Source organism: Aotus nancymaae, unplaced genomic scaffold (assembly GCF_030222135.1).
Source record: "Aotus nancymaae isolate 86718 unplaced genomic scaffold, 86718_ANA_hifiasm-v0.15.2.pri h1tg000039l, whole genome shotgun sequence".
Taxonomy (NCBI): domain Eukaryota; kingdom Metazoa; phylum Chordata; class Mammalia; order Primates; family Aotidae; genus Aotus; species Aotus nancymaae.
The window spans coordinates 14302526-14374614 of NW_026988453.1; the positions used below are offsets into that span (position 1 = coordinate 14302526).

The 72089-nt window shown below is 42.2% G+C and overlaps 2 pseudogenes; one reads left to right on the plus strand and one right to left on the minus strand.

Annotated features, from left to right (window-relative positions):
• Positions 1–3760: 3760 nt before the first annotated feature.
• On the plus strand, positions 3761–20875 carry LOC135268230 (acyl-coenzyme A synthetase ACSM1, mitochondrial-like; annotated as a pseudogene).
• A 56-nt stretch (positions 20876–20931) lies between these two features.
• LOC135268231 (tubulin beta chain-like) lies at positions 20932–21705 on the minus strand (annotated as a pseudogene).
• Positions 21706–72089: the final 50384 nt, after the last annotated feature.

The following is a 72089-nucleotide window of genomic DNA, read 5'->3' on the forward strand; positions in this document are numbered from 1 at the left end:
AATCTGTGTAAATTATAGATAACTTATGAAAAAACGTTTCTTAGGCCGGGCGCGGTGGCTCACGCCTGTAATCCCAGCACTTTGGGAGGCCGAGGCGGGTGGATAACGAGGTCAAGAGATCGAGATCATCCTGGTCAACATGGTGAAACCCCGTCTCTACTAAAAATACAAAAATTAGCTGGGCATGGTGGTGCGTGCCTGTAATCCCAGCTACTCAGGAGGCTGAGGCAGGAGAATTGCCTGAACCCAGGAGGCGGAAGTTGCGGTGAGCCGACATCGCGCCATTGCACTCCAGCCTGGGTAACGAGCGAAACTCCGTCTCAAAGAAAAAAGAAAAAACGTTTCTTAAATCTAGAAAACAAGGGCAGGCGCGGTGGCTCACGCCTGTGATCCCAGCACTATGGGAGTCCCCAGCGTGGGGAGGGAGGGAGGGAGGGGTGGGGATCACCTGAAATCAGGAGCTTGCGACCATCCTGGCCAACAAGGTGAAACCCCATCTCTACTAGAAATACAAAAATTAGCTGGCCGTGATGGGGAGGACCTGCAGTCCCAGCTACTTGGAACTACAAGTACACTCTCTTTCCTGAGGCAGGAGAATCGCTTTATCTCAGGAGGTGGAGGTTGCAATGAGCCGAGATCACACCACTGCACTCCAGCCTGGGCAACAGAGTGAGACTCCATCTCAAAAAAAAAAAAAAGGTAATCGACAATGTTTTAACTACATGTTATAAAGACATTATCTTGATTTTATGGATTTTTTTGTTTTGCTTCATCTCACTTAGCAGTTTTTTAAACACTTAAGTTTCCTTATTAGAGTTCTAGAAATTGTTTTTTAGTTTATTGATTTTTATTTTTGAGATAGTGTCTCACTTTGTCGCCCAGACTGGAGTGCAGTGGCACAATTTTGGCTCACTGCAACCCCTGGCTCCCAGGTTCAAGCAATTGTCATGCCTTGGCCTCCCTAGTAGCTGGGATTACAGGCATGCACCACCACGCCTGGCTAATTTTTTTTTTTTTTTTTTTTTTTTTGAGATGGAGTTTCACTCTTGTTACCCAGGCTGGAGTGCAATGGCGCGATCTCGGCTCACCGCAACCTCTGCCTCCTGGGTTCAGGCAATTCTGCCTCAGCCTCCTGAGTAGCTGGGATTACAGGCACGTACCACCATGCCCAGCTAATTTTCTGTATTTTTAGTATAGATGGGGTTTCACCATGTTGACCAGGATGGTCTCGATCTCTTGACCTCGTGATCCACCAGCCTTGGCCTCCCAAAGTGCTGGGATTACAGGCATGAGCCACCGTGCCCAATTTTTGTATTTTTAGTAGAGGCGGTTTTTCACCATGTTGGAAAGGTTTATCTCAAACTCCTGACTACAAGAGACCTGCCTGCTTTGGCCTCCCAAAGTGCTGGGATTACAGGCATGAGCCACTGGACCTGGGCCTTTGATTTTTTTTTAAAAAATTATTTTTAATGTATTGAGGAGGTATACTTGTGAGTTTCTGACATGCGTATATCCCATAGTGGTGAAGCCTGGGTATTTCATTGTTGTGAGTTATCAGAAACCTATGTTCAAGAGGACTTGGTAGTTTTTTCCATGAAAAGCAAATCTGGGGGCCAGACATGGTGGCTCATAGCTGTAATCCCAGTGCTTTGGGAGGCTGAGGTGGTTGGCGGATCACTAGGTAAGGAGTTGGAGACCAGCTTGGCCAACATGGTGGAACCCTGTCTCAACTGCCACCAATTAGCTGGGCATGGTGGTTGGTGCCTGTAGTCCCAGCTACTTGGGAGGCTCAGGCAGGAAAATCGCTTGAACCTAGGAGACAGAGGTTGCAGTAAAGTAAGCAGAGATGGCGCCACTGCACTCCAGCATAGGTGACAGAGTGAGATTCCATCTTTTTTTTTTTTTTTTTTTTTTTGACGGATTTTCGGTCCTTGTTACCCAGGCAGGAGTGCAATGTCACGATCTCGGCTCACCGCAACTTCTGCCTCCTGGGTTCAAGCAATTCTCCTGCCTCAGCTTCCTGAGTAGCTGGGATTACAGGCACGTTCCACCATGCCCAGCTATTTTTTTTTTATTTTTAGTAGAGAAGGGGTTTCACCACGTTGGCCAGGATGGTCTCAATCTCGACCTCATGATCCACCCACCTCGGCCTCCCAAAGTGCTGGGATTAGAGGCGTGAACCACCATGCCCAGCAAAACCTTAACCCTTTTAAAGCTCAGTTTTGCTAAGTAATCGAAAAGGGTACTTGAATTTCATCGGACAAAGGAGTGTATACAGCTTATGGGTGTGCACACATGATGACATTGGTCATATCTCCATTGCCACATGATTACACATTAGAATGGCATCTTTAGTGACCAGAAAGCCAGTGTTATAGAAGGTATAGGAGGCACTCTTGGACTTGAGACAAGAACATTGTTGTGTAGAAATATCATTGATTGTGTTAAAATTATTCTCCATGGGCCAGAGAATACATAGCATGGCCTTTAGAATGAGATGGGCTTTGATTGGACGCAAGAATCTCAACACTTGCTAGCTGAGTCACATTGGACAAAGTGCTTCATCATTCTGAGACTCAGTTTTTTTTGTTTTGTTTTGTTTTGTTTTGTTTTTGAGACAGAGTCTCACTCCATCACCAGGAGCCAGGCTGGAGTGCAGTGGCCTGACCTCAGCTCACTGCAACCTCCACCTCCCGGGTTCAAGCAATTCTTCTGCCTCAGCCTCCCTAGTAGCTGGGACTACAGGCAAGTGCCACCACACCTGGCTAATTTTTTTTATTTTTAGTAGAGACAGGGTTTCACCATGTTGGCCAGGATGGTCTCGATCTCTTGACTTTGTGATCTGCCTGCCTCGGCCTCCCAAAGGGCTGGGATTACAGGCGTGAGCCACCATGCCCGGCCATTTGTTTGTTTTTTGAAATGGAGTTTTGCTCTTGTTGCCCAGGCTGGAGTGCAATGGCGTGATCTCAGCTCACTGTAACCTCCGCCTCCCAGGTTTAAGTGATTCTCCTGCCTCAGCCTCTTGAGTAGCTGGAATTATAGTGATGCACCACCATGCCTGGCCAATTTTGTGTTTTTAGTAGAGACAGGGTTTCTCCTTGTTGGTCAGGCTGGTCTCTTAACTCCTGACCTCAGGTGATCCACCCACCTCAGCCTCCCAGAGTGCTGAGATTACAGGCATGAGCCACCATGCCTGGCCTAAATAACATATTCTTAAAAGTTGCATTGTCCTACAATATCCATTTCCCTTGCATATTTAGGAAATTGAGGATTTTTTAACTAAAATATGCTGACATATAGGAAATAGGATGCAATATGTGCAGAAATGTTTTAGACACAGTTGGAGGTTTCCAAAAGATTTTGTGCTGGGGAGGCTGCTTGCTACAAGCTCCCAAAGCTCTGGGAGGACATAGTATCCATCCTCCCTCAGCAGAGGCTGTGAGATGAGAAGCCCTGGGGAACACCCGAGCTTTGGGCTTTTAGCATAGAGTGTTCAGGTCTTTAAAGTTTGAACCTGTGGCACAGAGAGATCACAAGTCTTTGGCTTCCTGTGACCTTTGCCTTCCTTGCCAAAAGAAAATATGACTCTCCAAAGCAAGAAACTTGAGGGCATGGGTCACCCTAGCCCTGGCATCTACCCAGAACATGAGAAGGAAGGAACAGCGGTCCTCCTCCAGTGACATCACAGGACTGGCACAGGCGGTCACTGTGCTGTGTGGATCACCTTCTGTGTTGGGCAACCTGAACCCCATCTGCGGGAATGCGAGGAGGAAAATACAGAAGTCTTTACGTGAGCGCTGAGAAGGCAGATGCAGCAGAAACCTCCAGGAGGTAACTACCCAGTCTTGGACCTATGGTGGAGACAGAGCATATTGGTGATCATGTGTACTTACATGCTAGGGTCACCAGGTGGCACTATGACCTCGTCTGTGGCTCTGCAAAGGAAGATTTGGAAGGAGTTCATAACAGCTAATGTTTAACAAGCCCCTACTATTTGCCAAATCACTCACCCCTGGCAACACCCTAAGGAGCTGGGGATTCTTATTATATATCTTTTATAGAGAAGGACACGGAGACATAAAGACGTGAATTATCTTGCTCACATCACTCAGCTAATGAGTGGTGGAGGCCAAATAGAACCTAACAGTGTGGCTGCAGAGCCCACTTGCTTTGATCGAACAAGTGTTTATTAAGCACCTGCCATGCTCAAGGCCTTGTGGATTAAATACAGTTATGATTAATGATATAACAATGACAAATCACTGACACATTTTAGATGCAAGATTTTCTTTTTTGTAGGTTTGAGGCACAGAACTATGTATCCAATAATAGTGAAATTGATCCCACTAGTTATGACAGAAATGATGATACATTTAAATGAGTTGGGTGTTTAGAATCCTTGACAGAAACTGAATGAGGAATGAAATTGTTTCCATGTCACACAAGGTGAAACTGAGGTGAAGGGGGTAAATTAATTTTGCATGGCATGAAGTAGAAGTACAGGAATTTGAACTTGGTTCTGACATTTTCTGAGGCCCCCATGCTCTTGACTGCTATAGACTGAAGCATCACCTTGTTTTTCCACTCACCCAAGAAAATTTTTTTTTTTTTTTTTTTTTTTTTTTTGAGACGGAGTTTCACTCTTGTTACCCAGCTTGGAGTAACAAGTGCAATGGCGCGATCTCGGCTCACCGCAACCTCCGCCTCCTGGGTTCAGGCAATTCTCCTGCCTCAGCTTCCTGAGTAGCTGGGATTACAGGCATGGGCCACCGTGCCCAGCTAATTTTTTGTATTTTTAGTAGAGATGGGTTTTCACCATGTTGACCAGGATGGTCTCGATCTCTTGACCTTGTGATCCACCTGCCTCGTTCTCCCAAAGTGCTGGGATTACAGGTGTGAGCCACCGTGCCCGGTCATTCAAGAAACTTTTAAAAATTTTAATTATCCAATAGGTTGGCCTTCATTATGAACTTCTGTTCCCGTTCTGCAGGTGAAGCCCTTTATTGTCCTGACCCAACAGTTCCTGTCCCATGACCAGGGCCTGCTCACCAAGGAGTCCCAGCAGCACATAAAGTCAGTGTCATCCCTCATGCGAGTACCTGAGGAAGGTGAGTGAGCGCAGACAGACGGGGCCTGGTGCCCTTGAACAATTCCTGGTCTCTGCTGCCCCACGTCTCACAGGGGGCTGTGCTGGGGAAAGCATAGGCAGTCACAGTACTGGCTTTTTCTTCCTTTTTCCTTCCATGCAAGTGGCTTAGGGATGGAGTAGAGTAGTTGAATTATTTGATAAAAACTGCTGTCTTGGTCAGAAAGTCAAAAAGAATCATTGCTGGCATGTTAACCTAAAGAAAAACAACCAGACAAGTGCCCAGTGTTTCTTCAAAAGGCTATTTATTATCCTGCAAAATTTAGGCAGGGGGTTGTGACTCATGCCTGTAATCCCAGCACTTTGGGAGGCTGAGTCGAGAGGATCACCTGAGGTCAGGAGTTCAAGACCAGCCTGACCCACATGGAGAAACCTTGTCTCTACTAAAAACACAAAATTAGCCAGGCATGGCGGCACATGGCTGTAGTCTCAGCTACTCAGGATGCTGAGGCAGGAGAATTGCTTGGACATGGTTGTTGGAGGTTGAAGTGATCTGAGATTGCACCACAGCACTCCAGGCTGGGTGACAGAGGGAGAGTCTGTCTTTAAAAAAAAAAAAAAAAAAAAAAAAATTATTTTGCAAAATTTGAAACAGAAATCAAAATCAGCAGCTTCTAAATTATTTTTAACATGATTCATAATTAGAAATAGATTTTATATTACATATATAGTTCTACATTTTTGAATGAAATAATAAAATCATTTATTTTACAAGTAATACTTTTTTTATTCTCCTTCATTTGTTTTGAATGCTTTGTGCAATCTACAACCAATAGTAATAATTAAATCATTCATTATATTAAACATTATCTTTTCATTTAAAATGATTTCATAAATGATCTTTTGTTTTTGAGATTATATATGTGTATATATGTATATATACATATTTTTTATTGCATTTTTTTTTTCTTTTTGAAAGAATGTCTCACTCTGTTGCCCAGGCTGGAGTGCAGTGGCACAGTCTTGGCTCACTGCAGCCCCTGCCTCCCAGGCTCAAGTGATTCTTCTGCCTCAGCCTCCCAAGTAGCTGGGGCAACAGGTGTATGCCACCACACCTGGCTAATTTTTGTATTTTTAGTAGAGACGAGGGTTTCACCATATTGACCAGGCTGGTCTCGAACTCCTGATTTCATGATCCACCCACCTTGGCCTCCCAAAGTTCTGGGAGTACAGGCATGAGCCATTGTGATGGGCCTGAGATAAAAAATTTTTAGCAATGTGCTATTAAGAGAAAAACACTGGATATGAAAGAATATTCATAGTTTTATCCTATCTGTTTAAAAATAATGATTGAAAGAATACATATGCAAGTAAGTTGAAATTATTTTGGTAATACTTTGCTGCATTTTCTGAATATTGACAATCAATATGCATTATGAAGTTATATGGATAATATAAAGTACTCACTGTGTGCGCCAGACCCTGGGCTCAATGCTCTACATGCATTTTTATTTCGTTTCATTCTCTCCATAACATCAAGTAGTATAACCAACCCACTTTACAGAATTGAAACTGAGGCTCAGAGCCTGAAAGTTAAATGCCTGAGGTTGCAGTTAATAAGAGGTGGAGCTGGAACTGAAACCTACATGTATCTCACAACCAGTTTATGTTCTGATGGTAGGCCAGTCTGCTTCACAGAGAGTGGAATAGATGGTGTGTGCCTGCTAGGATGGACCAGGTATCATTGTAGGTAATAAGCAGCCCCCAAAAATGGAAATTTACAACACTGAAGGCTCTTTTCCCACTCGTGCTGCACATCCTCCATGGCTCTCCTGGGCCCTGTGCTCCACATCCCCTCATCTGCCAGCAAAATAAAGGAGCAGCCTCTATATGGGATCTATCAGTGGCTCTAAGAGATGAAGGAAAGGGTGGCCAGTCTGAATGACTTCCAACTCTTTTGCCCCAAGTTGACACACTTCACTTCCACTCACATCTCCTGAGTCAAAGCAAATCCCATAACTACGTCCACCTTTAAGAGGCCCAGAGTAGAACCTGAAATACTTAGTAGACTCCATTAGGGCCACCATACGGTGTCAGCCTGTGTGGGAGACTGTGGAGGGGCAGAGGAGGAGAGTGGGGAATTGATGGGAAATCACAGCAGGACTGAGTCACCTCAGATTTGCTTTATCCTCAACCAGGTGGAATTTGTCCCAGAGCTGCACAAAATCAGCAGCAGCAGCCACTGCCCTGCCAAAGTGTGAAGCAAGGGACAGGGCATCATCTGTGGGGGGCAGTGGTCAGCCAGGCCTGGTGACTCTACTTGGTGGACAGATGATCCTACACCTGCCACCTCTGATGGATCCACTGCCTCTGTGCCTGTTTGTCCTGCCGGTGCTCCAGTGGCTGCCCCAGCATCCCAGCCTAGGCCCAATGCTGCTGAAGACAGACCTGGCCCCTGAGGACCCAGGAGACCTACAGGACTCACTCAGCTGTCCCCAGGAGTCCCCAGACCCTCATTCTTATCAAGGACCTGGGAGCCCTAACCTGTGGCCCTCTGTCATCAACAATAAATGATGATTTGCTACTGTTATGATCATCACTGCCTTTAGTGGCCAAGGACCTTCCAAGGTGCCAGCTCTGGAAGGAAAGATGTCCTTGGGAGGTGATGACACTCGGTACATGGGTGTTCAACAGGTTGCTTCCTCCTATCCTCAGACAGCCTTTGACACAACCATTGACACTCCTGTTGTTTGGAAGAAAACCAGCCTAGGTCTCAAATCTAAGGTGCCTGGCTCTGCTTCCACAAGAGACCTGCCTGCAAGGGAGGTTGACCCTGGCTTTGGGGAGCCTTTCCTGGGCTACATGAATCACCTCCCCTGTTTGAGGCCCCAAACTCTGCTCATATATCCTGCCTTGCCCTGTCTCTGCTTGGGCTATAATCAAGGTGACCCAACAACCCTTCATGGACATCATGGTACTCTCTGCCATTCACTTTCGGGCTAATCTGACTTCCACACTCACTTACTTGTTCTCTCCTTTCACAACCAAGACAACCCAAATCTAGGGCTCTTTATGCAGGTGACAGCATATGAATAGAATTGAATGCCATAGTTGTGTTATCCCTGTTTCATTTTGCCTGTGTCTCAGGGTTGCTTTTCTATTTATGATAAAGGCATTTGTAGCATGAATAGAATATTTGCAGTTTACAATAACTTTACATCATAGTAAATGGTAAAGACACTGAAAGCAGTGATTTTCAGCTGCGAGAGGCCTGAGTGAGTTTGAGCACACTCTGTGTGATCAGGCAGAAGCAGGCCTTTGGGCAGTTTAGCTGAGGATGGGGCCAGGAAAGATGATGGACAGAGGGGGTCTGATCTGCTCACCAGACCCCTGGGTCCTGCCCACCTGCCTGGCACTCCCCACCCATCACTCATGGTCTGCCAAATCCTCTGGGTATTGTGACCAAATCCCCCAGGAGAGAAGCTGACCAACTTTGTCTCTTGAAATGCACAGATTCCTTGGCCACCCCTGGGAAGTCAACCATGAGAGTCAACATGGTTTTCTCCCCCTCATTAGAGTTCAGAATTAAAAGTCCACCTTCACAGGCAGTAAGATAATATAGATGAGTGACAGCATCACCCTATTTCAGATGTTAACATGGCTAGGTGGGTTAGGGGTGATTTGAGACCACACAACCTTGTGCCACAAAGTGGAATTCCTGGGCCAGAGGGAGACATTTGATTGTCATGTTATGATCTTATCACTGAGTATAAAAGCAGTCTTGTTTCATTTTGGATTCTTTCTTATGTTTATAGGAAAGAATGTTTATGTTTATCTGCTTTGAATTTCCAAGCATATGATATTTTTTGGATAGCTTTTAATCATTGACTTTTAGCACAATTCTATGATCAGAAACATGCTGAGTGATTGGACTTCTCTGAAATATGCTGAGATTTGCTTGATGAACAAGATAATTGAGTTTAATTTTTGTAAATGTACCATGCATAATTAAAATGAATGTTGTTCCACATCCCCTCATCTGCCATCATCAGAGATAAAGGATGATGGACGCTGGCTCCGTGGATGTGATGGAGATGCTTTAGTATTGGGACCTTCTGCATCCTTCTGATGTTTTGTTGCTTAGAATATGAATGGCTGAGAGGGGCTGTGGAGCCTCCCACTCTGCTTGTGTTTGAGGTTCTTCCTGCCATCCTGCCATCATTTGTTTCTTATGTTTTGCAGCCAAGACTGTGAGAAACCCTGGGAACTCAGGAAGGAAGGAGCCACTCAGAAGCAGGGACAGGGAGCTGGTGGGAAAGACCAGAAGTCAGGTCTGTGATGGTTCCAGAGAGGGCCTGTCCTTAGGAGTCAAGTAGGGGGCCTGAGATGGGGCAGGGGCATTGGAGGACACAGGTGCTCCATGGAATGTCCACTGTGAGGTACCATGTTCTGGGGCCAGGGATTGGTGGAGAGGGAGTATAAAGCCCCAGGGTTGCTTAGGCAGTGCCCAGACGGGAGAAGGTTTGGTGGAAACCAGAGCTCTGGTCTCCATCTAATTGCTCCTGAGCCTCCTTCTTTCTTGACCCACATATCCTGTTGCTTCCCTGATAGACTTTCTCCCTGACTTGTAGCTGAACCTCCCACTCTCGCTTGAAGACTTAGTTTAAACCGGATCCTTTCTCAGACCACTTTCTCCTCCCCCTCCACCGTGTGCCCAACAGTCCCCTTCCCCTCCCTCCCCTTCTCTCTCATGCCCCTCTCCAACTCAGATCCCACCCCATCCCCATCCCCTTCCTTCCCCCAGCCCTAAGCCACCGCCATGTGTCCTGGCCACCTCAGGGCACCCTGAGAAGACCAGGAGATGCGGGTGCAGTGGCTGCTCTTTTGGCTTCTCCTGTTGGAGTTTCCCACCCATCAATCCACCCTGGTGAGTAGATACTGGACACTTAGGGTTTCTTCCTTGTTATTGGGCTATGTCATATGGCACATTACACAGTGCAGGCCTGTAATTTCAGTGCTTTGGGGGGTTAAGGTGGGCAGATTACCTGAGTCCAGAAGTTAAAGACTAGCTTGGGCATCATAGCCAAACCCCATCTTGACAAAAGGTTCCAAAAAAGATGAGTAAGGCCTGGTGGCTTATGGCTGTAGTCTCAGCTACTGGAGAGGCTGAGGTGGGAGGATCGCTTGGGCCCAGGAGTTGGAGGTTGCAGTGAGCCAAGAACACCCACAGCACTTTTGTCTCAAACAAAATGAAACAAAACAAAGTGAAATGTCATTTGAGTTTTGTGTCATCTGGTTTGATGACTTTTTAGGAAATTCTGTGTCATCCCTGATTTTGCTGTTGGGTGCTGCCTCTAGGGAGTCTGTGTTGAGTCAGTGCAATGGGAGCTGAGAAGCCCATCAGATGGAGAGGAAAGGGCTGCACCTGCTGGGAGATTTGCAATGCGGGAGTCACTAGGAGTGACAGGACCAGGATGTGAATGACTGTATTGTCCTTTGTTTTGTAAAGTGTGTATGGTGTAAGTCATTGATTGACCCAAAGAAGAAAGGGTCTACAAGTCCTTATGCTATCCAAATATAAAGAAATAACAGGCATGGTGTAGTGGCTCACTCCTATAATTGGGAGGCTGAGGTCAGGAGTTCCAGACCAGCCTGACCAACATGGTGAAACCCTGTCTCTACTAAAAATATAGAAATTAGCTGGGCATAGTGGTAGGCACCTGTAATCCCAGCTACTCTAAAGGCTGAGGCAGGAGAATGGCTTGAATCCAAGTGTCAGAGGTTGCAGCAAGCCGAGATTGTGCCATTGCCCTCCAGCCCGGGCAACTGAGTGGGACACTGTCTCAAAAAAAAAAAAATTTTTTTTTGTTTTTTTGGTTGGTAATTTTTCTTTTTTTGAGACAAACTTTCCCTCTCGTCTCCTGGGCTGGAGTGCAATGGTGTGATCTCAGCTCACTGAGACCTCTGCCTCCCTAGCTCAAGTGATTCTGCTGCCTCAGCCTCCTGAGTAGCTGGGATTCCAGGCCCTCGCCACCACACCTGGCTAATTTTTGTATTTTTAGTCGAGACAAGGTTTCACCATGTTGGCCAGGCTGGTCTGGAACTCCTGAACTCAGGTGACCCACCGGTTTCAGCATTCTCACAGTGCTAGGGTAACAGGCATGGGCCACTGTGCCTGGCCTTTTTGTGATTTTTTTTTTTAGATCATCAGCTATTATTAGTGTTAATGTATTTTATGTGTGGCCTAAGACAACTTTTCTGCTTTTAATATTGCCCAAGGAAGCCATAAAATTGGATATCCCTGCTTTACATCAAGAAAAAAACACACTCTACATTTGGAATGCCTAAAAACACTACCAGCCATGCAAAAACCATGAGACTGGTAACTTCCAATCTGTTTTGAAACAGTGGAATCCCCTGGTGATATCTGAGGGGTGTGGTTTCCTCTTGGAGGAGGTTGATGGTTTCTAAAGATTATTATTATTTACTGAAATATTATAAATGTCATTGGCCTTTTCATTATTTGGACTATTATTATTCCAGGCGGTCAGGTTTCTACTTGATCATTTGTATCCTGGGCATGACTTTCCTCGTGTTCTGTGGAGGTTGATCACTACTGTGTTTCTGGGAGTTTCTGTAGTTGACCTTTTCCTCCGAAGAATTATCTTCCATGTGAGTACAGTAACTTCCTGTGGAGGTAGACTTGTAATCACAAAGAAGAAATTATTTAAAACAATTCATGGTTCTTGACTTTATTATGAATATTTGCTTTTACCAAAAACATCAGGGAAATGATTTATTAGCGTAAGAATTATAAAAATATCTGCCATTTACATTATGAAAATTAAATAGGTTGATGTTTGTTTAATAGAATGTCAGCAGAGCTTTGGGTCAAAAATAAGTTTTTTTTTTTTAAAAAACCTTTGTGCTCTTTATCAGAAGTGGAGTGTGAAGTTTTGGCACTTAAATAGGAAATTCTGTCTAAACCTTTCTGCTTTATAATTCTATTGTATGGCTGGAAGGAAAGCTTTCACTGTCCTCTCTAATGGTTCACTGCAGAAATGAACTAACAACAGACAGCTTAGCAGGAGAAGAAAAGCATAGAACAGGCACAAATATGGGAGCCAGGCAAAAAATGAGACTGCAAGAAGGGTCAGATGGTTAAAGAGCACCCTTTTTTCAGGGGCGAGGGAGATAGATGGAGATGGAGGCAATTTATTGGGACAGCAAATGAATTTTAAAGGAAATGAAAGAGTCCAAGGAACAAACAGTTGGCCTGAGACAAAGTTCCTCTGAGATCAAGGGACAAGGAGACAAACTGCAGGAAGGTGAAGGGCAGAGCTGCACTGCATCTCATGATGCAGAGAAAGCCCTAGAAAATCTGTTGGAACTGCCCTTCAGATAATCAGTGGAAAGTGTGTCTGGGCAGGGTAATTTTGAATGATATCATCCAAGTGCATGTTCCCAGTTGCAGGTAGAGAGGGATCAGTATGTCCACAGTCTGTACTTGATAGGAATTTGGCTGCTACGTTGTGCCATCATTTGCGCTTTTCTGTCCATTGGGTAAATTGAGCTCTACATTTTCTCTTGCCTTTCATAACAGTAAAAACGTCTTTGTCTGGGGGCTGACCCTCCTTCTGAACAGTGATCTAAGAAAAAAGCACTAATCCCACAATGCTGTTTTATATTCCAGGGAAGAGGAAGTATGTTTTATTTTTACAACCTAGATAATTACCCACCCTTCGGGACTGCCTTTCAAGTTACGTAGAAAACAGAAAATAGATGAATTATGAAGATATCTAGGCACATTTAACAGTCTCTCCTTTTTTTTTTGAAATGGGGTCTCACTCTCTGGCCACGGCTAGAGTGCAGTGGCATAATCTCAGCTCACTGCAACCTCTGTCTTCCAGGTTCCAGTGAGTTTCCTGCCCCAACCTCCCAAGTAGTTGGAATTACAGGCATGCACCACCATTTCTGGCTAATTTTTGTATTTTTGTTATAGATGGGATTTCACCATTTTTGCCAGGCAGGTCTTGAACTGTGAACTCAGGTGATCCACCTGCCTCAGTCTCCAAAAGTGCTGGGATTACACGTGTGAGCCACCATGCCCTGCCGCATTTATCAGTCTTTACCTCACTTAGTCCTGAACAGAGAATTGTCAATGTAAATTGGGGGAAGTTTTCTTTTTTTTGACAGAATCTGGCTCTGTCACCCAGACTGGAATATAATGGTGTGATCTTGGCTTACTGCAACCTCTACCTCCTGGCTTTAAGTGATTCTCCTGCCTCAGCACCCCTGAGCAGCTAGAACTACAGGCAGTTGCCACCACACCCAGCTAATTTTTGTATTTTTAGTAGAGATGGGGTTTCACCGTGTTTGCCAGGCTGGTCTCAAACTCCCAATCTCAAGTAATCCACCCACCTCGACCTCTCAAGGTGCTGGCATTACAAGCCTGAGCCACCATGCCTGGGGAGGGGATGTTTTTTAATGTGTCAGTTCTGATTTTAACTCCCAGGTAATACAAATTTCTGGAAGTTAAAATCAGAAAAAACAAATTCTACAAAGAACTTGAAAGATGTTCTTTCAGGCTGGGCATGGTGGCTTTTTCCGATCATCCCTCTGCAAGAAAGGGTAAGTTTGACAACTGAGTAAGTTTTGTTTGTTTGTTTTCCTTGCTTTTGGGCATAGTCTGCCCGGTCAGGACGTGGATGTATTTTTCTCTCCACAGCTCTGTGCTCAAGCCTTGGAGAGGGAGATGGCCGAGAGGAAGCCTGCCTACAAGCAGCACAGGTAGGTCATTGTGATGGATTTTTTTTTTTCTTTTTGAGTTGGAATCTCGCTCTTCTCTCAGACTGGAGTGCAGTGGTGCAATCTCAGCTCACTGCAACCTCCAATTCCCAGGTTCAAGCAATTCTCTGCCTCAGGTTCCCGAGTAGCTGGGATTACAAGCATACACCACTACACCTGACTAATTTTGTAATTTTAGTAGAGACAGAGTTTCTACATGTTGGTCAGACTGGTCTCGAACTCCCGACCTCAGGTGATCTGCCCACCTCAACCTCCCAAAGTGCTGGGATTGCAGGCATGAGCCACCATGCCCAGTTGTGATGGTCACTTTTAAGGATGTTTTTGGGTTAAGATGAAGCTTTGAGTGTCTAGTAAAGAACGTGGTGTTTTAATTCTTCTTCAAGTTAATTCTTTCTCTGTTTTCTATATGGGAAAGGAGGAGAAAGCAGAAAGTGCCAGAGAGACACATGAGTGAGGAGCCAGCCCAGAGATGCCTGTGCCTGGAGAACGCTCTCTGGAGAGGTAGGAGCTCCCATGAAGGCAGCCACTTAATTTCTGCTGCACAATCCACACCCTGCTTCTCCTTTTGGGGATGAGGGCTCAGGTGGGGTAATTGTCATATTTCCTGGAAAGAGTTCCAAGCACTTATGAAGAGAACAGTTGTCCCATTGGGTGCCCTAGCTGAATGGCTCTTGGCTGGTCCCCTGTGAATGGTGCAGTTCAGGTCCCTCCACTGACTGTGGACATTGCCCCACCCTGACATCTTGGTTACTTTTAACTGTGAGGATAAGCCTGCAAGGCAAATGGGCCAGCTCCCCTTCCCACCTTGAGTCAGTGTGAAGGCTTTATTTTTCTTTCATTTGAGAAAAGTCACAACAATAGCATTTTCTTTATTTTCTTTTTTTTTTTTTTTAAATGGAGTTTTGCTCTTGTTACCCAGGCTGGAGTGCAATGGCGTGATCTCGGCTCACCGCAACCTCCGCCTCCTGGGTTCAGGCAATTCTCCTGCCTCACACTCCTGAGTAGCTGGGATTACAGGCATGCACCACCATGCCCAGCTAATTTTTGTATTTTTAGTAGAGATGAGGTTTCACCTTGTTGACCAGGGTGGTAACGATCTCTTGACCTCGTGATCCACCTACCTCAGCCTCCCAAAGTGCTGGGATTATAGGTGTGAGCCACCACGCCCAGCAACAATAGCATTTTAAATGGGAGCTGTAAGTGCTGGTGAGAGCAGAGATTTTTGGGCAATGTCTTCGTGGATCAATAAGGCGGTATCATGAGGTCTGTTTTAAGAAAAGAATCATTTATTTGCACTTTTTGGAACTTCCTTCATTCTTTTTGCTTGTTTAAATTGTTTATTGTGAATTATATAACTCCTTTAGTAAGCTAAATATCTGTGTAATCTTACTACTCTAACATTTGAAGTGTGACCCTAAAGCTTTCCGGTGACCCTAAAACTTTCTGGTTAATTTCTTTCTCTCTTTCTTTTCTTTTCTTTTTGAAAACCTTGCTCTGTCTCCCAGGCTAGAGTACAGTGGTGCAATTTTTGCTCACTGCAACCACCGCCTCCTAGGTTTAAGCAATTCTCCTGCCTCAGCCTCCTAAGTAGCTGGGACTACCTGCGCCTGCCACCATGCCTGGCAAATTTTTTCATTTTGTATTTTTAGTAGAGACAGAGTTTCACCATGTTGACCAGGCTTGCCTCTAACTCTTGACCTCAAGTCATCTGCCCGCCTTGGCCTTCCAAAGTGCTGGGATTATGAGTGTGAGCCACCGCACCCAGCCTTCATTTATTTTCTGTAACTCTCACCTTTTCTCATGAATGTTAGTCTCTTTATGTTCATCTGTTCATAAATATTGACAATGCCTGGTGAGATATGGAGGATAGATTCACTACGAATCCACAGAATTTTAAATGCCCCTATAGCTTGAAGAAAAGTAGCAGTCCTGCTCCTGTCCTGGGCCTATAGATGTTCTTCCCATCTATGGCTGTTTCTATTTTAATTTGGAGTCTGTGATCACATGATGGGTGATTTCCTTTGATGTGTACTGGGAGGTGGTCTCACTGACTTGCAGAGTTCTGAGAATCAGAGACAGAACATAAAAGGCCTGGAGGACATTCTCCAAAAAGAAGCTGCAACACAAGTGTGGACAATGGGCTTTTCATGCCTCTCTTACTCGCTGTTTATTTGATACAAGGAGCATGCTCTGGTGATGGCAGTGAGGGAGGAATGAGGATAGACATAGACACTGCCGTGTTGGAAACATGCTTCTTCCTTACTGCGGTATGACTCTGTCTCCCCTGGGGCAGGCTCCCAGCCTGCCTACATTTGCAGACAGACACAGTGGCATGTGGAGAAAACAGTTTGTCCCAATGACTTTTCTTCACTCCCCAGCTGTCACTGGTACTTAGTGGAAGGGTGACTTCATGACACTGATGTGCTATTTTGAAACCTGGAGGATGGAAAGGTGCAGAATCTATCAGCAACAACATAAGGTTCAGCCTGTGCTGTTGATGGTGGGTCTGTCCATCAAATTAATACATTTCAAAACACTTCCTCCTCCTGCCCGCAGGTTAACATGGCTGCAGCACAGCATCCTCACTGCTCAGGATTGCCCTACTCACCCTACCTCATGGCTGACCCTTCAAGGCCACTGATGGCTTGCCAGTCACCTCCTCCATCTGGGTGTCACCTGGGAGCTCAACCATTTCCATCAGCCAAAGGTATTCTGGGACCTCTGATAACTCCTCAACTCCCGTATCCTCTAGGACCTCAGCCACCTTCTCTAGCTAATTTTTGGGGACTACAGACACCTACACATGAATGTCTTCTGGCACCCCTACCACCTTCTCCGTATCCTGACCGTTGGAGACCATGTACACCACCACTCGAGTGTCTTCCGGCATGTCTACCACCATGTCCAGATGATAACCATTGGAGACCATGTACACCACCACTCGAGTGTCTTCTGTCACCTCTACCACCTTGTCGAGATGATAACCATTGGAGACCACATACACCACCACTCGAGTGTCTTCCGGCACGTCTACCACATCTCTAGATCATAATCTTTGGAGACTACAGACACCACTACTCCAGTGTCTTCTGGTACATATACCATTGTCTCCAGCTGGTGATTTTCTGAGACCACATACACCATCCATCCAGTGTCCTCTGAGACCTCAACCACTTTCTCCAACTGATAATTTTTTGATATTACAGGCAGCTCCACCATTTGAGTGTCCCCTCGGACCTCAACTACCTATTTCAATAGAGTGTCTTCTGGTATCTCTTCACCTTCTTGATGATTTTCTGAGACCACAGATACCTCTACCTGAGTGTACTCTAGTACCTCTACCTCTGTCTTCATGACCAACCGACTACATCAGAGGAAACAAATGGTCACTGATGTCCTTCACCCCGGAAGGCAACAGTGCCCAAGACAGAAATTCGGGAAAAACTAGCCAAAATGCACAAGACCACACCGGATGTCATCTTTGTATTTGGATTCAGAACTCATTTTGGTGGTGGCAAGACAACTGGCTTTGGCATGATTTATGATTCCCTGGATTATGCAAAGAAAAATGAACCCAAACATAGACTTGCAAGACATGGCCTGTATGAGAAGAAGATGACCTCAAGAAAGCAACGAAAGGAACGCAAGAACAGAATGAAGAAAGTCAGGGTGACTGCAAAGGCCAGTGTTGGTGCTGGCAAAAAGTGAGCTGGAGATTGGATCACAGCTGAAGGAGTAAAGGTGCTGCAATGATGTTATCTATGGCCACTGTGGGCTTTTCACGAGAAGCTTAATAAACTAAAAACTTTCATGTGTTAAAAAAAAAAAGAAAAAACAAATCTCCTCATGACCTCTCAGTCCTCAGCCACCTCCTTCCCCTAGGTCTTCTCTAGTACTTCAGCCACCTCCTTCACTTGGCTGACCTGCTGTCTCAGCTGACACTCAGCCTTCACCTGACTTGGCCTCAGACTTCACCCCCTCCTCTAGTCATGTGGCCTCTGACACCTCGATCCACACGTCTAAATGCACCACTTGATGTATTGATTTGAATGGTATAAAGTAATTTGTGAAAAAAATTCATCTCTTCTTTTCTTGAGTGAATAGAAGAAATGTCACAGATGGTACTGCAGGGCTTTGCAGTACAAGGCTAACACTGGCTGAGATCTTGGTCAGTTTTGTCAAGTTTCTGAGAGTACTCAGTCAGTTGCATTATTTCCTCATCATGAGTTTGGCAGCAGATATCTCTTGTAGATAATGACAGATTTTTTATTTTTTGTGGGGACCGAGCCTCACTGCATCACCCAGGCTAGAGTGCAGTGGTGCAATCCTGGCTCAGTGCAACCTCCATCTCTAGGGTTCAGGTGATCCTCCCACCTTAGCCTCCAGAGGAGCGGCTGGGACTACAGTCATGTACCACCACATTTGGCTCTTTTTTATTTTTATCTTTATGATTTTTGAGACAAAGTTTCACTCTGGCTGTAATGCAGTGGTGTCATCTCGGCTAACTGCAACCTCTGACTCTTAGGTTGAAGCAATTCTCCTGCCTCAGCCTCCCAAGTCGCTGGGACTACTGGCCCATGTCACCATGCCCAACTAATTTTTTGTATTTTTAGTAGAGACACAGTTTCATCATGTTGTCCAGGACAGTCTTGATCTATTGATCTCATGATCTGCCCACCTTGGCCTCTGAAAGTGCTGGGATTACACACATGAGCCACACTGCCCAACCTTTCTTTCTTTCTTTTTCCTTTTGAGATGGAGTCTTGCTTTGTCACCCAGGCTGGAGTGCAGTGGTGCAATCTCAGATCTTAGCTCACTGCAACCTCTGCCTTCTGGGTTCAAGTGATTCTTCTGCCTCAGCTTCCTGAGTAGCTGAGACTACAGGTTTATACCACCACACCTGGCTAATTTTGGTATTTTTAGTAGAGACAGGGTTTCACCACATTGGCCAGGCTGGTCTCGAACTCCTGACCTCAGGTGATCCACCCACCCTGGCCTCCCAAAGTGCTGGGATTACAAATGTGAGCCACCGTGCCCATCTCTCTCTCTCTCTTTTTTTTTTCTTTAACTTTTTGTAAAGACCGTGTTTCACCATGTTGCCCAGGCTGGTCTCAAACTCCCAGACTCATGTCATCTGCCAACTTAGGCCTTCCAAAGTGCTGCGATTACAGGTGTGAGCCAGAAGCTCAGCCAGAGATTGTGTATAGAAGCCAGAAATAGCAGTTTTGCAGGTGTGTATAGAACCTGAGCTGTTTGGCCATCTCTGTGAAGGATGACACCCGTCCCTGACTTGCAGGGTGTCCTGTGTCCTCCAGCAGAGAGATCCACACCAAAGGGCACAGAACTTGTGACCACCCACAGTGGAAGCACAAGTGAAGACTCAGGGTGCAAAAGAAAGAGACCAAATCTCCTGGTAATAAACAGGAGGCTGTGGAAGAGAAGGTTGGAGCGGGTTGGTGTCACTCGGGGGTTTGTGTAACTTGGGTGGAGCTGCAAGGCTCCTGGCTGGGCAAGAAGTGTGAGCAGGAGCATGGAGGCTGCATGAGGGCCCCACAGAGCCACTGTGGAAGAGCTCAGATGGCTGGGTATGCACAGGGAATTATGGCCTTAGTCCGTTATCTGTAGGAATGATGATTCTTTCCCTGGATGTGTGAAGGCTCTGGATCAGGGTGAATGAATGCCTAGAACTTTGGGAAATTTAACTTTGTTCTGTCAGGAGACACTGTCTCCCCTATATTTTATGGCCCCAGGAGACTAACAATGAGGATGGATCTGGTTTATTGGAGCTGTGGCCTTGGTCTTCAGAATCAGGTCAACTCTGGTGGGGAACTCAAGGCCAATCCTGAGCTGTTCTGGCAGCATCCTATCCCCAGCAACCTCTATCTCCCCTGCAACTCCCAGCTTTGCAGCTCCCAACCTTGACCTGCAAAATCCTCCCCCTTCACTGTGTCCCTGCTGCCTGAGCCCAGACACCAATTCTCAGTGGGGCTCAGAGCCCCAGCTTTCTCAGAAATGAGCTGGGACTGGGACTGATGTGGTTATGAGGTCATGGTGAGGACAAGGAGACCAAGCCCGTAAGGAAAACATCTTGCAAAATAGCTGCTAAAAAGGAGACCTGATCCCTCCCGCCAGTTACATGAAAATATTTACACTCAGAAGATCAGCATAAGATGTTCACTGATGTTTACTAAGCTTAGGGTGTAACAGCTCAGAACCTGGGATTGCCAATCTCTGTTTCAAAAGATAAGGGTTAGCCTCAGATTCTTATGAGATGAAGAGATTATAGGAGTGCATACACAGTTAAACCCTAAGAGCTATATCTGTGATCTGTAGATAATTATTCTTCATGACATATGCAGCCACACACAGAAGTATTCAGTAGGTGTACAGGTATTTTATAGAAGATAAAATATAGGCCGGGTGTAGTGGCTCACGCCTGTAATCCCAGCACTTTGGGAGGCTGAGGTGAGTGGATCACGAGGTCAAGAGATCAAGACCATCCTGGTCAACATGGTGAAACCCCATCTCTACTAAAAATACAAAAAATCAGCTGGACATGGTGGTGCATGCCTGTAATCCCAGCTACTCAGGAGGCTGAGGCAGGAGAATTGCCTGAACCCAGGAGGCAGACGTTGCAGTGAGCTGAGATTGCGCCATTGCACTCCAGCCTGGGTAACAAGAGCGAAACTCCATCTCAAAAAAAAAACAAAAGACAAAATATATATTGGGCAAAAAAAGATCACATGGAAATAAACCAAAAGAAATTTGTTTTCACTATGAAAATGCTTTAATAATGTTGTCTGTACAGCATGGGATGTGGATAGGGAAAACAGCAAGTGCACACACAGAGGCACAGGCCAGAGGGCAGGCTGGGAGCGAATAAAGAGTTCACACCACTTCCCTGCTTTCTCCAGTGACTGGAGGCTCTAGGCCACCTCCTCCTTGAACTTGCCCTCCTCCTCCGCTGTGGTGTCCTGGTAGTATTGTTATTTGAACACCAGGTCATTCTTGTTGCTCTTGGCCTTGGTGAACTCCATCTAGTCCAGGCCCTCTCCCATGTAGCAGTGCAGGAAGGTCTTGTGTGGAAACATGGCTGTGAACTGCTCCAAGATGCACTAGGACAGCTCCTGGATGGCCCTGCTGTTGCCAATGAAGGTGGTGGACATTTTTAGCCCTAGGGGCAGGATGTCACAGACAGCCGTTTTCTCATTTTTGGGATCCACTCGACAAAGTAGCTGCTGTTCTTGTTTTGGACATTAAGCATTTGCGTCCACCTCCTTCATGGACATGTGGCCCCTGAACATGATGGCCACCATCAGGTAGCAGCCATGGAGGGGCTCACAGGCTCTCATCATGCTCTTGGCATCCAACATCTGCAGGGTGAGCTTGGACACTGTCAGGCCCCAGGACTGCTGGCTTACCTGGCTGGTCAGCAGGGCAAAGCTGGGCATGGGGATGGGGCCAGTGGGGGAATGGGACCATATTCACGGCCAGCTTCTGCAGGTCAGAATTGAGCTGGCCTGGGAAGCATAGGCAGGTAGTGACCCCACTAATGGTGGCAGACACCAGGTTGTTCAGGTCACCGTGGGTAGGCATAGCAGCTTTAGAGTTCTGAAGAAGATGTCATAGAGAGCTTCATTATTGATGTGGTAGGGCTCGTCTGTGTTTCCTATGAGCTGATAGATGGAGAGGGTGATATTGTAGGGCTCCACCACCGTGTCTGACACCTTGGGTGAGGGCACCACAGTGAATGTGTTCATGACCCTGTCTGGGTACTCCTCCTGGATCTTGTTGATGAGGAAGGTACCCATCGGGCCTGGCCACTTTGCTGCTTTATTTTGTGTTTTTAAATATACTTCGGGATTCAATATGCTGTTTCTTAATTTTATGTTCGGGTACCTTTGTGTTAGCTACTATATACCTAACAAATGTTTTCTTTTATTTATTTAAAATGTTTAGATTAATAGAGGGCTGGGCAAGGTGGCCATGCCTGTAATCCCAACACTTTGGGAGGCCAAGGTGGGTTGATCACGAGGTCAGGAGTTCGAGACCAACCTGACCAACATGGTGAAACCACATCTCTATCAAAAATACAAAAATTGGCTGGATGTGGTGGCATACACCTGTAATCCCAGCTACTCAGGGGGCTGAGACAGGAGAATTGCTTCAGTTGGGGAGGTGGAGGTTGCAGTGAGCCAAGATTGTGCCTTCAGAGGTGTTGGGGTCAAATATAAACACTCTCTGGCTCCTCCTACACTCTGTTGGGCCTCACAAGTGGGTTAGGAAAGACTGTTTCAAGAGTGCGTGTGTCAAGCATTGATGAAAGGGAAGGGAGGGTAAAGGAAAAGTTGAACAAATTAAATCCTAGGTTAGTTTGGAGTTAGTCTGAGTTCTGTGAAATCAGTTCAGGTTTCAGTAAGCAGTAACCCTCTTGACAAAAAACAAAAAAAGACAAAGGAAAGAAATCATTCTGATTTCTGATGTTTGATGATAAAGCACAACTATTTGCTTTTACCCTTTTCATGAAGAAATGGAACACTTTGGGAAGACATCCCAAGAGATTCAGGAAGAAAGCAAGGTAAGTGCTGTGGTTTGAATACCTCCTCCAAAATTCATGTTGAAATTTGCCATTGTGATGGCATTAAGAGGTAAGACTTGGCCAGGCACAGTGGCTCATGTCTGTAATTCCAGCACTTTGGAAGGTTGAGGTGGGTGGATCACCTGAGATCAGGAATTCGAGAACAACTGGCCAACATGGTGAGACCCTGTCTCTGCTGAAAACACAAAAAATAGCCAGGCATGGTCTCAGGCACCTGTAATCCCAGCTACTTGGGTGACTGAGGCAGCAAAATCACTTGAATCCTGGAGGTGGAGTTTGCAGTTAGCTGAGATTGCTCCCTTGCACTCCAGCCTGGGCAACAAGAGTAAAACTCTGTCTAAAAGAAAAGAAAAGAAGGGGTAGGACCTTTAAGAGCTGATTAGGTTATGAGGCCTCTGCCCTCATGAATGGATGAAGGTTGGGTTATCCAGGGAGTGGGCTTCTGATAAAAGGATAAGTTCAGTTTCCATCCCCTCTTGTGTCCTGTGCGTGCTTGCCCCTTTGCCATAGCATGGCACTGCAAGAAGGCTCTCACAAGTTGTGGCCCCTTGATCTTAGACTCCTCAGCCTCCAGAACTGTGAGCCAAATGAAGTTATATTCTTTTTTCTCTTTTCCTTTTTTTTTTTTTGGATGAAGTCTTGCTCTGTCACTCAGGCTGGAGGGCAGTGGTGGGATCTTGGCTCACCGCAACCTCCGCCTCCTGGCTTCAAGCAGTTCTCCTGCCTCAGACTCCTGAGTAGCTGGGCTTACAGGTGTGCTCCAGCACAGCCAGCTAATTATTGTATTTTTAATAGAGACGGGGTTTCACCGTGTTGGTCAGGCTTTCTCAAACTTCTGACCTCGTGGTCTGCCCACCTCGGCCTCCCAAAGTGCTGGTATTACAGGCATGAGCCACTGCTCTTGGCCTTAAACTTTTATTCTTTATAAATCACCCAGTGTGTGGGATCTGTTATAGCAGCAGAAAACAAAAAGGAGTTTAGATGTTTTACTCTTATTTAATAAAGATGACCTGAGTCACATGTAGAAGACATTCTTCCTTCTCAGGATCCTACAACTGCCCTCTAACCAGTAGAAAAAAGGAGACACGCAAGATTTTTGTTCCCACCTTTATTCAGGCTCCACCGAAGGACCTTCAGAGGGGTTGGGGTCAGATATAAACACTCTCTGGCTCCTCCTATGTTCTGTTGGGCCTCACAAGTGGGTTAGGAAAGACTGTTCCAAGAGTGAGTGTGTCAAGCCACAGAAGCATGTCCTGGCCAGACACGGTGGCTGAAGCCTATAATCCCTGCACTCTGGGAGGCTGAGGTGGGCAGATCAGCTGAGTTCAGGAGTTCCAGACCAGCCTGGTCGACATGGTGAAACCCCATCTTTACTAAAATACAAATGTTAGCCAGGCATGGTAGCATGCACCTGTAATCCCAGCTACTCGGGAAGCTGACACAGGGACTCATTTGAACCCAGGAGATGGAAGTTGCAGTGAGATGAGATCATATTGCTATACACCACTCCAGCCTGGGCAACAGAGTGAGACTCCATCTCAAAAAAAAAAAAAAAAAGGAGGCCAGTCATGGTGGCTTGGCCAGGTGTGGTGGCTCACTCCTGTAATCCCAGCACTTTGGGAGGCAGAGGTGGGTGGATTGCTTGAACTAAGGATTTCAATTAGTAGAGATAGGGTTTCACCATGTTGGTAAGGCTGGTCTCGAATTCCTGACCTCAAGCAATCCAAATGTCTGCCTCCCAAAAATCTCATGCTGAGATTACAGACATGAGCCACTGCACCTGGCTCATACTGCTTTTTTAGTGAATAGTGTTCCTCTTTTTTTTTTTTTTTAAATCAACTTAATCATCTTTTTCAGATTTTCTTTATGAAATGACTTGTATAAAGAAAAATGCAGGTCAGGCATGGTGGCTCACGCTTGTAATTCTAGTACTTTGGGAGATGGATCATTGGAGGTCAGGAGTTTGAGACTAGGCTGGCTAACATGGTGAAACCCTGTCTCTATTAAAAATACAAAAAAGCCAGGAGTGGTGGTGCATGCCGGTCATCCCAGCTACTCCAGAGGCTGAGGCAGAATTGTTTGTACCTGGGAGGCAGAGGTTGCAGTGAGCCCAGATGGTGCCACTGCACTCCAGGCTGAATGACAGCAAGACTTCATTTCAGGTTTCAGAGGTAAAAAGGGGAGACAGACTCTCCCTTTGTCACCAGGCTGGAGTGCAGTGACCAGATCTTGGTTCACTGCAACCTCTGCTTCCTGGGTTCAAGCAATTCTCCTGCCTCAGCCTCCTGAGTAGCTGGGATTACAGGCGCATGTTACCCAATGGGCTAATTTTTTGTGTTTTTAGTAGAGATGGGGTTTCACCATCTTAGCCAGGATGGTCTCTATCTCCTGATCCCAAAGTGCTGGGATTACAGGTACGAGCCATCACACCCGGCCCCTTATGTTTTTTAAAACAACTTTATTGAGATAGAGTTTACATGGCATACAACTTCCCCATTTAAGGCATCCAATTCAATGGCTTTCAGTATATTCACAAATCCTTTCTTTTGTGTGTATGTACCACATTTTCTTGTCCATGCATCTGTTGATGGATACTTAGGTTGAGTTCGTATTTCAGCTGTTGTGAATAGCGCTGCAATAACCATGGGAGTGCAGAGATGTGTTTGATATACTGAGTTTCTTTCTCATGGGCGTGTACCCAGCAGAGTGATTGCTGAATCATATGGTAGTTCTATTTTCAGTTTCTTGAGGAGCCTCCATGTAGTTTTCCATAGTGGATAGACTGTTTTACGTTCTCATCAAGAGTGTTTGAGTGCTCCTGTTTCTCTGTGTCCCTGTCAGCATTCGCTGTTTTCTGACATTTTGATAATCGGCATGTTAATTGAGGTTAGGTGACATTTTATTGTGGTTTTGATGTGAATTTCTGTGATGATTAGCGATGTTAAACGTGTTTGCTTTTACCTGTTGTATATTATGTCTTGGAAAATATCTATTGAGATCTATTGTCCTTTTTTTTTCTTTACTTCCTCTAATGTGGATTATAGGAAAAAATTTTTTTCCCAATGCTGTCCTTTATTGCCCAGAACGGAGGTGTGGGGTTAGTGGGTGTCACAGTGGGGGCACTGCTGCCTCGGCTGGACATTCATCACTGTGGCAGGACCCCAGCCTTGCCCCTGCACCCTGCGCAGCCAGGACGGCCTGCCCCTGGGTGCCAGTGCTGGAGGGAGCCTGGGTGCTGCTCCCGGTGGTCACCACGGGACGCGTGGACTGGGGCTGAGCCAGTTATTGCCTGAGTGCGATGGGGGCAGCGGGAGGCCAGTGGGACAAGTATTGCACTTAGAAAACCATCCTCAACGGATCGCGGGCCACCTGGAGGGTGGACGGGGGTTGGGCGACTCCTCCGGGCTACTGGGCCGGCCGGTCCTGTTTTACAGTTGGGGGAATTGAGGAATCGAGGTGAAGGGAGCCCCCTCCCATGCGAGACCGCCGCCGTGGTCAGGGGTGACGGGTGGGCTCAGGGCTCGGACAGGGATGGCCGGGGGCTCAGAGGGGCTGCCCTGCTGGCCAGGCTGGTCAGCCTGACTAAGGTTACCTACCTCCCTCTACGGCTTCTGGGCGGGCTGGTGGCCGCGGCAGCACAGTGGCATGGCTTTGGTCTAGATGATGACCCAGTCCCCAGCCCATCTGGGCCCGAGCAGTGGTTGGCGAGGGTCACAAGTTGGACTACAGCCGCAAGTGCGCAGAGCCCTGGGGTCCAGGCGGCTGGTGGGGCTGGGTGAGGCCCAGTCCTTGTGGTCCAGGCTGGGTGCAGTATGGCGCTGCTGGCTGGTGTGCGGAGGCCGTGGGTCCAGGCGGCCATGGCTTTTGCTTATTTTTTAATGGGAGTATTTGGGATTTTTGTTTTTATATTCTATGTATTCTGGTTATTAATGCCTTGTTGGATGAATAGTTCGAAAAAATCTCTCATTCTGTGGGTTGTCTCTTCATTTTGTTTGTCTATTTGCTTGTTTGTTTATTTACTTGTATATTCATTTTAGATGGAGTCTCATTCTGCCACCCAGGCTGGAGTGCAGTGGCATGATCTTGGCTCACTGCAACCTTCGCCTCCCAGGTTCAAGCGATTCTCCTGCCTCAGCCTCCCTAGTAGCTGGGGATTACAGGCATGTGCCACCATCCCTGGCTTAGTATTTGTATTTTAGTAGAGTCAGGGTTTCACTATGTTGACCAGGCTTGTCTAGAACTCTTGACCTCAAGTGATCTGCCCACCTTGGCCTCCCAAAGTGCTGGGATTATAGGCATGAGCTACCACACCTGGTCCACCTTGTTTATTTTTAATTTTAATTAAAAAGCATTTTTTTTTCCTGTGCAGAAGTTCTTTAGCTTGATGTAACTCTATTTATCAATTTTTGCTTTGGTTGCCTTTTTTTTTTTTTAGGTCTTACTAAACAAATCTTTGCCCAGACCAGTGTTCTAAAGCATTTCCCCAATGTTTTCTTCCAGGAGTTTAGTAATTTCCCTTTTTTTTTTTTTTTTTTTTTTTAATGAGATGAAGTCTCACTTTATCTCCTAGGCTGGAGTGCAGTGGCCAGATCTCAGCTCACTGCCACTTACACCCTTGGGTTCAAGCAATTCTCCTGCCTCACTCCCACCTGGGCTGGGATTACAGGTTTGAGCCACCATGCCTAGCCTGTAGTTTTTTACATGTAAGTTTTTAATACATTTTTATTTGATTTCTTTTTAAGACAAAGTCTTGCTCTGTTGCCCAGGTTAAAGTGCAGTGGTGTGGTCTTGGCTCACTGCAACCTCTGCCTCTCAGGTTCAAGAAATTCTCTTTCCTCAGACTCCCAAGTACCTGGGATTACAAGTGCCTGCCAACACACCAGGCTAATTTTTTGTATTTTTAGTTGAAATGGGGTTTCACCATGTTGGCCAGACTGGTCTCGAATTCCTGACCTTGTGATCCACCCATCTTGGCCTCCCAAAGTGCTGGGATTACAGGGGTGAGTCACCATGCTCGGGCTCCTTCATTTTTATATATGTTGAAGGATAGGGATCTAGTTTTATTCATCACATGTAGAAATCTCTCATTTTCCCAGCACCACTTATTCAAGGCACCGTCTGTTCCCCAAGGCATGTTCTTGGTGCCTTGGCTGAAGAGCGAGTTGGCTATAAGTGCATGGATTCATTTCTGGGTTCTTTATTGTGTTCCTCTGGCCCATGGAATCTTTCCTTTTCAATATTATAGTCAATACTTTCTTGTATCCATCCTGTCAACCTTGCTGTGTTTGGGCCAAGCAGGGCTGGTAGGACCCAGAACTTGATATGGACTGGTGAGGCCAGGACTCTGTAGGCTGCTTAAGAAATCTGCACGCAGGTCTTTGGTCTTTGCTCTGCAGGGAGGACCAAATCCCCATCGATGACCCCACAAAAACACTTTTAGGGAAACCACTGTGTGAAACAGCTTTAGAAATAGAATCTGTGTCAGATCCAACATTTCCTCACATTAATGATTGTACCACTGGGACACCTGAGCAGGAGGAACCACAAGAGCACCCTCTTCACCTGCGTGTTCAGGTCTCCTTTGGGTCACCAAGGACATGAGCCTGGAAACAGGGGCATCTGGGATGGGGCAGGCTATGGTCAGGGGCAGTGGGTCTGATCAGTGCTGGGCAGTGTGGGGGGGCGGTGGTGTTAGTGAAAGGTCTGGGGCAGGGCAGAGATCAGGAGGAACAGCATCCCAGCAGGGTTCAGAGACAGCTCAGTAGGTCAGCAGACACAGGAGCAGGTGGCCTGGGACTCAGAGGAGCAGTTGGAGTTGGAAGAGAAGGCCCCCGCTAGCTGCTGCTTTGCTGCCACAGTGGAGAGCAAGGGGAAGAGAAGAGGCTCCCCCGCCTCCTGCCTTCTCCTAAGGGGCCTGCCCTGACTTTCACGCCCAGAGCTTTGCAGTGTTCCTGATTCACACCGAGAGGAAGGGAGTCCAGTCGTCTGGAGTGCTGTTTGGGTACTGGCTTCTCTGCTTTGTCTTGCCAGCTACCAGCACCACCCAGCAGGCCTCTGGAGGGGTAAGTGGGGGCATGGGCACCCCAGAAACCAAAATGCTGGCTCTGGCCTTGGGTCCCATCCTTCCTCCTCCCGTTTCCACATGTGACTTATTCTCAACTCAGCGACACACACAAGCCAGTCACTTACACTCTAGAGACACAAAATCCACTCGTGCACCTGTAAGTACCCGACATCCCATACTTTACTTATCAACACAATTTCCTGTTGCTTTCACACCCACATCACACACTCCACTTGCACACGGGGCACACATTTAATGCACCAATTCATACATCATACAAGCACATGCATGAGCATAACACAACCTGGGCACAGATACTCCTGTGTGCACGCATTCCCCTACATGCACACCTCCCTCATCTCATGCATGCACCCTCCCCATGTTCCTACACATCTATATGTACACGCTTATTCTGCACACCAACATTTCTGTTGTCCAGTCTGGGAAGCAGCATTTTTTTTTTTTTTTTTTTTTTGAGACAGTCTCGCTTGAGTGCAGTGGCGTGATCTCGGCTCATTGCAACCTCTACCTCCTGGGTTCAAGCAATTCTCCTACCTCAGCCTCCTGCGTAGCTGGGGTTACAGGTGCTTGCCACCACACCTGGCTAATTTTTGTATTTTTAGTAGAGACAGGGTTTCACCATCTTGGCCAGGATGGTCTTGATCTCTTGACCTCGTGATCCACCCGCCTCGGCCTCCCAAAGTCCTGGGATTAAAGGCGTGTGCTACCACGCCTGGCCAACATTTTTCTTTCTTTTTTTTTTGAGAGGCTCCCTCTTTCACTCAGCCTGGAGTGTCATGATGTCATCTCACTGCAACCTCTGCCTCCCTGATTCAAGCAATTCTCCTGCCTCAGCCTCCCATGTAGATGGAATTACAGGCACGCACCACTACACGAGGCTGATTTTTGTATTTTTAGTAAGACAGGGTTTCACTATGTTGGCCAGGCTGGTCTCAAACTCCTGACCTCTGTTGATCTGCCCACCTTGGCCTCTCAAGGTGGTGGGATTACAGGCATGAGCCACCATACCCAGCCCAATGACACAATTTTAGAAATGGAGAACAGATTAACAGCTGCCAGAATCAGGGAGGGGAAGGGTCTAGGAGAGAGACAGGTCTGTGTGTAAAGGGGCAACACAGTCAGGCATGGTGGCTCTTGCCTGTAATCACAGCACTTTGAGAGGCTGAGACAGGGGGATGACTTGAGTCCAGGAGTTTGAGACCAGCATGGGCAACACAGCAAGACCCACCTCTCTAAGAAAAATTTAAAAATTAGCTGGGCATGGGTGGCACAGTCCAGTGGTCCCAGCTACTTGGGAGGTTGAGGTGGGATGATGAGGCCAGCCTGGGCAGCTCAGTGAGACCCCATCTCTGAATAAATAAGTAAATAAAGAGCCCTGTTAGTGCCTCAACTGCGGTGATGAATCCACAAGCCTACATGGTGATAAACTCACAGAGAGCCTCGCACACTAACACACCAGTGAGTACAATACTGAATACCGCAGAACCCACGTGAGACTGGGGGAGGTGTGACTGGCTGCGATCCTGCCCACAGGATCCTGCTTTACCAAATATTACTACCAGGGACAGCTGGGGAATGACACAGAATTCCTCTACATTTTTTGTTAGCCCTGGATGTGACTCCACTGCAAACTCAACAGAAGTATCAATTAAAAAAAAAATCCCTTTGACACTGCCCAGCCTCCTTGGTTTCCAGCAGATGTCCCGCCCCCACTTTTTGGGGCAGAGAAGGCCCAATCTGTCTGCTCTGGGGACAGACCCACGTGTGGCTGCTCAGGGCTCTGATTCCAGAAAGCTTCACAGCAGCCACAAGAGCTTAAAAGTACCTCAATCGCTCAGTGCTAAAGACACACACACACAGAGAACCAAAGGGCGGCCTCCCCTCCTGTTTTCCTTGGAAGGCCAGGGCATCCTATTTAGCATCCACAGTCAGGAGTGTCCGCCCAGACCCTAGGCCCCCACTGCCCTGGGCAGCCACCACCCCTGCTGCAATTTCCACGTGAGCATCAAGGCCTGAGTCTTGCTGGCTTTTCTGTTTTGGAGAAAATTCCCTGAGAGAGCCTCCCTTTGGGCTGGGGAATAACTCAGCCCTGCCAGAAAGGCCTGGGAGGGCTGTGCTCTGTGTGTGTGTGTGAACATGTTTGTCTATGTTTATGTATTTTCATGTATGTTAATGTGGATGTGACCGTACATGTATGTATGGCTGTGTGTGAGTACATGTGTGCATTGCAGTGTGCACATGTGCATTGACATGTGTGTACACATGTGTATGTATGTGTACCTTGCAGGTTCATGTGTGTGCATATGTGCACAGGCCCTTCAGGGAGGCAAGGCTCGAGGTATGACTCAAGGCGAGGCTCTCCAAAAATAAAACTTAAGAGGAATGCTGCCCAGCCCTGGGCTGGCCTCCTAGCAGAAGGCTTATAGCTACACCCACATCTACACCTTCCTTGTGCAGAAAATCCACTCTCTACCAGGCACGGTGGCTCACGCCTGTAGTCTCAGCATTTTGGGAGGCTGAGGCAGGCATATCATGAGGTCAGGAGATCAAGACCAGCCTGATCAACATGGAGAAACCCTGTCTTTACTTAAAAAAAAACAAAATTAGCCGGGCATGGTGGTGCATGCCTGTAATCCCAGCTACTCGGGAGGCTGAGGTAGGAGAATCGCTTGAACCTGGGAGGCAGAGGTTGTGTTGAGCCGAGATAGTGCCACTGTACTCCAGCCTGGGCAACAAGAACAAAACTTTGTCTCAAAAAATAAAAGAAAAACAGCTGGTGAGAAGATGGCTTTGGAGAAGGCATACTGATTTCAGCTGTCGTGGCAGGCATGCAGATGTCTGATGAGGGTCTCAGTGTGAGCAGATGGAGTTACCTGAAAACCAGAATGGGGAACCCAGCAGGCTCCCTGGCAGCCTCAGTGCAGACCCCAGGGGAGTGTTTTCTCTGTGTTTGCCCCACTTGGGGAAGGAAGGCGGCCTTTGAGGCTTTGCCATCCAAACCCTTTGCTGTAGAGGGGGACTGCCCAGGAGGCACCTGGCACCTTGCCCTGGGGTGTCCAGTGTCCACCAGGACAACTCCTCCAGGTTCCTGGTCTCGTGACTCTGCAGATGACTCAAGCAGCACAGGGGTGCCTGCATCTGGGGACATGTGAGCCTGCACCCTGCCCCATCTCTGGATTACTGACCTGCATCATTTGGGGGTGCTGGGGAGCTGCACCGAGGCCATTCGTGTGCCTGTGGGGTCGCCCACCTGTAGAGATGACCTCTGTCATTCCATGGATATGAAAAGCCCTTCCCTCCAGCCTGCAGGCCTTGCAGTGCCCAGGCTCTGGGGATTTCATTTTTCTCAGGGGCAGATCCCATGTGGGTGGAAACTGCAGCATCAGATCTTGCTCTTGTGTTTTGGCTTTTCTGCTCCTCAGACCTCCCCACTCCTCTCCTCCACCCACTCTTCACCACCTGCGAGTGGCTCTGACTTTTAGGTGTTGAAACCGACATGGCATGTTTCTGTGTCATGGGTGACAGGGCTAACCTTTATGGTTTTTTTCCCCCTCCACCTTCCTTCTCATTTTGCTTAACCTTTTTATTTTCTCAAATACCATCTGATCTGATCTCCCTCCAAGAGCTGCGTCTCAGGTCCCAGGTGAACTTTCTGAATGGCATGGTCTGCATGCATGTGTGTGTGCATCTGGCTGCCTACCAGGAGGGAACCAGTTTTGCTGCCCCATGTCACTGTCACCTGAATGTATTGTGGTCCTGGGGGAACTGCTCCCTAGAAAGCCTCTGTGTGCCATGTGGGGAGTGAGCACTGCTGGTCCAAGCTGACACCACAGACCACTTCAGATCAGAGATGCCGCTGGCAGGTGATGGGGGGTGGGAGGGTGTCCCAGTGTGGGGCTGAGCCTCACATGGGAGGAACTCACAGACGGGCCCCAAGTGGGCTTTCTATGTTGTTAAAATACATAACTGTGTAGTTTAGCTTGCCCCACCCTAACATGTATTTCTTTCTTTCTTTCTTTCATTTTTTTTTTTTCTGAGATGAATTCTCATTCTGTTGCCCAGGCTGGAGTGCAGTGGCACAATCTCAGCTCACTGCAACCTCCACCTCCTGGGTTCAAGCAATTCTCCTGCCTCAGCCTCCCAAGTAGCTGGGATTACAGGTGCCCACCCCCACACCTGGCTCATTTTTTGAATTTTTAGTAGAGACTAAAAATTTTAGGATTTCATCATGTTGGCCAGGTGAACTCCTAACCTCAGGTGATCTGCCCGCCTCAGCCTCCCAAAGTGCTGGGATTACAAGGGCGAGCCATCGTGCCCGGACTTCTTTCTTTCATTCTTTCTTTTCTTTTTGGCACAGGGTCTTGCTCTATCACCCAGGCTGGAGTGCAGTGGTGCAATCACACCTCACCACAGCCTTGACCTCCTGGGCTCAAGTGATCCTCCCATCTAAGCTTCTTGAGTAGCTGGGACCACAGACACACACCACCATGCCCAGCTAATTTCTAGTTTTTTCATAGAGACAGGGTCTCACTATGTTTCCCAGGCTGGTCTCAAACTCCTGGGCTCAAGTGATCCTCCCACTTCAGCCTCCCAAGGTGCTGGGATTACAGGTTTGAGCCACAGTGCCTGGCCCTTGTTTACTATTCAGATGTTGGCAACTCTATGGTGTTAATTACATGTATGTCATGTGCAAACACCAGCACTATCCATCTTGTTCCAGAAATTTTTCATCATTGGGAATGGGAACCTTCCCAGTTTAGTTTTGAAATGTCTTCCAAAGAGACTGCCCCACCCAAGGGTGTGGTTGGTCTTACTTGCCTTGGCTGCCTTCCTTCATCCTGACTTTTTATTTTTGATACAGGGTCTAGCTCTGTCACGCAGGCTGGAGTGCAGTGGTGCCATCTCAGCTCACTGTAGCCTCCAACTCCTGTGCTCAGGCAATCCTCCCACCTTAGCCCCCCAAGGAGCTGGGACCACAGGCATGTGCCACCACATCCAGCTAATTTTTGTATTTTTTGTAGAGAAAGGGTCTCCCTATATTGCTCAGGCTGGTCTCAAACTCCTGGGCTCAAGCAATCCTCCCACCTCGGCCCCGCCAAGGAGCTGGGACTGCAGGCGCACCTCACTATGCTGCCCAGGCTGGTTGGGAACTCCTGGGCTCAAGCCATCCTCCCACCTTGGCCTCCCAAAGTGTTGGGATTACAGGTGTGAGCCCCCCAGCCTCTTCCTGACTCTTAAAAGCAGCTCGCTACTGGGCGCAGTGGCTTACACCTGTAATCCTAGCACTTTGGGAGGCTGAGGTGCATGGATTACAAGGTCAGGAGCTCAAGACCATCCTGGCTAACACCATGAAACCCCATCTCTAACAAAAATACAAAAAGAAATTAACTGGGCATGGTGGTGCACACCTTGGGAGGCTGAGGCAGGAGAATCGCTTGAACCTTGGAAGCGGAGGTTGCAGTGATCTGAGATCACACCACTGCACGCCAGCCTGGCAACAGAGCAAGACTCCATCTCCAAAAAATAATAACAATAAAAAGCGGCTTGCTGGCATGGAAGCTTCCTGGCCATTGTGCATGGAGGCATTTCCTGTGAGCATCTACCTTTGCCCTGAAAAGAGATTTTGTGTGTAGTCTGAGTAATGCCCCAAGGATATATCGGCTCCTAAATTTGTGGAACCTGTGAATTTTCCCTTATATGGGAAAGAAGTTGCAGAAGTGATTACAGGAAGCATCTTGAGATGGGAGGTCATCCTGGGTCTCCAGGTGGACCCTAAACATAATCACAAATGTCTTTATAAGAGAGAGTTTGCCAGCCCAGTTGCTCATGCCTGTAATCCCAGCACTTTGGAAGGCAGAGGCAGGAGGATGGCTTGAGGCCACGAGTTTGAGACCATTCTGGCCAACATGGTGAAACCCCATCTCTACTAATAATAGAAAAATTAGCAGGGGTGTGGTGGTGGGTGCCTGTAATCCCAGCTACTCAGGAGGCTGAAGCAGGAGAATTGCTTGAACCCAGGAGGCGGAAATTGCAGAGTTGAGATGGCACCACTGCACTCCAGCCTGGGCAACAGAGAGAGACTCTGTCTCAAAAAAAAGAAAAGAAAAACAAAAAAGGCTGGATGTGGTGGTTCACACATGTAATCCCAACACTTTTGAAGGCTATGACAGGCAGATCACGGGGTCAGGAGTTTGATACCAGCCTGGCCAACAGGGTGAAGCTCCATGTCTACTAAAAATACAAAATTTAGTCAGGTGTGGTGGCACATGGCTGTATTCCCAGCTACTTGGGAGGCTGAGGCAGGAGAGTTGCTTGAACCAAGCAGGTGGAGGCTGTGATGAGCCGAGATCATGTCATTGCACTTCAGCCTGGCAATGAGAGTGAAACTACACATAAAAAAAAAAAAAAAAAGGCAAGATTTGACAAATGGGGAAAGGCATGGGGAGATGGAGGCAGAGACTGGAGCCACATGGGCTCAAGCCAGGGGATTCCTGGAGCCCCAGAAGCTGGAGGAGGCAGGAGGAATCCTCCCCTGGAGCCTCTGGAGGGAGCACAGCCCCACCCACACCTTGCTTTTTAACCTCAAGGACCACAAAGACTCATTGCCACTGTTTAAAGCCACCAAATCTGTGTGACTTGTTACAGCAACCACAAGCCACTTATACTGATGGCCAAAAGGACTTGGACTCTAATGACGGAATCCATTCACCCCAGCATTTCAGTTGGTTTCTTGGGCCTAACACTTCTAAGACAGAAGAAAACACACCTGGATTTTGTCCTTCTCACCATTGCCCTGAGTCTCTGTCTGGGAAAAGCATTCACACAAACCACACTTCACTCTTGAACTTGGGGTAATCACACTGTAGGGCAGAAAGCTTTCTCTTTTCCCTCCTTCCTTTCCTCCCCTCTCCCTTCTCTCTCTCCCTCTCTCTCTGTCCTCCCCTCCCTCCCTCCCTTCCTTTCATTCATTCATTTTTTTTTTTTGACAGAATTTCGCTGTTGCTCAGGCTGGAGTTCGGTGGTGTGATCTTGGCTCACTGCAACCTCAAGTGATTCTCCCGCCTTAGCCTCCTGAGTAGCTGGGACTATAGGCGTGAGCCACCATGCCTGGTTAATTTTTATATATTTAGTGAGATGGGGTTTTACCATGTTGACCAGGCTGGTCTTGAATGCCTGACCTCATGATCTGCCCACTTCAGCCTCCCAAAGTACTGAGATTATAGGCATTAGCCATGGTGCCCGACCTCTTTTTTTTTTGAAGCAGGGTCTTGCTCTGTTGCCCAGGCTGGAGTGCAGTGGTGCAATCATAGTCTGCAGCCTTGACCTCCTGGCTCAAGCAGTCCTCCTGCTTCAGCCTCTAGAATAGCTGAGATGACAGGCATATGCCACCACATTGAGCTAATTTATTTTTATTTTTTGTTGTGATGGGGTCTTGCTATGTTGCCCAGGCTGGTCTCAAACTCCTGCCCTCAAGCAATCCTCCTGTCTTGGCCTCCCAAAGTGCTGGAATACAGGCAAATTACACTGAACCTGGCTAAGAAAACTTTCAGTGTATCAAAACAGGCGCTCCTCCCTTAAAGCCTTAGTTCCTCCATCTGTAAAATAAATCTAGGTGACACAAACTCTGAAATTCTTTCCAGCTTGAACATGCTACAAAAACCTGGGAAATCTATGAACAGTGAATAAAAATGAGGCAAGATGATCCTCGTGGCTGCAGGGGATGCCCCAATCCCCACATTCTCCAGGTGGTTGGTCTCCTGAATTTAGCCTGCACCCTGCAAGGGAGAGCCCTGCAGATTTTTGGTCAGTCTCCAGTCCAGGCTGTGAATACACAGCCCTGATTTGCATTTCTGAGCCTTCGAGGATGGCTGGATTCCTTGGGCTGTTCTGCTTGGAATTTTCAGCCCTAGAAGTCATAATGGTCCCACCCAATGCAGTCCCACCAATGCCATAAGCTCCAGGGTTTCCCCTTCATTCTGGCATCAGCTCCCTCTCTTCAGCCAGTGGAACAGAAAGAACAGGCTTTAGAGCTAGGAGACTTGCTGCTGGACCCTGGTTCTGCCATGTGCCACAGGACACCTGGCAAAGCATTTAACCCCCCTCTTTCAAAATAAGAAAAGGGTCAGGCATGGTGGCTCACACCTGTAATCTCAGCACTTTGGGAGGCTCAGGCAGGTGGATCACCTGAGGTAGGCAGTTCAAGACCAGCCTGACCAACATGAAGAAACCCTGTCTCTACTAAAAATACAAAACCAGCTGAATAAAATAAAATAATAAAAGGGCAGGCAGTCAGGCACCATAGCTCAGGGCTGTGATCCCAGCATTTTGGGAGGCTGAGGCGGGAGGATCACTTGAGCCCAGGAGTTCAAGACTAGCCTGGGCAATAAGGTAAGACTTTGTCTCTACAGATTAAAAAAAAATTGGCCAGACATGGTAACTCATGCCTGTAATCCCAGCACTTTGGAGGTCTAGGCAAGCGGATCATGAGGTCAGGAGTTTGAGACCAGCCTGGCCGACATGGTGAAACCTCATCTCTACTAAAGATACAAAAGATTAGCCAGGCATGGTGGTGGATGCCTGTAATTGCAGCTACTCGAGAGGCTGAGGCAGGAGACTCAGTTGAACCTGGGAGGCGGAGGTTGCAGTGAGCCAAGATTGTGCCATTGCACTCCAGTCTGGGCAACAGGGCAAGATTCTGTCTCAGAAAAAAAAAAAAAAAATTAGCCAGGCATGGTGGCATGTACCTATGTTCCCAGATACTCAGGAGGCTGAGGCAGGAGGATTGCTTGAGCCCGGGAATTGGAGGCTGCAGTGATCTGTGATTGTGCCACTGCACTCCAGCCTGGGTGACAGAGCCAGATCCTATCCCAAAATAATAATAATAAATTAAGACAAAGAAAAATGTGGGCAGCCTGGCACAATGGCTCATGCTTGCAATCCCAAAACTTTGGGAGGCTGAGGTGGGAGGATTGCTTGAGTTCAAAGGTCGAGACCAACTGGGCAACACAGTAAGCCCCCCAACCCTTCATCTTTGCAAAAATAAAAAAATATGGCTGGGTTTAGTGGCGGGTATCTGTCATCTCAGCTACTTGGGAGGCTGAAGTGGGAGGATTGCATGAACCCAGGCGATCAAGACTGCAGTGAGCTATGATGGCACCACTGCACTCCAGTCTGGGTGACAGAGCAAGACCCTATCTCTTAAAAGAAAGAAAGAGGCCAGGCACTGTGGTTCACACCTGTTATTCCAGCACTTTGGGAAGCTGAAGCAGCAGATGACCTGAGGTTGGAAGTTCAAGACTAGCCTGGCCAACATGGTTAAACCCCGTTTCTACTGAAAATACAAACATTAGCTGGGCGTGGTGGTGCATGCACCTGTAATCCCAGCTACTCGGGAGGCTGAGGCAGGAGAATCGCTTGAATCAGGGAGGTGGAAGTTTCAGTGAGTTGAGATTGCACCATTGTGCTCCAGTTGGGCAGAGAGAGTGAAAGTCTGCCTAAAAAAAAGAGAGAGAAGAGAGAGAGAGGAAGGAAAGAAGGAAAGAGGGAGGGAGGGAAAGAAAGAAGAAAAGAAAGAAAGGAAGAGAGAGAGGCAGAAAGAGAGAGAGAAAGAGAGAAAGAAAGAGAGAGAAAAGGGTGGGGAAAGAAAGAGAAAGAGAGAGGAAGAAAGAGAAAGGAGGAAAGAAAGAAAAAAGAAAAGGGTGAGCAGAGAATGAAAGAAAGAGAAAAGTGAGCAGAGAAAGAAGGAAGGAAAGAAAGAAAGAATGGAAAGAGAAAAAACGTGGGCAGTGCAAGAATGAGAAAGAAGGAAAGAAAGGAAGAAAGAAAGAAAAAGATGGAGAAAGAAAGGAAGGGAGGAAGGAAAGAAGGGAGGGAGGGAGGAAGGAAGGAAGGAAGGAAGGAGAGAGAGCAGGGTGGGCAGCGCATCCTCCTTGTGAAGCGGAGTGAGCTGCACACATTTCTTACAGCAGTGCTTTCCCCGATACCTGACCCGGGCCCCGCTTCCATCCTTGCAAAGCCCCTGGCCCTGGCCGTGGCCCCGTCTCTCCACTTTCCTGAACTGCGCACCTGCCCCAGAGCCCCGGGTTTTGAACTCAGCCCTCAACTTGTCTCTGCCCCTGCACCCAGTGTTTCTGGTGCTTCCCCCTCTCATCCTTTGACCTCCCCACAGCTGTTAAACATCAACCTGCCTATAAATGGCAATTCTGATGGAAGTCAAGGCGGGGTGGTGGTGTGCAGGACCGCATGGCCCTCTGCCCAGCCCAAGACTGGCGTCTGCTTCTGGCTTGCTGTCCAGCATATGGGATTGACTTAGATTCATGTACTGGGACGACTGCACAGTGGCTCATGCTCCGGGGCCCGGCCCGGGATCCCTGCTGCCTATCTGTCCGTCTGTCTGTCAATCTGTGTGAGGCCACCGATCAGCGAGCATTTCCCCGCAGGCTCGGGAGGGGCCACAGCACCTGCTGCTCCTGCACAGCCCATTCCTGTCTGCTGGCAGCTTCTCCCTGCCACCCTGAATGAAGGGCTGTATTTGTCTGAAAGCATGCAGGGGTGGGTAGAGCGGAGCTGGGCCTGCAGAGGATGCAGCCCGCAGTCCAGTCCACAGGGCTTCTTTCTCTGCTGTTGTTGTTTTGAGACAGAGTCTCACTCTGTTGCCCAGGCTGGAGTGCAGTGGCACTATCTCAGCTCACTACAACCTCCACCTCTTGAGTTCAAGCCATTCTCAATCCTCAGCTTCCTGAGTAGCTGTGATTACAGGTGCCCACCACCAGGCCCAGCTAATTTTTGTATTTTTAGTAGAGATGGGGGTTTCGCAATGTGGCCCAAGCTGGTCTCGAACTGCTGACCTCAGGTAATCTGCCCACCTTGGCCTCCCAAAGTGCTGGGATTACAGGTGTGAGCCACGGCCCCCAGCTCCTCATGCTTCTTTTCCAGAACCAGCAGACTTTCTTCCCCGGGGTGTCTCCAAAGTGCTGCTTGCAGATTCTGAAAGGAGCGCTAAGGATCATCTGGGATTCCACTGCCTTCTTTTCTCCTCTCCTGCCCTCCCCTCCCCTTCCCTCCTCTCCCCTCCTCTCTCCTCCCTTCCCTTCTCCACTTCTTTTTCTTTCTGAGATAGGACCTTGCTCTGTGGCCCAGGCTGGAGTGCAGTGATGCAATCATAATGCACTGCAACCTCAGCCTCTTCTTTTTTTCTTTTTTCTTTTGCAACCTCAGCCTCTTTAATTGAGCCTCCTGCCTCAGCCGCATGAGTTCCTGGGACTACAGGCTCACACCACCACACCTGGCTATTTTTTTCTTATTTTTTTATTTTTTGTAGAGACAGTATCTCGCTATGTTCCTGAGGCTGGTCTCGAACTCCTGGCTTAAGTGATCCTCCTGCCCTGGCCTCCCAGGGTGGTTGGGATTACAGGTGTGAGCCACCATGCCTGGCCTTCACTGCCTTTCTTTTCCTCAATAAAAATCTCACATCGGGGGACTGCACTGTTCTGTTACCATTTCTGCAGGTGCCTCTTTTTGCCTGCTGCCAAGCAGTGGGGACAGGGAGCCACAAAAAGTGTCCAGTCCTTGTCCCTGGGGAGCTCATCATAAAGGAGTGGAGATGGACATGTATATTGCAGGCATGCATGTATATCTGCAGTCGGCTGGAGCCCTGCCATGGCAGGACCGAGTCCACATGGTGAGGGAAACATACTCCCTGGTAACTTGAGGGTGGTCAGATAGCAGTTGAGCTGAATTGAGGAGTTACCTACTCAGGGGTTTACCTACTTGTTCCCCATGGATTTTAGGGACAACAGGAGGAGCTTTGTGTATTTTGTCCAATTCTTTGTTCAAAACTCCAAGAACCTGGACATCCTCCACTGTTAACAATCCCAGCTACTCAGGAGGCCAAGGTAGGAGGACTGCTTGAGCCCCAGAGGTCAAGGCTACAGTGAGACATGATTGTGCCATTACTCTCTAGCCTGGGTGACAGGAATAAATTCTGTCTGGAAATAAAAAAGCCAGACACGGTGGCTCATGCCTGTAATCCCAGCACTTTGGGAGGCCAAGGTGGGTCGATCACCTGAGGTTGGGAATTCAAGACCAGCCTGGCCAACATGGTGAAACCCTGTCTCTACTAAAATACAAAAATTAGCCATGGTGGCACATGCCTGTAATCCCAGCTACTCGGGAGGCTGAGGCAGGAGAATCACTTGAACTCGGGTGGCAGAGATTGCGGTGAGCTGTGATTGCACCATTGCACTCCAGCCTGGGCAACAGAGTGAGACTGCATCTCAAAAAACAAGGCAAAAACCATACAGTAATGTCTATATATTCCTTTTTTTTGTGTGACAGAGTCTCATGTTGTTACCCAGGTTGGAGTGCAATGGTACAATCTCAGCTCACTGCAACCTCCACATCCCAGGTTCAAGTGATTCTCCTACTTCGGCTCCTGAGTAGCTGGGATAACAAGTACCTGCCATCATGCTGGCTAACTTTTGTATTTTTGTAGGGATGGGGTTTCACCGTATTGCCCAGGCTGGTCTTGAACTCTTGACCTCAGGCGATCTGCCTGCCTCAGCCTCTCAAAGTGCTGGGGTTACAGGCATGAGTCACTATGCCTGGCTTATATATTCCTTATAGGTTATATCCTGAGAACAAAAAGAACAGCAAAGGAATCTGAAATGGTTTTAAATAATCCTAGTGTTGATAACATTGTGTTGCTATTTTATTTATTTTTGCTTTGTTTTGTTTTTCTTTTTTGAGACAGGGTCTTGCTCTGTCGCCCAGGTTGGAGTGCAATGGTGTGATCTCCACTCACTGCAACCTCCACCTCCCAGGTTCAAGCAATTCTCCCACCTTAGCCTCCCAGGTAGCTAGGACTGCAGGCACACGCCACCACATCTGGCTAGTTTTTAGTAGAGACAGCATTTCACCATGTTGGCCAGGCTATTCTCGAACTCCTGACCTCAAGTGATCTGTCCATGAGATTACATGCTTTGAGCCACTGTGCTCAGCCTGATATTGCTAGACACACACACACCCCCTCCCAGTGAGTCCCGAAACCACGAACAGTACCAAGTCTGAATGCTGTCAGTTGAAACTGTTTCTGTTCATCTCTCCCACCCACAAATTTTCCATCTGAACTAAGCACTTATCACATACTGTGGTGTAATTTTTGCACTTTAGAGTGTGACAGCAAAACTGGCACAAATTTCTTTTTCCTTTTTTTTTTTAAGACAGGGTTTCACCATGTTGGTCAGGCTGGTCTTGAACTCCCGAACTCAGGTGATCTGACGGCCTCAGCCTCCCAGAGTGCTGGGATTAGAGGTGTGAGCCACTGCGCCCGGTCTTCTTCATCCTTCTTTACAATTTCATGGATAGATTTGTTTCCGTCATAGATCTTAGCAACCTCAGCATACAATTTTTTTTCTTATTAAATCAAGAACATTCACCTTTACACTTAAAGAAAGCAATTAGTGGCATCTCTTTGGCTGCCAGCATCACTACTCTTGTGCTTTGGGACCAATGTTAAGGAAAATAACGAAGGCCCTGCAGTGCCGAAAGAGTTGACCTGCTAATAGCTGCGAAGCGACTAATGGGTGGGTGGTGTATACATCGCGGAGACGGTGGACAAAGGGGTGATTCACATCCCAGGCAGGATGGAATGAGAGGATGCAAGAGTTCATCGTGCCCCTCAACTCAAAACTTGTGAATTATTTCTGGAATTTTTCCGTTTAATGTTTTCAGACTGTGGTTGACCACAAGTAACTGAAACGATGGAAAGTGAAACCAAGGATTATAGGAGACTACTGTGTATGTATGGAGACAGCAAAAGAGAATAATTATGTTATGCATTAGAACCAAGATTTTAGGCGGGCGCAGTGGCTCAGCCTGTAATCCCAGCACTTTGGGAGGCCGAGGCGGGTGGATCACGAGGTCAAGAGATCGAGACCATCCTGGTCAACATGGCGAAACCCTGTCTCTACTAAAAATACAAAAAATAAATTAGCTGGGCATAGTGGCGCGTGCCTGTAATCCCCACTACTCAGGAGGCTGAGGCAGGAGAATTGCCTGAACCCAGGAGGCGGAGGTTGTGGTGAGCTGAGTTTGTGCCATTGCACTCCAGCCTGGGTAACAAGAGTTAAACTCCGTCTCAAAAAAAAAAAAAAAAAAAAAAAAACCAAGATTTTAGTGAAAGAGAAAATGTATACATCTAAAATCAAAGAGAGTAAATACAAATATTACTTTAAATTTAAATTAGAAATATCGGTAAGAGAACAATGCGTTTTCTCTTTCAAACAGAAAATGTATTTCCTAATTTTGTTGACTAAAGAGGTTTATAAGAAATAATTAGGCTGGGTGTGGTGGCTCACGCCTGCAATTCCAGCACTTTGGGAGGCCAAGAAGGGTGGATCACCTGAGGTCAGGAGTTTGAGACAAGTCTAGCCAACATAGAGAAACCCTGTCTCTACTTTAAAAATGTAAAAATTAGGTGGGCATAGTGTTGTGCGCCTATAATCCCAGCTACTCCGGAGCCTGAGGTGGGAGAATTGCTTGAACCTGGGAAGTGGAGGCTGCTGTGAGCCAAGAACATGCCACTGCACTCCAGTCTGGAAGACGCCATCTAAAAATATACATATATATATATAAACATATATATATATGTATGTACGTGTGTGTATGTGTGTGTGTGTATATATATATATGCCTGAGGTGCCCACCTAGTGTTTTCTAAATATCATCTCCCAGTGAAAAGTTACAAAACTCCCTTTATTTTTATTTTTTTATTATTATTATTTTTATTTTATTATTATTTTTTTGAGATGGAGTTTCACTCTTGTTACCCAGGCTGGAGTGCAATGGCGCGATCTCGGCTCACTGCAACCTCTGCCTCCTGGGTTCAGGCAATTCTCCTGCCTCAGCCTCCTGAGTAACTGGGATTACAGGCACGAACCACCATGCCCAGCTAATTTTTGTATTTTTAGTAGAGACGGGGTTTCACCTTGTTGACCAGGATGGTCTTGATCTCTTGACCTCGTGATCCAACCCGCCTCGGCCTCCCAAAGTGCTGGGATTTCAGGCTTAAGCCACCGCGCCTGGCCTTATTTTATTATTTTTAAGACGCAGTCTTGCTCTGTCTCCCAAGCTGGAGTACAGTGGTACAATCTCTGCTCAATGCAATCTGCATCTCTCGGGTTCAAGTGATTCTCCTACCTCAGCCTCCCGAGTAACTGTGACTACAGGTGTGCACCACCACTCCCAGCTAATTTTTGTATTTTTAGTAGAGATGAGGTTTCACTATGTTGGCCAGGCTGGTTTCAAACTCCTGACCTCGTGATCCACCTGCTTTGGCCTCCCAAAGTGCTGGGATTACAGGCGTGAGCCACTGCACCCAGGCACAAAATCCTATGAAGAAATGATTGGTTCCAATCTGGGACAGGACATGTAGAGGATGAACCAGGAACACCTTGCTATACCAGAAAGTAGTCAAATTGTTACCTGATACATCAGAACGTCAGAATGTTAATGACATTGGAACAAGTTTGAAGAGGCTTCCACCGGCCAAAGACTGAAAAATTTAAGCATCAGTAAGTATAACGTCAGCTGGGTATGGTGGCATGGGCCTAGCTACTCAGGAAGCTGAGGCAGGAGTATCACTTGAGCCCAGGAGGTCAAGGCTGCAGTGAGCTAGGATTGCACCACTGGACTCCAGCCTGGGCAACAGAGTGGGACTTTGTCTCTAAAATAATAATGATAATGCTAATGACGATCACTTCTCTACTGGATTGCCTTTGTAACTTTGTTGCAGTGGTCTGTGTCTAAGACTTCTAGACTCTATTCTCTTCCATTTATCTATTTGTCTTGATGCCAATACCATTATGTCTTTATTACTGTAGCTATATAAAATATTTTGAAATCAGATCATGTTAATTCTCCAGCTTTGCTCTTTTCTTTTTATTTATTTATTTTTTAAAGATGGGGTTTCACCATGGTGGTCAGACTGGTCTTGAACTTCTGACCTCAGGTGATCCACCCACCTCGGCTTCCCAAAGTGCAAGGATTACAGGCATGAGCAACCGCGCCCGGCAACTTTGTTCTTTTCTAAGGTTGTTTTGGCTGTTTTAGGTCCTTTACACGCCAAACAAATTTTAGAATTAGTTTGTCAATTTCTTTCCTTCTTTTTTTTTTTGTCCCCCTGCCCCATCAATTTTTTTCTTTTATTTTTTTAAAGACTTTTGGGAGTTTTACAGCATATTTTTTTTAACCCAGGCTCTTTCCAAGATTTACATCTTAATATTGATTCTTCTAATCCATGAATAAGAAATCTCTGCTTATTTAGATCTCATTTAACTTCTGTCAGCAACATTTTGTAGTTCTTTATTTTTTTTGAGATGCAGTCTTACACTGTTGCCTCGGCTGGAGTGCAGTAGGATGTTGAAAGAGAGTATAATTTTTATAAAAGAGTACTCTGAGTGTGATTATATTGAAAATAAAAGATTACTTTGAGAGGGAGTATATTTTTTATAAAACAGTACTATGAGTGTAACTATATTTAGAATCAAAGAGTACTTTGAGAAGGAGTATATTTTTTGTAAAAGAGGACGTTGTAAAGGAGCATATTTTTTTATAAAAGAGTACTTTGAGTGTGATTATTTTCAAAATAAATGAGTACTTGGAGACTGAGTATATTCTAAATAAAATAGTACTTTCATAGTGAGTATTTTCTAAATAAAAGAGTATATTGAGAGGGATTATATTTTTTTGGAAGAGATCTATATGAGTGAGTATATTCTAAATAAAACAGTATATTGAGAGGGAATTTATATTTTATAAAAGAGTACCTTGAATGTGAGTATTTGCTAAACAAAAGAGTATTTTGAGTGGTAGTGTATTCTAGATAAAAGAGTACCTTGAGACGGTGTATATCTTTTATAAAATAGTACTTTGAGAATGAGCATATTCTAAATAAAAGAGTACTTTGAGAGTGAATATATTCTAAATAGAAGAGTACTTTCAGAGTGAGTTTATTCTAAATAAAAGAGTACCTGTTAGTGAGTATATTCCAAATAAAAGAGTAATTTGAGTATCAGTATATTCTAAATAAAAGAGTATTTTGAGAGGGAGTATATTTTTTATAAAAGAATACTTTGAGTGTGAGTATATTCTAAATAAAAGAGTACTTTGAGAGGGAGTATGTTCTAAATAAAAGAGTGTATTGAGACGGAACATATTTCTTATAAAAGAGTATTTTAAGAGTGAGTATATTCCACATAATAGAGTAACGTGAGTATGAATATATACTAAATAAAAAAGTATTTTGAGAGGGAGTATATTTTTTATAAAAGAATATTTTGAGTGTGAGTATATTCTAAATAAAAGAGTACATTTAGAGGGAGAATATTCTAAATAAAAGAGTATTTTGAGACGGAGTATATTTTTTATAAAAGAGTATTTTGAGACTGAGTATATTCTAAATAAAAGAGTACATTGAGAGTGTGTGTATTTTTTTAAAGAGTACATTGAGAGTGAGTATATTCTAAATTAAAAAGTACTTTGAGAGTGAATATATTCTAAATAAAAGAATACTTTGAGAGTGTGTATATTCTAAGTAAAACAATACTTTGAGAATGTGTATGGTTTTCAAAAGAGTATCTTCAGAGTGAGTATATTCTAAATAAAAGAATACTTGGAGAGTGAGTAAATTCCAAATAAAAGAGTACATTGAGTATGAGTATTTTCTAAATAAAAGAGTATTTGAAGAGGGAGTATATTTCTTATAAAAGTATTTAGAGAGTGAGTGTATTCTAAATAAAAGAGTACTTTCAGCAGGAGGATATACTAAATAAAACAGTACTTAAAGATGGAGTATATTTTTTATAAAAGAGTACATTGAGAGTGAGTATATTTTTTAAAAAGAGTACATTGAGAGGGAGTATATTCTAAATAAAAGAGTACATTTAGAGTGAGTATATTCCAAATAAAAGAGTACATGGAGTATGAGTATATTCTATATAAAAGAGTATTTTGAGAGGGATTGTATTTTTTATACAAGAGTGTTTTGAGTGTCAGTATATTCTAAATAAAAGTGTATTTTGAGAGGGAGAATATACCAAATAAAAAGTAATTTGAGATGGAGTATATTTTTTATAAAAGAGTATTTTGAGAGTGAGTATATTCTAAATAAAAGAATACTTTGTGAGTGAGTATATTCTAAATAAAAGAGTACTTTGAGGGTGAGTATATTCCAAATAAAAGAGTATTTTGAGTATCAGTATATTCTAAATAAAAGAGTGTTTTGAGTGGGATTATATTTTTTATAATAGAGTATTTGGAGAGTAAGTATATTCTAAATAAAAGAGTACTTAGAGATGGATTATATTTTTTATAAAAGAGTTCTTTAAGAGTGAGTATATTCTAAATAAAAGAGTGCTTTGAGAGGAGGAATATACTAAAGAAAAAGTAATTTGAGACGGAGTATATTTTTTATAAAAGAGTACTTTGAGAGTGAGTTTATTCTAAATAAAAGAGTACACTGAGAGTGTGTATATTTTTTTAAAAGAGTACTTTGAAAGTGAGTATATTCTATATTATATACTATTTTGATAGTGAGTATATTCTAAATAAAAGAGTACATTGAGAGTGAGTATATTCTAAATAAAATAATACATTGTGAGTGAGTATATTCCAAATAAAAGAGTACTTTGATTATTAGTATATTCTAAATAAAAGAGTAATTTTTAGGAGTTCCTTTTTTATAAAAGAGGACATTGAGTGTGAGTATATTCTAAATAAAAGAGTACATTGAGAGTGAATGTATTCCAAATAAAAGAGTACATTGAGAGTGAGTAAATTTTAAATAAAAGAGTACTTTGAGAGGGAGTATATTTTCTATAAAAGAGTACTTTGACAGGGAGTATATTTTTTCTAAAAGAGTATTTTCATTGTGAGAATATTCCAAATAAAATAGTACTTTGAGAGGGAGCATATTTTCTAAAATTGAGTACTATGAGAGTGAGTATACTCTAAATTAAAGAGTACTATGAGAGGGTGTATATTTTTTATAAAAGAGCAATTTGATTGGAAGTATATTTTTTCTAAAAGAGTACTTTTTGTGAGAGTATATTTTTTATAAAAGAGAACTTTGATTGTGAGTATATTCTAAATAAAACAGTAAATTGAGAGAGAGTATATTTTCTATAATAGAGTACTTTGAGTATGACTATATTATAAATAATATAGTACTTTGAGTGGGAGTATATTTTTTATAAAACAGTAATTTGAGAGGGGGTGTATTTTTTCTAAAAGAGTACTTTTAGTAGGAGGTTTTTTTTTTATAAAAGAGTACTTTGAGTGGGAGTATATTCTAAATAAAAGAGTACTTTGAGAGGGAGTTTATTTTCTATAATAGAGTACTTTGAGTTGGAGTATATTCTAAATAAAAGAGTAATTTGAGATGTAGTCTATTTTTTATAAAAGGGTAATTTGAGAGGAAGTATATTTTTTCTAAAGGAGTAGTATTAGTGGGAGTATATTTTTTGTAAAAGAGGGATTTGAGTGTGAGTATATTCTGAATAAAAGAGTGCTTTGAGAAGGAGAATATTTTCTATAATAGAGTACTTTAAGTGTGAGTATATTCTAAATAAAATAGTACTTTGAGGTTAAGTATATTTTTATTAACAAGTACTTTGTGTGTGAGTATATTTTTTATAAAAGAGTACTTTGAGAGCATCTATATTTCAAATAAAGAGTAGTTTGAAAGAGAATACATATCTAATAAAAGAATACGTTGAGACTGAGTGTATTTTTTATAAAAGAGTACTTTGAATGTGAGAATGTTCTAAGTAAAAGGGTACATTGAGTGTGATTATTTTCTTAACAAATGAGTACTTTGAGAGGGAGTATATTTTGTATAAATGAGTATATTGAGGTGGTGTATATTCTAAATAAAATAATACTTTGAGAGGGAGTATATTTTTTATAGATGAGTAATTTGGGTGTGAGTATATTTTTTATAAGATAGTGCTTTGAGACTGTATTCTAAATAAAAGAGTACTTTGTGTGGGAGTCCTTTTTTTTATAAAAGAGCACTTTGAGTGTGTGTATATTCTAAATAAAAGAGTAATTTGAGAGTGAGTATGTATTTTATAAAAGAGTACTTTGACAGGGTGTATATTTTTTATAAAAGAGTACTTTGAGAGTGAGTATATTCTCAATAAAATAGTAATTTGAGAGTGAATATATTCTAAATAAAAGAGTACTTTGTGAGTCAGTATATTCCAAATAGTACACTGAGAGGGTGTGTATTTTTTATAAAAGAGTAGTTTGTGAGTATATTCTAAATAAAAGAGTATTTTGAGAAGGAGTATATTTTTTATAAAAGAGTACATTTAGAGTGAGTATTTTCTAAATAAAAGAATATTTTGTGGGTCAGTATATTTTTTATAAAAGAGGTATTTGAGAGTGAGTATGTTCTTAATAAAAGAGTACTTTTAGAGTGAGTACATTTTAAAGAAAGGAATACTTTGAGTGTGAGTATATTCTAATTAAAAGACTACATTGAGAGTGAGTATATTATAAATAAAAGTGTATTTTGGAAGGGAGTATATTTTTTTGTAAAACTAGTTTTTGTGTGAGTGTATTCTAAATAAAAGAGTACTTTGATAGGGAGTATATTTTTTATAAAAGAGTATTTTGAGTGTGAATATATTCTAAATAAAAAGTAATTTGTGATGGAGTATATTATAAAGAAAAGAGTACATTTAGAGTAGGTATAAATTCATAAAAGTGTAATTTGAGAGTGAGTATATTCTAAATAAAAGAGTAATTTGAGAGTGAGTATATTTTTAAAAGAGTATTTTGAGAGTGAGTATATTCTAAATGAAAGAGTACTTTGAGTGTGAGTATATTTTTTATAAATGAGTACTTTGCGAGTGGATATATTCTAAATAAAAGAGTACTTTGAGAGTGAGTATATTCTAAATAAAAGAGAACTTTGATGGATGTTTAGCTGTGGGGCGGAGCTGGTGCGTCCTGTCAAGTCTGACAGCTGTTGAGCTGGAGATTGGGAGGGAGCTGGTGCAGGTGTGGAAGATTGAGTGTCATGGTGCTGGAATCTGGAGAGGAGCAGGTGCTGCAGTTTAAATTTAACAGTCGTGGAGCTGGAGACCCGGGAGGAGCAGGTGCTGCACTTTAACTTTGATTTTCGTGACGCTGGAGTCCAGGGAGGAGCAGGTGTTACAGTTTAAGTTTGATGATCTTGAAGCTGGAGTTTGGGGAGGAGCCGTTGATGCCTCCGTGTAAGTCTGAGGGTCCCGGAGCTCCTGGCCCCAGGGAGGACCCAGTGCTACAGTTGAAGTTTGAGGGTCATGGAGCTGGAGACCCGGTGAGTAGCTGGTGCTGCTGTTCTAATTTGAGGGTCAGAGAGACATGGGGAGGGGCTGTGATGCCTGAAAAGTCTGAGACTCATTGAGCTGGAGATCCATGGAGGAGCTGGTGCTGCTTTTATAACTTGAGGATTGTGGGGTGGAGACCCAGGGAGGAGATGGTGCTGTTGTTCTAATTCCAGGGTCAGAGAGACCTGTGGAGGGGCTTGTGACGCCTGCCCAGTCTGGGAGTCATTGAGCTGGAGATGCAGGGAGGAGCTGGTGCTGCTGTTACAGCTTGAGGTTTGTGGAGCTGGAGACCCGGGAAGAAGCTGGGGCTGCTGTTCTAATTCCAGGGTCAGAGAGACCTGTGGAGGGGCTTGTGATGCATGCCCATTCTGACAGTCATTGACCTGGAGATGCAGGGAGGAGCTTGTGCTGATGTTAGAGCTTGAGGTTTGTGGAGCTGGAGACCCAGGGAGGAGCTGGGGCTGCTGTTTTAATTCCAGGGTCAGAGAGACATGGAGAGGGCCTCATAGTGCCTTTCAAGCCTGAGAGTCATTGTGCTGGAGATCCAGGAAGGAGCTGGTGTTGCTGTTATAGCTTGAAGATTGTGGAGCTGGAGACCAGGGAGGAGCTGATGCTGCTGTTCTAATTTGAATGTCAGAGAGAACTGGGGAGGGGCTTGTGATGCCTGCCAAGTCTTAGAGTCATTGAGCTGGAGATCCAGGTATGAGCTGCTGCTGCTCTTATAGCTTGAGGATTGTATAGCTGAAGACCCAGTGAGGAGCTGGTGGTGCTGTTCTTATTCCAGGGTCAGAGAGATATGGGGAGGGCCTCGAGATGCCTTTCAAGTCTGAGTCATTGCGCTGGAGATCCAGGGAGGAGCTGCTGCTGCAGTTGTAGCTTGAGGATTGTGGAGCTGGAGACCAGGGATGAGCTGGTATTGCTGTTTTAATTTGAGGGTCAGAGAAACCTGGGGAGGGGCTTCTGATGCCTGCCAAGTCTGAGAGTCATTGATTTGGAGACTCAGGTAGCAGCTGGGGCTGCTATTATAACTTGTGGATTGTGGAGCTGGAGACCCAGAGAGGAGCTGGTGCTGCTGTTCTAAGTTGAGGGTCAGAGAGGCCTGGGGAGGGGCTTGTGATGTCTGCCAAGTCTGAGAGTCATTGAGCTGGAGATCCAGGGAGGACATGATGCTGTTTTATAGCTTGACATTTGTGGAGCTGGAAACCTAGGCAGGAGCTATTGCTGCTGTTCTAATTCCAGGGTAAGAGAGACATGGGGAGGGGCTCATGAGGTCTTTCAAGTCAGAGAGTCATTGCGCTGGAGATATAGGGAGGAGGTGGTGCTGCTGTTATAGATTGAGAATTGTGGAGCTGGAGACCCAGGGAGGAGCTGGGGCTGCTGTTCTAATTTGAGGGTCATAGAGACCTGGGGAGGAGCTTGTGATGCCTGCCAGGTCTGAGAGTCATTGAGCTGGAGATCCAGGGAGGAGCTGGTGCTGCTGTTATAGCTTGAGGATTGTGGAGCTGGAGACCCAGGGAGGAACTGGTGTTGCTGTTCTAATTCCAGGGTAAGAGAGACATGGGGAGGGGCTTGAGATGCCTTTCAATTCTGAGAGTCATTGCACTGGAGATCCACAGAGGAGCTGTTGCTGCTGTTATAGCTTGAGGATTGTGGAGCTGGAGACCCAAGGAGGAGCTGATGCTGCTTTTCTAATTCCATGGTGAGAGAGACTTGGGGAGGGACTCGTGATGCCTTTCAAGTCTGAGAGTCATTGTGCTGGAGATCCAGGGAGGAGCTGGTGCTGTGGTTATAGCTTGAGGATTGTGGAGGTGGAGACCCAGGGGGGAGATGGTGCTGTGGTTATAGCTTCAGGATTTTGGAGCTGGAGACCCAGGAAGGAGCTGCTGGTGCTGTTGAAATTTGAGGGTAAGAGAATCCAGGGGAGGGGCTTGTGATGCCTGCCATGTCTGAGAGTCACTGAGCTGGAGATAAAGGGAGGAGCTGGTGCTGCTGTTGTAGCTTGAGGATTGTGGAGCTGGAGACCCAGGGAGGAGCTGTTGCTGCTGTTCGAACTCGAGGGTAAGGTAGACATTGGGAGGGGCTCGTGATGCCTTTCAAGTCAGAGAGTCATTACTCTGGAGATCCATGGAGGAGCTGTTGCTGCTGTTACAGGGTGAGGATTGTGGAGCTGGAGACCCAGGGAGGAGCTGGTGCTACTGTTCTAATTTGAGGGTCAGAAGAACCTGGGATGTGCTTGTGCTGCCTGCCAAGTCTGAGAGTCATTGAGCTGAAGTTCCAGGGTGGATCTGGTGATGCTGTTACACATTGAGGTTTGTGGAGGTGGAGACCCAGGGAGGAGATGGTGCTGCTGTTCTAATTCCAGAGTCAGAGAGACATGGGGAGGGGCTTGTGATGCCTTTCAAGTTTGAGAGTCATTGCCCTGGAGGTCCCCGGAGGAGCTGCTGCTGCTGATATAGCTTGAGGATTGTGGAGCTGGAGACCCAGGGAGAAGCTGGTGCTGCTGTTCCAACTCCAGGGTCAGATCGATATAGGGAGGGGCTCATGATAACTGCCAAGTCTGAGAGTCATTGAGCTGGAGATCCAGGGAAGAGCTGGTGCTGCTGTTTTATCTTGAGGATTGTGGAGCTGGAGACCCAGGGAGGAGCTGGTGCTGTTGTTCTAATTCCAGGGTAACAGAGACCAGGGGAGGGGCTTGTGATGCCTGCCAAGTCTGCGAGTCATTGAGCTGGAGATCCAAGGAGGAGCTGGTGCTACTGTTGTAGCTTGAGGATTGTGGAGCTGTAGACCCATGGAGGAGCTGGTGCTGTTGTTCTAATTCCAGGGACACAGAGACATGGGAAGTGGCTCGTGATGCCTTTCAAGTCTCAAAGTCATTGAGCTGGAGATCCAGGTTGGAGGTGGTGCTGCTGTTATAGCTTGAGGAGGCAGAGCTGGAGACACTGGGAGGAGCTGGTGCTGCTGTAATAGCTTCAGGATTTTGATGTCTTCAGACTTCATGAGCCATGTCGGAAAGAATAAATCACACTTCATATGCAAGTATGCTCTCTGTTTGACTGTGCTGTTGTTTTTAAAGAGAGCGTCATTGAAAATGCTTGAACCTGATAGCCCTGCCTTAATGTGTTCTGTGTAATAGTGCGTGGGCTTGGGAAGGAGGCAGGGATGGGGAGAAGGAGGGAGAATGCACGTGTGAATTAGGGAAAGGTCTTTCTTTCTTTGGAGCATGGATGGGCTCAATGCTCTCCTCATACTACTAAGTATTTGGCTCGACACTACCAGTTGTGTGTCTTAAGTGTGTGTGTGTGTGTGTGTGTGTCTCTCTGTCTCTGTCTCTAGGGTGAGCAGCACCTCCAGTTTCCAGTGGCAGCATGTTACTCAGAACCTTGGTTAAATCCCAGCCCTCCTAAAAACACAATACATGTATGTACTTAGAAAGTTTTCCCAATGATTCGTGACAGAGTGGTGATCTAAAGGAGCTCATTTTCCATTTACCACTAAGGCCAGCTCACCTTTGGTGAAGAGGGTCCTTGACTCTTACTTTGTAGCAGGAACTCCTAAGTATATCAACCCTTTTCAAAAGTTACAGGCTGAAAGTCAAGATCTCTCAGGTTAAACCCAATGTTACAATTTTAACTGGGCAAATTTTCAGCAGAGACAAGGGGCCATTGACTGTGTGGATGGAATCTAATGTCTTTAAATGTTGACTTCAATCCAGTAAAGCCCTTGTTAAGCCATTTAACTCTAAAATTGGGCATTGGGGAGGCACTGCACCCTCTGAAATTAGAGGTCAGGAGATTTGGATTCGATTTCCAACCATCCGCCAGTCATTCAGCCACTCACTTTCAAGTGACAAGCCTTATGCCACTCACTTTCTGTATCTGTTTCTCGATTTTGGCACAGTGGTTTATGTGGGATTTAAGGTCCACTGGAAATGATCCATTTTTCAGCTCAGTGCCAGGTTTTCGAGTATACTTGTCAATCTGGACTTAAATACACCTATGATTTTGGATTAACTCTATTACCTCTGCCAGAAATTAACACAGAAAATTCACTGTCGATTGACAAGAATGAGAATCAGTTCTATAGAGTTAAAATATAGCCAAATCCTTTCTTACTGAAAGAATGCTCAATTCAAGGGGACACAGAGCCCTCATTCTAACTTCATCATCAATGCACTTAGAGGAAAGCCTTTCAAATTACACAGCTAAAACTGTCCCTGCCTTAAATGCTGTGGAAAAAGTTCAAAGAGTATTTTGAGTGATAATATATTTTTTATAAAAGTGTACCTTGAGTGTGAGCATATACTACATAAGAGCGTACTTTGAGAGGGAGTATATTATTTATAAAAAGTATACAGTGAATATATTCTAAATAAAAGAGTATGTTGAGTTGGTGTATACTTCCTAAAAGAGGACATTGAGTGTGAGTAAATTCTAAATAACATAGAAGATTCAGAGGGAGTGTATTATTTATAAAACAGTAATTTGAGAGGGAGTATATTCTAAATAATAGAGCACATTGAGAGGGAGTATATTTTTTATAAAGCAGTAATTGGAGTGTGAGTACATATTTTATAAAACAATAGTTTGAGTGTGAGTACATTCTGAAAAAAATAGTAGTTTGAAAGGGAGTATATTTTTTATAAAAGAGTACTTTCAGGGTGATTATATTCAAAATAAAAGAGTACTTTGAGAGGGAGTATATTTTTTATAAAAGAGTACTTTGAGTGTCATTATATTCAAAATAATTGAGTCCTTTGAGATGGAGTATATTTTTTATAAAAGAGTAATTTCAGTGTGATTATATTCAAAATAAAATCATCCTTTGAGAGGGAGTATATTTTATATAAAAAAGTAGTTTGAGTGTGAGTGCGTTTATTTTCAAAATAAAGGAGTAATTTGAGAGGGAGTATATTTTTTATAAAAGAGTAATTTGAGAGTGATTATATTGAAAATAAGAGTACATTGAGAGGGAGTATATTTTTATAAAAGAGTACTTTGTGTGTGATTATATTAAAAATAAAAGCATACGTTGAGAGGGAATAAATTTTTTATAAAAGAATTCTTGAGTGTGATTATGTTCAAAATAATAGAGTAATTTGAGAGGGAGTATATTTTTTATAAAAGAGTATTTTGAGTGTGATTATATTCAAAATAAAAGAGCATTTTGAGAGGGAGTATATTTTTTATAAAAGAGTACTTTTAGTGTGATTATATTGAGAATAAAAGAGTAGATTGAGAGGGAGAATATTTTTTATAAAAGAATACATTGAATGTGATTATATTCAAAACAAAAGAGTACATTGAGAGGCAGTATATTTTTTATAAAAGAGTATTTGAGGGTGAATGTATTAGAAAAAAAGCGTATTTGAGAACGAGCATATTTTTTATAAAAGAGTACTTTGAGAAGGAGCATATTTTTTATAAAATAGTACTTTATGGGTGATTATATTCAAAATAAAGGAGTACTTTCAGAGGGAGTATATTTTTTTGTAATGAGTAACTTTGAGTGTGATTATTTTTGAAATAAAAGAGTATTTTGAGAGGGAGTATATATATATATATATTTTTAATTGCATTTTAGGTTTTGGGGTACATGTGAAAAACATGCAAGGTTGTTGCATAGGTGCATATGTGGCAGTGTGATTTGCTGCCTTCCTCCCCTTCACCCATATCTGGCATTTCTCCCCATGCTATCCCTCCCCAACTCCCCACCCCCTGCTGTCCCCCCCACTCCCCCACAACAGACCCCCGTGTATAGTGCTCCCCTCACTGTGTCCATGTGTTCTCCTTGTTCAACACCCGCCTATGAGTGAGAACATGTGGTGTTTGATTTTGTGTTCTTGTGTCAGTTTGCTGAGAATGATGGTTTCCAGGTTCATCCATGTCCCTACAAAGGACGCGAACTCCTCGTTTTTAATGGCTGCATAATATTCCATGGTGTATATGTGCCACATTTTTCCTGTCCAGTCTATCATCGATGGGCATTTGGGTTGGTTCCAGGTCTTTGCTATTGTAAACTGTGCTGCTATGAACATTCGTGTGCATGTGTCCTTATAGTAGAACGATTTATAATCCTTTGGATATATGCCCAGTAATGGGATTGCTGGGTCAAATGGAATTTCTATTTCTAGGTCCTTGAGGAATCGCCACACTGTTTTCCATAATGGTTGAACTAATTTACACTCCCACCAACAGTGTAAAAGTGTTCCTATTTCCCCACATCCTCTCCAGCATCTGTTGTCTCCAGATTTTTTAATGATCACCATTCTAACTGGTGTGAGATGGTATCTCAATGTAGTTTTGATTTGCATTTCTCTAATGACCAGTGATGATGAGCATTTTTTTCATATGTTTGTTGGCCTCATGTATGTCTTCTTTTGTAAAGTATCTGTTCATATCCTTCGCCCATTTTTGAATGGGCTTGTTTGTTTTTTTCTTGTAAATCTTTTTTAGCTCGTTGTAGATTCTGGATATCAGCCCTTTGTCAGATGGGTAGGCTGCAAAAATTTTTTCCCATTCTGTTGGTTGCCGATTCACTCTAGTGACTGTTTCTTTTGCTGTGCAGAAGCTGTGGAGTTTGATTAGGTCCCATTTGTCTATTTTGGCTTTTGTTGCCAATGCTTTTGGTGTTTTGGTCATGAAGTCCTTGCCTATGCCTATGTCCTGAATGGTTTTGCCTAGGTTTCCTTCTAGTGATTTTATGGTGTTAGGTCTTATGTTTAAGTCTTTAATCCATCTGGAGTCAATTTTAGTGTAAGGTGTCAGGAAGGGGTCGAGTTTCTGCTTTCTGCATATGGCTAGCCAGTTTTCCCAACACCACTTATTGAACAGGGAATCCTTTCCCCATTGCTTGTTTTTATCAGGTTTGTCAAAGATCGGGTGGTTGTAGATATGTTGTGTTGCCTCTGAGGCCTCTGTTCTGTTCCATTGGTCTATATCTCTGTTTTGGTACCAGTACCATGCTGTTTTGATTACTGTAGCCTTGTAGTAGAGTTTGATGTCTGGTAGTGTGATGCCTCCCGCTTTGTTCTTTTTGCTTAGAATTGACTTGGCTATGCGGGCTCTCTTCGGTTTCCATATGAAGTTTAAGGTGGTTTTTTCCAGTTCTGTGAAGAAGGTCATTGGTAGCTTGATGGGGATAGCATTGAATCTGTATATTACTTTGGGCAGTATGGCCATTTTCACGATATTAATTCTTCCTAACCATGAACATGGAATGTTTCTCCATCTGTTTGTGTCCTCTCTTATTTCGTTGAGTAGTGGTTTGTAGTTCTCCTTGAAGAGGTCCTTTGCATTCCTTGTTAGTTGTATTCCTAGGTGTTTTATTCTCTTTGTAGCAATTGTGAATGGCAGTTCGTTCTTGATTTGGCTCTCTTTAAGTCTGTTATTGGTGTATAGGAATGCTTGTGATTTTTGCACGTTGATTTTGTATCCTGAGACTTTGCTGAAGTTGCTTATCAGTTTCAGGAGATTTTGGGCTGAGATGATGGGGTCTTCTAGATATACAATCATGTCGTCTGCAAATAGAGACAATTTGACTTCCTCCTTTCCTAATTGAATACCCTTTATTTCTTTTTCTTGCCTGATTGCTCTGGCTAGAACTTCCAGTACTATATTGAATAGGAGTGGTGAGAGAGGGCATCCTTGTCTAGTGCCCGATTTCAAAGGGAATGCTTCCAGTTTTTGCCCATTCAGTATGATATTGGCTGTCGGTTTGTCATAAATAGCTTTTATTATTTTGAGATACGTTCCGTCGATACCTAGTTTATTGAGGGTTTTTAGCATAAAGGGCTGTTGAATTTTGTCGAAGGCCTTCTCTGCATCGATTGAGATAATCATGTGGTTTTTGTCTTTGGTTCTGTTTATGTGGTGAATTACATTTATAGACTTGCGTATATTGAACCAGCCTTGCATCCCCGGGATGAATCCTACTTGATCATGGTGGATAAGCTTTTTGATGTGTTGTTGTAATCGGCTTGCCAGTATTTTATTGAAGATTTTTGCATCTATGTTCATCATGGATATTGGCCTGTAGTTTTCTTTTCTTGTTGAGTCTCTGCCAGGTTTTGGTATTAGGATGATGTTGGTCTCATAAAATGATTTGGGAAGGATTCCCTCTTTTTGGATTATTCGGAATAGTTTCAGTAGGAATGGTATCAGTTCCTCTTTGTATGTCTGGTAGAATTCTGCTGTGAACCCATCTGGACCTGGGCTTTTTTTGGGTGGTAGGCTCTTAATTGCTGCCTCGACTTCAGACCTTGTTATTGGTCTATTCAGGGTTTTGACTTCTTCCTGGTTTAGGCTTGGGAGGAGGCAGCTGTCCAGGAATTTATCCATTTCCTCCAGGTTTTCTAGTTTATGTGCATAGAGTTGTTTGTAATAATCTCTGATGGTGGTTTGAATTTCTGTGGCATCTGTGGTGATATCCCCTTTGTCATTTTTTATTGCATCTATTTGGTTATTCTCTCTTTTCTTTTTTATTAGTCTGGCTAGTGGTCTGTCTATTTTGTTGATCCTTTCAAAAAACCAGCTCCTGGATTTATTGATTTTTTGTAGGGTTTTTCGTGTCTCTATCTCCTTCAATTCTGTTTTGATCTTAGTTATTTCTTGTCTTCTGCTAGGTTTTGAGTTTTTTTGTTCTTGCTCCTCTAGCTCTTTCAATTTTGACGATAGGGTGCCAATTTTAGATCTCTCCTTTCTTCTCATGTGGGCACTTATTGCTATATATTTTCCTCTAGAGACTGCTTTAAATGTGTCCCAGAGATTCTGGTATGTGGTGTCTTCATTCTCGTTGGTTTCGAAGAACGTCTTTATTTCTGCCTTCATTTCATTGTTTATCCAGTCAACATTCAGGAGAAAGTTGTTCAGTTTCCATGAGACTGTGCGGATCTGGGTTGGTTTCTGAATTCTGAGTTCTAACTTGATTGCACTGTGGTCTGAGAGACTGTTTGTTATGGTTTCCGTTCTTTTGCATTTGCTGAGGAGTGATTTACTTCCAATTATGTGGTCAATTTTAGAGTAGGTGTGATGTGGTGCTGAGAAGAATGTGTATTCTGTGGATTTGGGGTGGAGAGTTCTGTAAATGTCTATTAGGTTTGCTTGTTCCAGGTCTGAGTTCAAGTCCTGGATATCCTTGTTAATTTTCTGTCTCGTTCATCTGTCTAATATTGACAATGGTGTGTTGAAGTCTCCCACTATTATTGTGTGGGAGTCTAAGTCTCTTTGTAAGTCTTTAAGAAATTGCCTTATGTATCTGGGTGCTCCTGTATTAGGTGCATATATATTTAGGATCGTTAGCTCTTCTTGCTGCATTGATCCTTTTACCAGTATGTAATGTCCTTCTTTGTCTCTTTTGATCTTTGTTGCTTTAAAGTCTATTTTATCAGAGATGAGAATTGCAACTCCTGCTTTTTTTTGCTCTCCGTTTGCTTGGTAAATCTTCCTCCATCCCTTTATTTTGAGCCTTTGTGTATCCTTGCATGCGAGATGGGTTTCCTGGATACAGCACACTGATGGGTTTTGGCTTTTTATCCAATTTGCCAGTCTGTGTCTTTTGATTGGGGCATTTAGTCCGTTTACATTTAGGGTTAATATCGTTATGTGTGAATTCGATCCTGTCATTTTGGTGCTAGGTGAGTGTTTTGCCCTTTGGTTGATGCAGATTCTTCATTGTGTTGATGCTCTTTACCTTTTCGTGTGTTTTTGGAGTGGCTGGTACTGGTTGTTCTTTTCTATGTGTAGTGCCTCCTTCAGGAGCTCTTGTAGAGCTGGTCTGGTGGTGATGAACTCTCTGAGTTCTTGCTTGTTCACAAAGGATTTTATTTTTCCTTCACTTATGAAGCTTAGTTTGGCTGGATATGAAATTCTGGGTTGAAAGTTCTTTTCCTTAAGGATGTTGAATATCAGCCCCCACTCTCTTCTGGCCTGTAGGGTTTCTGCTGAGAGATCTGCAGTGAGTCTGATGGGCTTCCCTTTGTGGGTAACCTGACCTTTCTCTCTGGCTGCCCTTAGTATTTTCTCCTTCATTTCAACCCTGGTGAATCTGATGATTATGTGTCTTGGGGTTGCTCTTCTAGAGGAATATCTTTGTGGTGTTCTCTGTATTTCCTGGACTTGCATCTTGGCCTGCCTTGTTAGGTTGGGGAAGTTTTCCTGGATAATATCCTGAAGAGTATTTTCCAGCTTGGATTCATTCTCTTCGTCACATTCAGGTACACCTATCAAACGTAGATTAGGTCTTTTCACATAGTCCCATATTTCTTGTTGACTTTGTTCATTCCTTTTTACCCTGTTTTCTCTAATCTTGCCTTCTCGTTTTATTTCATTGAGTTGATCTTCGACCTCTGATATCCTTTCTTCTGCTTGGTCAATTCGGCTGTTGAAACTTGTGCATGCTTCACGAAGTTCTCGTGTTGTGTTTTTCAGCTCCATCAATTCGCTCATATTCCTCTCTAAGTTGTCCATTCTTGTTAGCATTTCGTCAAGTCTTTTTTCAAGGTTCTTAGTTTCTATGCATTGGGTTAGAACATGTTCTTTTAGCTCACGGAAGTTTCTTATTATCCACTTTCTGAAAGCTGATTCTGTCATTTCATCACACTCATTCTCCATCCAGTCTTGTTCCCTTGCTGGTGAGGAGTTGTGATCCCTTGTAGGAGGAGAAGTGTTCTGGTTTTGGGTGTTTTCATCCTTTTTGCGCTGGTTTCTTCCCATCTTTGTGGATTTATCCACCTGTTGACTTTCTAGTTGTTGTCTTTCTGATTTTGGTAATTTTAAGTCTGCTGTGGCAGAACTCATAAACCCCCTGCTCTTCCCCTCAGGTGTTCTGTCCCAGGGAGTTACGGTTTTATGATGTTCCCCTGTGCGGTTGCTGTTTTCCCTGCCCACAAGGTGGCAGCCTAGTCACACTCAGGCTGCAGAGGCTTTGCTAAGCTTCTGTGGGCTCCACCCAGCTTCCGTGTGAACTTCTGGGTGTAGTTAGAACTGCTTCCGCTATGTTGGCCTGCCCCTGTAGTGACGGAGTGTCTGTAGTGGCGGGTTTCCTTGGTAGATTGCCCTGGGAACAGCAGGGTGCCTATGGAGAACGCCCCTCCTCCACAGAGCTGGACCGTCCCGGTTTCAGTTGTGTTTGCAGTGGTGCTTTTTTTTTTTTTTTTTTGCTCGGGAATCTCCTGTCTTCTCTCCCTGTTTCAGGTCTTCTTGCTGGGTAAGAGGGGACACCATCTCATCTGATCTGCCTCCGGAGCCGCTGCGTTGGCTAAAGCCGTGGCTCTGAGATTCCTGGCGCTGGCCTGGCTCCCCGTTTCAGCTCCCCTTGCTGGCTTATAGGGGACTCAGACTCTCTCACTCTGTACCGTGAGCCGTTGCCTCAGGGTGCCGGCCCAGCGGATGTGCCGTTAAAACCAGCGGCGCTGGCCACCCGTGTGGCTCTTCTGCGTGTGAATCTCCTGGTCTGTGGGCAGTAAAAATCAGTCTGGAAATACGGCGTCCACTCACCCTCTGTGCTTTCTCTCAGAGCTGCATTCACGAGTTCCTCCTAAGCGGCCATCTTGGATCGATCTCCGAGGGAGTATATTTTTTATAAAAGAGTACATTGATAGGGAGAATGTTTTTTACAAAAGAGTATTTTGAGTGTGATTATATTCAAAATAGAAAAGTATTTTGAGAGGGAGTATATTTCCTATAATAGAGTACTTTGAATGTGATTATGTACAAAATAAAGGAGTACATTTAGACGGAGAATATTTTTTAGAAATGAGTATTTTTAGTGTGATTATATTCAAAACAAAAGCGTACATTGAGACGGAGTATATTTTTTATAAAACAGTAGTTTGAGTGTGATTATATTAAAAAAAGAGTACTTTGAGAGGGAGTATATTTTTATAAAAGACTACATTGTGTGTGATTATATTCAAAATAATAGAGTACTTTGAGAGGGAATATATTTTTTATAAAAGAGTAATTTGAGAAGGAATATATATTTTATAAAAGATTACATTGAGAGGGAGTATATTTTTTGCAAAAGAGTAATTTTAGTGTAATTATATTGAAAATAAAAGAGTATTTTGAGAGGGAATATATTTTTTGTAAAAGAGTAATTTGAGTGTGATTATATTCCAAATAAATAGTACATTGTGATGGAGTATTTCTTAATAAAAGAGTAATTTGAGTGTGATTACATTCAAAATAAAGGAGTACTTTGAGAGGGAGTATAAGTTTAATAAATAAGTAATTTGAGAGGGAGTATATTTTTAATAACAGAGTACTTTGTGTGTGATTATATTCAAAATAATACAGTATTTTGGGAGGGAGTATATTTTCTATAAAAGAGTATTTGGGTGTGATTATATTGAAAATAAAAGAGCAGTTTGTGACTGAGTATATTTTTCATAAAAGAGTATTATGAGAGGAAGTATATATTTTATAAAAGAGAAATTGAGTGTGATTGTATTCAAAATGAAAAGGCAATTTGGGAGGGAGTATATTTTTTATAATAGACTATTTTGAGCGTGAGTATAATTTTTATAAAAGCGTACCTTGAGAGGGAGTATATTTTTTATGAAAGAGTACTTTGAGTGGGAGTATATATTTTATAAAAGAGTACTTTGTGTGTGATTAAATGTAAAATAAAATAGTACATTGAGAGGGAGGATTTTTTTACAAAAGAGTACTTTTGTGTGATTATATTCAAAATAATTGAGTCCTTTGAGAAGGAGTATATTTTTTATCAAAGAGTAATTTGAGTGTGATTATATTGAACATAACAGAGTAGTTAGAGAGGGAGTATATTTTCTATAAAAGTGTACATTGAGTGTGACTATATTCAAAATAAAAGAATACTTGAGTGAGAGTATATTTTCTATAAAAGAGGACTTTGAGTGTGATTATATTCAAAATAAAAGAGTACATAGAGAGGGAGTATATTTTTTATAAAAGAGTACATTCAGTGTGATTATATTCAAAATAAGACTACTTTGATGCGGAGTATATTTTTTATAAAAGAATAATTTGAGTGTGATTCTATTCCAAATAATAGAGTACTTTGAGAGGGAGTATATTTTTTTATAAAAGATTATTTTGAGTGTGATTGTATTCAAAATAAAAGAGTACTTTGAGAGGGAGTATATAGTATATAAAAGAGTACGTTGAGTGTGATTATATTCAGTATAAAAGAGTAGAATGAGAGGGAGAATATGTTTTATAAAAGAGTATTTTGAATGTGAGTATATTCACAATAATAGAGTACTTTGAGAGGGCATATATTTTTTTATAATAGAGTATATTCAGTGTGATTATATTCAAAATAAAAGAGTATTTTGAAAGGGAGTATATTTTTTATAAAAGAGTATTTTGAGTGTGAACATATTTGAAATAAAAGCGTATTTGAGAGGGAGTATATTTTATATAAAACAGTACTTTGAGAGGGAGTACATTTTTTACAAAATAGTACTTTGAGTGTGATTATATTCAAAATAAAGGATTACTTTGAGAGGGTGTATATTGTTTATAAAACAATATTTTGAGTGAGATTATATTCAAAATAAAAGAGTACTTTGAGAGGGAGTATATATTTTATAACAGAGTACTTTGAGTGTGATTATATTCAAAATAAAAGAGTACGTGAGAGGGAGTATATTTTTTATAAAAGAGTGCTTTGTGTGTTATTATCTTCAAAATAAAATAGTACGTTGAGAGGGAGTACATTATTATAAAAGTGTACTTAAAGAGTGATTATATTTAAAATAAAAGTACTTTGAGAGGGAGGATATTTGTTATAAAAGAGTACTTTCAGTGTGAGTATATTCAAAATAATTGAGTCCCTTAAGTGGGAGGATATATTTTATAAAGAGGAATTTGAGTGTGATTATATTCAAAATGAAAGAGTACTTTAGAGGGAGTATATTTTGCATAAAACAGTACTTTGAGTGTGATTATACTCAAAATAATAGAGTACATTGAGAGGGAGTGTATTTTTTATAAAAGAGTACTTTGTGGGTGATTATATTCAAAATAGAAGAGCAGTTTGAGAGGGAGTATATTTTGTATAAAAGAGTCCTTTGAGTGTGATTATATTCAGAATAAAAGAGAAGCTTGAGAGGGAGAATATTTTTTATACAAGAATACTTTGAGTGTGAATATATTTGAAATAAAAGCATATTTGAGAGGGAGTATATTTTTTAAAAAACTGTACTTTGAGAGGGAGTATATTTTTTAATAAAAGAGTACATTGAGTGTGATTATATTGAAAATAAAAGAGTACTTTGAGAGGGAGTATTTTTTTTTATAAAAGAGTACCATCAGTGAGATTATATTCAATATAAAAGAGTACTTTGAGATGTTTTATATTTTTTTAAATGAGTACTTTCACTGTGATCATATTCAAAATAAAAGAGTAGTTTGAGAGGGAGTATATTTTTTAAAAAAGAGTATTTCCAGTGTGATTATATTCAATATAAAATAGTACTTTGAGAGGGAGTATATTTTTTATAAAAGACTACATTGCATTTATTATATTCAATATAAAAGAGTACGTTGAGTGGGAGTATTTTTTGTATAAAAGAGTATTTTAGCGTGATTATCTTCAATATAAAAGAGTACTTTTAGTGGGATTATGTATAAAATTAAAGAGTACATTGAGAGGGAGTATTGATTTTAAAGTGTAATTTGTGTGTGATTATATTCCAAATAAAAGAGTACTTTGAGAGGGAGTACATTTTTTAAAAATGAATACGTCCAGTGTGATTATATGCAAAAATAAAAGAGTAGTTTGAGAGGGAGTATATTTTTTATATAAGAGTACATTGAGTGGGATTATATTCAATATAAAAGAGTACATTTAGTGGCATTATATTCAAAATAAAAGAGTACTTTGAGAGGGAGTATATTTTTCATAAAAGATTACCTTGAGTGCGATTATATTAAAAAAAGAGTAATTTGAGAGTGAGTATAGTTTTAGTAAACGGGTACTTCCAGTGTGATTATATTCAAAATAAAATAGAACGTTGATAGGGAGTATATTCTTTAAAAATGAGTACTTGTAGTGTAATTATATTAAAAAAAAAAGGACTTTTAGAGGGAGTATATTTTTTATAAAAGTATTTTGAGTGGTGTTGTATTCAATATACTATAGTACTTTGAGAGGGAGTATATTTTTAATAAAAGAGTACTTTGAGTGAAATTATATTCAATATAAAAGAGTACTTTCAGTGGGATTATATTCAAAATATAATAGTAATTTGAGAGATAGTACATTTTTATAAAAGTGTAAATGGAGTGTGATTATATTAAAAATAAAAGAGTATTTTGAGAGGGAGTATATTTTTTATAAAAGAGTGTTTCCTGTGTGGGTATACTCAATATAAAAGAGTACTTTGAGAGGGAGTATATTTTTTATAAAACAGTACTTCCTGTGTGATTATATTCAATATAATAGAGTACATCGACAGGGAATATATTCAATATAAAAGAGTACTTCCTGTGTGTTTATATTCAATATAAAAGAGTAGTTCCAGTGTGATCATATTCAATACAAGAGTATTTCGAGAGGGGGTATGTTTTCTATAGAAGAGTACTCCCTTTGTGGTTATATTCAATATAAAAGACGACTATGAGAGGGAGTATATTTTTTATAAAACAGACCTTCCTGTGTGATTATATTCAATATAAAAGAGTACTTCCAGACTGATCATATTCAATATAAAGGAGTACTTTGAGAGGGAGTATATTTTTTATAAAAGAATACTTCCTGAGTGATTATATTCAATATAAAAGAGTACTATGAGAGGGAGTATATTTGTCATAAAAGAGTACTTCCTGCGTCATTATATTCAATATAAAACAGTAATTCCAGTGTGATTATATTCAATATAAAAGAGGACTTTGAGAGGGAGTTTATTTTTTATAAAAGAGTACTTCCTCTGTGACTGCATTCAATATAATAGAGTTCTTTGACAGGGAGTATATTCAATATAAATGAGTATTTCCAGTGTGATCATATTCAATATAAAAGAGTACTATGAGAGGGAGTATATTTTTTATAGAAGAGTACATCTTGCATCATTATATTCAATATAAAACAGTAATTCCAGTGTGATCATGTTCAATATAAAAGAAATTTGAGAGGGAGTATATTTTGATAGAAGAGTACTTCCTGTGTGATTATATTCAATATAAAAGAGTACATTGAGAGGGAGTATATATTTTAAAAAAGAGTATTTTCTGTGTAATTATATTCAAAATAAGAGAGTACTTTGAGAGGGAGTATATTTTTAATAAAAGAGTACTTCCAGCGTGATCATATTCAATATAAAAGAGTACATGGAGAGGGAGTATGTTTTTTATAAAAGAGTACTTCTTGTGTGATTATATTTAATATAAAAGAGTACTATGAGAGGGAGTATATTTTCTATAGAAGAGTACTTCCTGTGTGATTATATTCAGTATCAAAGAGTACTTCCAGTGTGATCATATTCAATATAAAAGAGTACTTTGAGAGGAAGTATATTTTTCATAAAAGAGTACTTCCTGTGTGATTATATTCAATATAAAAGAGTACTTCCAGTGTGATCATATTCAATACAAAAGAGGACTTTGAGAGGGAGTATATTTTCTATAAAAGAGTACTTCCCGTGTGATTATATTCAATATAAAAGAGTACTTTGAGAGGCCGTATATTTTTTATAAAAGAGTACTTCCTATGTGATTATATTCAATATAAAAGAGTACTTCCAGTTTGATTATATTTAATATAAAAGAATACTTTGAGAGGGAGTATATTTTTTCTAAAAGAGTATTTCCAGTGTGATTATATTCAATATAGAAGAGGACCTTGAGCGGGAGTATATTTTCTATGAAAGAGTACTTCCTGTGTGATTATATTCAGCATAAAAGAGTACTATGAGAGGGAGTATAGTTTTTATAAAGGAGTCCTTCCTGTGATTATATTCAATATAAAACAGTACTTCCAGTGTGATCATATTCAATATAAAAGAATACATTGAGAGGGAGAATATTTTTAATAAAAGAGTGCTTCCTGTGTGATTATAGTCAATATACTAGAGTACATCGACGGGGAATATATTCAAAATAAAAGAGTACTTCCAGTGTGATTATACCCAATAAAAACGAGATTTTGAGGGGGAGTATATTTTTTATAAAAGAGTACTTCCTGTGTGATTATATTCAATATAAAAGAGCAGTATGAGACGGAGTATTTTTTTATAAAAGAGTACTTCCTGTGTGTTTATATTCAATATAAAAGAGTATTTCCAGTGTCATCATATTCAATATAAAAGAATACTTTGAGAGGGAGTATATTTTTTATAAAACAGAACTTCCTGTGTGATTACATTCAATGTAAAAGAGTACTTTCAATGTGATCATATTCAATATAAAGGAGTACTTTGAGAGGGAGTATATTTTTTATAAAAGAGTACTTCCTGTGTGATTGTATTCAATATAATAGAGTACATTGAAAGGGAGTATATTCAATATAAAAGAGTACTTCCAGTGTGATTATACTCAATATAAAAGAGTGATTTGAGAGGGAGTATATTTTTTATAAAGGAGTAATTCCTGTGTGATTATACTAAAAATAAAAGAGTAGTTCCAGTGTGCTTATATTCAATATAAAAGAGTACTTTGAGAGGGAGTATATTTTTGTAAAAGAGTACTTCCTGTGTGATTATATTCAATATAATAGAGTACATTGAAAGGGAGTATATTCAATATAAAAGAGTACTTCCAGTGTGATTATTCTCAATATAAAGGAGTGATTTGAGAGGGAGTATATTTTTTATAAAAGAGTACTTCCTGTGTGATTATATTAAAAATAAAAGAGTAGTTCCAATGTGATTATATAATATAAAAGAGTACTTTGAGAGGGAGTATATTTTTTATAAAAGAGTACTTCCAATGTGATTATATTCAATAAAAAGAGGACATTGACAGGGAGTATATTTTTTAATAAAAGAGTACTTCCAGTGTGATTATATTCAGCAAAAAAGAGTACTTTGAGTGGGAGTATATTTTTTATAAATGAGTACTTCCTGTGTGATTATATTCAGTATAAAAGAGTACTTTGAGTGGGAGTATATTTTTTATAAAAGAGTACTTCCTGTGTGATTTTATTCAGTATAAAAAAGTACATTGAGAGGGAGTATATTTTTAATAAAAGAGTACTTCCAGTGTGATTATATTCAATATAAAAGAGTATATTGAGAGGGAGTATATTTTTTATAAAAGAAAACTTCCTGTGTGATTATATTCAGTATAAAAGAGTACTTTGAGAGGGAGTATATTATTTATAAAAGAGTACTTCCTGTGTGATTATATACAGTATAAATTAGTACTTTGAGAGGGAGTATATTTCTAATAAAAGAGTACTTCCAGTGTGATTATATTCAGTATAAAAGAGGAGTTTGAGAGGAAGTATATTTTTTATAAAAGAGTACTTCCAGTGTGATTATATTCAATATAAAAGAGTACTTTGAGAGGGTCTATATTTTTTATAAAAGAGTACTTCCTGTGTGATTACATTCAGTATAAAAGAGTACTTCGAGAGGGAGTATATTTTTTATAATATAGTACATCCAGAGTGGTTATATTCAATATAAAAGACTAATTTGAGAGGGTCTATGTTTTTTAAAATAGAGTATTCCTGTGTGATTATATTAAAAATAAAAGAGTAGTTCCAGTGTGATTATATTCAATAAAAAAGAGTACTTTGAGAGGGAGTATATTTTTTATAAAAGAGTACTTCCTGTGTGATTATATTCAGTATAAAAGAGTACTTTGAGAGGAAGTATATTTTTTATAAAAGAGAACTTCCTGTGTGATTATATTAAAAATAAAAGAGTAGTTCCAGTGTGATTATATTAAATATAAAAGAGTACTTTGACATGGAGTATATTTTTTATAAAAGAGAACTTCCAGTGTGATTATATTCAGTATAAAAGAGTACATTGAGAGGGAGTATATTTTTTATATTAGAGTACATCCAGTGTGGTTATATTCAATATAAAAGAGTATTTTGAGAGGGTCTATGTTTTTTATAATAGAGTACGTGCTGTGTGATTATATTAAAAATGAAAGAGTAGTTCCAGTGTGATTATATTCAATATAAAAGAGTACTTTGAGAAGGAGTACATTTTTTATAAAAGAGTACTTCCTGTGTGACTGTATTCAGTATAAAAGAGTAATTTGAGAGGGAGTATATTTTTTATAAAAGAGTACGTCCTGTGTGATTATATTCAGTATAAAAGAGTACTTTGAGAGGGAGTATGTTTTTAATAAAAGAGCACTTCCAGTGTGATTATATTCAATATAAAAAAGTACATTGAGAGGGAGTATATTTTTTATAAATGAGTACTTCCTGTGTGATTATATTAAAAATAAAAGAGTAGTTCCAGTGTGATTATATTCAATATAAAAGTGCACATTGAGAGGAAGTATATTTTTTATAAAAGAGTACTTCCAGTGTGATTATATTCAATATAAAAGAGTACATTGAGAGGGAGTATATTTTTTATAAAAGAGTACTTCCAGTGTGATTATATTCAGTACAAAAGAGTACTTTGAGAGGGAGTATATTTTTAATAAAACAGTACTTCCAGTGTGATTATATTCAATATAAAAGAGTACTTTGAGAGGAAGTATATTTTTTATAAAAGAGTACATCTAGTGTGATTATATTAAATATAAAAGAGTACTTTGAGACGGAGTATATTTTTTATAAATGAGTATTTCCTGTGTGATTATATTCAGTATAAAAGAGTACATTGAGAGGGAGTATATTTTTTATAAAAGAGTACTTCCTGTGTGATTATATTCAGTATAAAAGAGTACTTTGTGAGGGTGTATACTTTTTATAAAAGAGTAGTTCCTGTGTGATTATATTCAACATAAAAGAGTACATTTAGAGGCACTATATTTTTTATAAAAGAGTACTTCCTGTGTGATTATATTCAATATAAAATAGTACTTTGTGAGGGAGTATATTTTTTATAAAAGAGTATATCCAGTCTGATTATATTCAATATAAAAGAGTACTTTAAGAGGGAGTATATTTTTTATAAAAGAGTACTTCCTGTGTGATTATATATAATATAAAAGAGTATTTTCAGTGTGATTATAATCAATATAAAACAGTACATTAAGAGGGAGCATATTTTTTATAAAAGAGTACTTCCTGTGTGATTATATTCAGTATAAAAGAGTACTTAGATTGGGAGTATATTTTTTATAAAAGAGTGCTTCCTGTGTGATTATATTCAATATAAACAATACGTCCAGTGTGATTATATTCAATATAAAAGAGTACTATTGGAGGGAGTATATTTTTATAAAAGAGTACTTCCTGTGTGATTATATTCAGTATAAAAGAGTTCATGAGAGGGAGTATATTATTTATAAAAGACTAATTCCAGTGTGATTATATTCATTATAAAAGAGTACTTTGAGAGGGAGTATATTTTTTATAAAAGAGCTATTCCTGTGTGATTATATTCAGTCTAAAAGAATACTTTGTGAGGGAGTATATTTTTTATAAAAGAGTACTTCCTGTGTGAATATATTCAGTATAAAAGAGTATGTCCAGTGTGATTATATTCAATATAAAAGAGTACTTTGAGAGGGAGTATATTTTTTATAAAAGAGTACTTCCAGTGTGATTATATTCAATATAAAAGAGTACTTTGAGAGGGAGTATATTTTTTATAAAAGAGTACTTCCTGTGTGATTATATTCAGTATAAAAGAGTACTTTGAGAGGGAGTATCTTTTTTATAAAAGAGTAGTTCCAGTGTTATTATTTTCAGTATAGAAGAGTACATTGAGAGGGAGTGTATTTTATATAAAAGAGTACTTCCAATGTGATTATATTCAATATAAAAGAGTACTTTGAGAGGGAGTATATTTTTTATAAAAGAGTAGTTCCAGTGTGATTATATTCAATATAAAAGAGTACATTGAGAGGGAGTATATTTTTTATAAAAGAGTACTTCCAGTGTGATTACTTTCAGTATAAAAGAGTACTTTGAGAGGGAGTATATTTTTTATAAAAGAGTACTTCCTGTGTTATTATATTCAATATAAAAGAGTACTTTGAGAGGGAGTATATTTTTAATAAAAGAGTACTTCCTGTTTGATTATGTTCAATATAAAAGAGTACTTTGAGAGGGAGTATATTTTTAATAAAAGAGCACTTCCAGTGTGATTATATTCAATATAAAAGAGTAGATTGAGAGGGAGTATATTTTTTATAAAAGAGAAATTCCTGTGTGATTATATTCAGTATAAAAGAGTACTTTGAGAGGGTCTATATTTTTTATAAAAGAGTACTTCCTGTGTGATTATATTAAAAATAAAAAAGTAGTTCCAGTGTGATTATATTCAATATAAAAGTGCACATTGAGAGGAAGTATATTTTTTATAAAAGAGTACTTCCAGTATGATTATATTCAGTATAAAAGAGTACATTGAGAGGGAGTATATTTTTTATAAAAGAGTACTTCCAGTGTGATTATATTCAGTACAAAAGAGTACTTTGAGAGGGAGTATATTTTTAATAAAAGAGTACTTCCAGTGTGATTATATTCAATATAAAAGAGTACTTTGAGAGGCAGTATATTTTTTATAAAAGAGTACATCTAGTGTGATTATATTCAATATAAAAGAGTACTTTGAGAGGGAGTTTATTTTTTATAAAAGAGTACTTCCAGTGTGATTATATTCAATATGAAAGAGTACTTTGAGAGGGTATATATATTTTATAAAAGAGTACTTCCTGTGTGATTATATTAAAAATAAAAGAGTAGTTCCATTGTGATTATATTCAATATAAAAGAGTAATTTGAGAGGGAGTATATTTTTTATAAAATCGTACTTCCAGTGTGATTATATTCAGTATAAAAGAGTACATTCAGAGGGATTATATTTTTAATAATTGAGTACATCCAGTGTGTTTATATTCAATATAAAAGAGTACTTTGAGAGGGTCTATGTTTTTTATAATAGAGTACATCCTGGGTGATTATATTAAAAATAAAAGAGTAGTTCCAGTGTGATTATATTCATTATAAAAGAGTACTTTGAGAGGGAGTATATTTTTTATAAAAGAGTACTTCCAGTGTGTTTATATT